The sequence below is a fragment of the Chinchilla lanigera genome, unplaced genomic scaffold (assembly GCF_000276665.1).
Source record: "Chinchilla lanigera isolate Chin_1 unplaced genomic scaffold, ChiLan1.0 scaffold00091, whole genome shotgun sequence".
NCBI lineage: Eukaryota > Metazoa > Chordata > Mammalia > Rodentia > Chinchillidae > Chinchilla > Chinchilla lanigera.
In genome coordinates, this window is record NW_004955492.1 from 3,535,968 (window position 1) to 3,608,056 (window position 72,089).

The 72,089-nt window shown below is 40.1% G+C and overlaps 1 protein-coding gene and 1 pseudogene across 1 annotated transcript in view; one reads left to right on the top strand and one right to left on the bottom strand.

Annotated features, from left to right (window-relative positions):
• Actn2 (actinin, alpha 2) overlaps positions 1–18,864 on the bottom strand; it is a 71,128-nt gene extending 52,264 nt beyond the window's left edge. Inside the window, exon 1 of the mRNA XM_005404929.2 lies at positions 18,739–18,864. Coding sequence (XP_005404986.1) covers positions 18,739–18,864 — 126 coding nt within the window. The remainder of the gene's footprint in view (positions 1–18,738) is intronic.
• A 12,828-nt stretch (positions 18,865–31,692) lies between these two features.
• Positions 31,693–35,379, top strand: LOC102021679 (annotated as a pseudogene).
• Positions 35,380–72,089: the final 36,710 nt, after the last annotated feature.

A 72,089-nucleotide genomic window follows, 5' to 3' on the forward strand; every position in this document is an offset into this window, starting at 1 on the left:
CCTTGGAAGCAGAGGAGCTTGCTGTAGCCTTAGTTAAGAAGACTTGCTTCCCCAGAAAATGGGTGGCCTAAGCCTTTCAGAGGGTCTAAATTCCTGCCATCCATACAGCTGGCAAAAGCAGAACTGCTTGGTTCACTACAAAGCTTCACTTCTCCCAGTGAGAAAGTCCCTAACAATATATACACATCACAGGACAATGACACGGGTGATTCTGTAAATGCAGCAGTAACTCCCCCGCCCCCACAAACCATGTGGTCCTCCAGACCCATGTCAGAGATTCACAGTGTGGCCTTAACATTAGATATTCAAACAGCTATCTTGAAAACATCTAAAAGAAGTGTTAACTCACAGTCATCTTGGAAATGACCTATCTGTCCCTCAACAGATGAGTGGATAAAGCAAACACGGTATTTATACACAATGGACTACTCCTCTGCCATAGAGAAGGATAAATTTGAGCCATCTGTAGGAAAACTGATGCACCATAATGCTAAGCAAAATAAATCAGACAAAAAAGGTTAAATACCATACAGTTTCTCCTATAGGAGAAACCCAGTATTAATAATTTGATGAGTAAACTGAAAGATAGATTATAAGAAAAAGATCTTTTGGAGATGGGAAGGGGATCTAGGGATGGAGGGAGAGGGGAGGAAGGGAGAAGAAGGAGAAATAAAAAGCATTAAGATATAGTAGATATATATACCAACTCCCTATGACAAATGTATGTACTCATTATTTATTTCAAATGTGTTAAAATTAAGTAATAATATAAGTGCAAAGAAAGTGTCTCTGCTGGCTGCTACATGAACATCCAGAGGCCACTCACACTTCCCATAGTGAAGACTGAATAACCATTTAACTGAAAATAATCCCAACCCTTTGAGGTTGTCAAGTGCCCAGATACACCTTTCAATTATTCACACAAAATGTTAAAATTTAATCAAAGCAAAGAGAATAAAAATACAAGAATGTTAATTCCTACAGATCCTGCATGTGCTACAATCAATTACTGGGATGTCCATTTGGGGCCCTGATGTTCTCATAAACCACAGAAGAAGGCATCTGACTAGAGAGTGCGCAGCCCTTTTGTTCTCTGCCCCCAAATCTCAGCTTAGTCTCCAAGATCCTGCTAACTAACACAGTACACAGCAGCTCGGTTCAGAATCCAGGAATACAGCTGCTCATAATCTGAAGCCAAACTCTGTGACCAGCTCAGTGTCTGATGAAGGCAAGTCAGCTCATCTCTGTGTGGTGTGTTTCTTCCCATAGAGAATATGCTATTCTCGGGCCAGGGATATAGCTCAGCAGCACAAACACCTGCCTGGCAAGCACAAGGTCCTGAGTTCAATTCCTGGTTCAAAAAAAAAAAAAAGTGGGTGGTCTGTGATTGTTTCCAAGATCACAGAACATTCATGATATATAAGAATATGCTATTCTCCCAGGTGAACTAGTTTGCAGGGAAGGACAATGAATCCTAAGAGTCTGGAAAACATTTTGTAAATATAAATGCCATAGAAAAATAGAAGCACAACAGTGGGTAATGGCAATTCAAAAAGCTTGATGTGCTTAGGATCTTAAACCAAAAGAATAAGGCAAGATGGCTCAGAAAAATGAAGACAACCTCTTGTCACAATGAAAGCCCACTTGAGCATCAGAGATACTCTGCCTCCAGTCACCAAGGATAAACACAGCATTGCTTAGCACAATTCATAAGAGGCTGCTACACAGACAGAAAGGGATACAAAAAGGTCTGTGATGCTCCAAAAAGCCAGAACAATGCCAAGTTTTCATCATCTTCACATATAGCGCATATATTCCTACCACTGTTCAGAGAATACAGAACATCATTCATATATCTTAAGCTTCTCTAAGTAGAAGCTGTTCAGAACATCAGATTTTGCTAATAGGAGGTAAAAATATTTTGCCCATGTAATTAAAAAACCCTTATTACTAAGGGAGGACAATTAAAATAATAGGCTACATTCAAATCAAGACTTGGTTTGTGAGTATTACAAAAAGCCTTAAGATTAACTCTTGTAAAAAGCCAGATCCTATTGCATTCCATTGGAAAAAGAAGACACAGACTTGGTTGCCCAGCCATTTAGATGCTTGCATGCACACACGGTGAACCAATGAGTCGCAGCTGATTACAGTAGCCTCTAGTGCTGCCTCACTTGCCTCTGCATCACCCAGAGAACCCAGTCCCCAGGCGTAGCTGCACTCATGCACTAAGTTAGAACCGACGCTAATCTCCACTACTTCAAAGTTTAAGCTGCAATGACCTGTCATAAACAAATTGAAACTTCAACAGTAAAAAATACTGCATTTAACTTAAATTCCAAAGGCAGTGATAAAGGCAAATTTAATTAAACAATGACAAGGCAGGAGAGAAAAACAGAGGCACCCTTTTTTCTGTTGATTAACTGCAGCAGCCTTTGCCTGCAAGTAGGACTTGGGAATTCTTTCTCTCCAATGCCTGGGTATACAGGTACAAAATTATACTGAGGGGCAGGTAAGGGTATAAACACCTCAAGTTTCCAGAGGCCTCTTCATAATTACCACTTGAAGAGTCTCAGAAATGCTGGTGAGAGTGAGACACAGAGAAGAAAGATGAACCTTTGTTTTGAGTTCTGGACAGTGCTTGGAACACAGTGGCTTTCAAGAACCATTTCTTGGATAAGATCTTACTAGTAGGGCTTTCTGGAAGAGATCAAAGAGAGGGGCTACCAGATTTTTTTAAACCAAAAAAATGAAAAACACTGAGAAGTCAAAAATGTGCATTTGTTCAAATTCTAGATTTAAAAAAATTATTATCATGTCAAACTTAACTACAAAATCCTTAAATGTTAAGAAAGACTCCCTAAGCTTCTAATAAGAAAGGAAGAAGAAAGAAAGAAAGAAAGAAAGAAAGAAAGAAAGAAAGAAAGAAAGAAAGAAAGAAAGAAAGAAAAGCAGGAAGGTTTTGTAAAAGTAACGCCCAACTTCCCTGCTGAGAGTGCCTAAAAATAGAACACAGCTAATGGATGATCCCGTAAGTGGGTAGGTTAGAGATGACTCTCCTCACACTTGAAAAGACAGTCTTATCTGGGTCTGGTTTTAATCAGAAATTTGTAACTGTGAACCTTGGGCTTCAGCTGCCAGGCTCGTGAGACTGACTTCCATCTAGTCCACAGATGCTTCAGATACAGAAAGAAAAGTGCTGAGCTCTGAGGTTGTGTAGTAGGATGGGAAATGCTTTTGAGATTTTTCAACAAAGTCAAATCTGGCCCAGACTCATTTTGGTTTGATGTATATAATATTCCTCAAAACTTCCAGAAAGAATGGACCAGATTTCAACTATGAATCTGGAAAGGGGAAATAGCTAATATATGGCCATGTCATATAGGGACGAGCTGAGTTCCGGGGGAAACTGTGCCATTGTCAACAGCCTACCCGCCATGCCTTTTACTACTCTAAGTTATAGACAAATGACAGCAATGCAGAATCACCTCCTCATAGATATCCAAGTGAATGCCAGTAGAGAGACAACCCTTTCTTCTCCCACAGAAAAATCTGTCTCAATTAAGGCATTCATTTAAATATTCATGATCTGTATATGTGTCTGTCCACTGGATGGTCTTCTGACAGACTGTAAGGTCTCACTGGTTTTCTGAGTTCAATATAATCTTTAAAAGGTATTCACTTTTATATTTGTATGAGTCATGATTATGCTTTTATTTGAAAACTGTGTTTAATACTTAAGAGTCTTTCCTCAAGGAGATCAACATTCAAATAAGCTAAAACATTTACTATTCTAATCTAAATCTTACTGATATTGATGAAAGCAAACAGTAACAGACAAGAATGATATGCAGAACAAACTGGAGTCTGTCGCTTGCTGATATTAAACTGTAGTGTGCCTTTCCTGTCCTGTGAAATTGACAACAGTCCTAAGTAGAGGCTCACTGCATTCCTTTTCCATGTCAGACTCTCCATTTAAAACCCAGTATGTGTCCTTGTGTTCCCTCTGATGCTGATCACCATAAATACTATTGGATTTGTGTTGAAATTATTTAGCATTTTTCTTTTCCATAAAGATCTTACATTTATCAAGAAGCTAAAATAGTTCTATCTGCAAATTTCCTCATTGCTCAAGAAAATGTCTTACAAACATTTTATTATCACTTAAAGGATTCCTTATTACTCATTCTTTTATTTCTTATCTTTCAGCTACAAGTACTCATCTCTACCTCTCTCTGATCCTCAAATTAGAGTGAAGTAACCTAAGGACATCAAATTATACCGAGCCATGGATTCCTGATGTTAGTTTGCAATGCAAGGTAGCTTGATTTTAATGTCAAGGGATGTTTTAAAATTCTTAAAGCAAAATTTTAATTATTAAAAAAATATGGCATTCTCCCTTCTAAAGCAGGGTTCACATGAGAGCCTAGTGAAATGGCCACTTTAACTATGAAATCCAAAAGAGTGATGACAAGAAATATGCAGATTCTCCCCAAACTATTTTAGGGGCTGGAAGCATATGTTATACTAATCAAATCAAATAACTTCAAAATCAAATTCCAAGTCACTTTTGCTCTAAAATAGTAAAAAAAAAAAAAAAAAAAAAAAAGTGGTAAGCTCAAAGAAGCACAGGAAAGCCACTGGTGCCTGGTCATCTGAGCCTAAAGACATGTTGAGCCAGGAGCCTGACTTAGCCACTAGCTGGGTGTTCCACAGGGTCACACCTGCCTCCCCCAAGCTGGCACAAAGCACGTGGAGAATTCCTCTGGGGACTTTCAACCATATCAAGGTTCCCAACAAACAGCCCTCCATAGGATTGATCCTCAGCTATGTTTCCCAAAATAACTTGTTCCCGTGGAGCCTGGATAGTTATGCACAAGATGCGGCTTCATGACAAGGCATAGTCAACTGTTGCTCTGTTCTAGGCAACAACACCACGTCTTTGCTTACTCTCTTCTTTGGGGTGAATTCAAGCTTAAGAAAAGTACACGGATGTTTCCCCCTGCAGCCCACTGGCAACTGGGGAAGCAGCTTGTACTACACAGACAGCAAAATATTCTTTAACTCAAGCTCACCATATTGTTACTATTTCCAGGGACCCAAATAAATGGCTGCCTACACAGAGAGATAGAAGTATTCATTTAGAAAAAAACAGCCCTCAGGAATATGCCATATTCTCTGCCTTGTGGTCCCAGACCACAGTCAGGTACATTCACAGCTTTACCTACATACGGGGGGAACCCCGGTGAACATATGAGGTGAACCCCAGTGAGCATATGGGGTGAAGACAGGGAAACTGACTCCATACCAAAGGCAACCCGGCTGTGCTTTCTCCCATCAAGAGGCTTCCTGCTGCTTGGAAAGTGTTCATGAAAGTACATAACAAAGTTTTTGTGTCCTGAGACATTTCAGGCAATGAATTATATATTATGGTATAAAATATATACATATGTTTTTAAACTATAGCATAAAACAATCTAGCATGCACTACAGCCAATCTTAACTCTTCTCTTGTGATTTTTAAAAAATTTTATCTATATATTCAACAATGAACAGGTACTCCTTAAGCAATCATTTAAAAATACATCTTAACAAAGCAACTCAGGTGTAGCTCAGTGGCAGAGCACTTGCCTAGCAAGCATGAAAACACAGGTTCAATCCCAGCACCACACAGAAAAAACTAACACCCAGGGGAAAGGATATAACATTTGTTAGCCTAGATCAATAGCCTACTTTCCTACTTCTCTGATTATCTGTAATTATGCTGGCTAGCCTTGCTGCACTAATACTCTATACTCCTATATGGGGAGGGGGTACTATTTAAGCTGGACATAATCCAGCAACCTTAGCTTTCTGAAGTTCATCACTCAATGAAATGCTACTTCGTTATACTTTTTTAAAGTCACATTAAAATTCCTATTTTGATATCACCTTTCAAAATCTTAATGGAACAGGCACACACTGTCTGAGTTCTAGGCCCACAGAAGAGAAATCCTCAGAGTACTTCGTATTCAGTTACCTAGATGCCAGTTACGGCAATAGAGCACACTGTCACACACCAGGCATCTCTGACATGGCTTTTCCTGCTTTCTGCCCAAGTCCTTAAAGGACATGAGTGACAATCTCACTTGTGTCTCACCAGGGAAATAAGGGAACATAAGTGCCTCATTAATCATGATTTTACCATAGTAAATATATCAATAACCACTTCACCCCCAGATTTTCAAGTGTCTTAACACAGACCTTTCCCTCCCACTACTAGAGATTGAATCCAAGGCCTCCCATAATTCTCACTAAGTTGCTAAGGCTGGTTTCAAACTTGTAATCTTCCTGCCACAGTTTCTTAAATAGCTGGGACTATAAAGCATGTACCACCATGCTTGGCTTCATATTTTGTGAAAAGATTCAAACTATTAGAAGAACAAAACTAGAAACCTTAGATAACTGATTGAGATATTTAAATAATGTATAACAAGTTTTGCAGATGCACAAAACAAGCATCTTTAATGCCTAGCACAAATTAATATAAAATTATTTGTGATATATGAGTACATATATTTATAAAACCATATACACAGCATATAAAATACTAAAAGTATAATGAAGACATAAATTTTAGAGGATGACCTGACTCCCCCGTTCCTCCAATCACTGAGCTCACCCCACTCCCATACCTATCTGCAAGGTTGTCTTCCAAAAGCTTCATGAATTAGGTGATTCAGAAATTACTAGACTCCTGGTATATACATTTATCAAAGTATTAGAAATTTGGGTTCATCAATGTTTACATTTTCTAAAGTTCAGAAATTGGCCAGTACCTTGAGAAATGCATCACTATCCCTTGTGTAAATTAATCAGGAGCCGGCATTATTTTGACCTTATTTTTCCATGAGGTAGCCTTGCATGCCTCTTTGTGAGGATGACCAATTGGTATTTAAAGTGGGCCATTTCTAAGAGTCAAAGGAGGTGATATTTATAATCCTCTGGGACAACAGCCACAGACTAGGACTGTTCTGAGCAAAGCTGGCTGTAGGGTCACCCCACCCCTGACATTACTCCTCTCTCCATCATTTCATTTCATAAAGGATAGGGTCATGAGAGGTAACTGTCTTGCCCAAGACCACAGGCTACTATGCTGCTTCTCATTCAATCTCTCACCTTTTAAGGTTAAAAGGAATCACGGAAGGAAAAAGGTAGCCCTAGAACTGCTGTGGGCAGGTAGACAACCACCTCTTTTCTGGGGCTACCCTGGAAACACACATATCTAAGAGGCTACAGGGCTGCTCTGTATGTCCATAAAAGCCCCAGAAACAGTTTTAGCAAGATGCCCCCCTAAAAACAACATTTCCTGAAGAACGCTTTCAGTGTTTCTTCCTCTGTCTGTATTCAGGGGAAGTGGAAATAAAGATGCAGAAGTATCAAATTCAGCATCTTCCAACACTATTCTCAACTCCTGCCTCAAATTCACACTTGCTGCTTAAAACAGGGACAGCAGTGACCAAGGCACTACAGAAGGACCAGACCACAGGCTTTACAGAGGATACAGTCAGTCTGCAGGGTCAGCTCATAGCAGAAGGGAACTACTCCCTGTGTTGGTGTACAACCTTACAGTACTGATGCTCAGGGCACTTGTCAGCTAACTCCCACATCTACAAGATGCTAAAAGACTTGGTTCTACCAAAGTACAGCTCCACCCTCTTCTCCTACTGAGCCTGAAATTTATCAAAATTAGACAAGAAGGTTATTACCTCAAAAAGGTCACCTTTAAAATGCAAGGTGTGATAAAAAATTACAGTGTGTGGTTAAATTTTTAAGAAATTATTATTCTAAAAGAAACATTGCCACTAACACCCTCAAAATACTCTCCCTGACTTCAAACACACTTATCCTACTGTAGTTTCCACTTTCTGGAGTAGTTCTGCAAATCCTCTTTCATGTCTTTAGTTACACTGTTGTTGCTACTTCAATACACTGAATCCATTCAAAATGTTTACTCTTCATGGTCATTTTGACTTTGAGGAAAAGCCAGAAGTCACACAGACATATCTGGTGACTAAGGTGGATAAGAATACAGTGTGGTGTCTTTACAAGCCTGCCCTTCCATTGGACAGCTCTTGGTAGCAGCATCCACTACATTTTTGATCGTAAAGACACTCTCAAAACAGGACTTCTGGGGGGCTGGGGATTTAGCTCAGCGGCACAGCACCTGCCTGGCAAAAGCAAGGTGTGAGTTCGATTCCTGGTACTGGAAAAAAAAAAAACATCAAAACAGGACTTCCAGATCTGCTCTCAGAAAGTGGCAAGAATGATGGGATAAGTGAGTTCAAAGTGAGGGGGGATATTTTGAAGGTGGTTAATAGCAATGTGTCTTTCACTACAATAAATTTTTAAAATTTAAATATTCACTGTATTTTTCAATCACATTTTGGTGATCCCTGAGAGGCAGGTTTTGATCATCTGTACCCTCTTAAGAATAAAATACAATGTCAAGGGCATCAACAATTATTCAGAAAATCTGGGGACTGGGGATGGTGTGTGGTAGATCAAAGAGCAGGGCCAGGGCCCAGAACGGGTAGTGCCTGGAAATTCTCAATAACATTTACTGCTCTGCTTTCTATAGTGATAGTAGGTAGGGATGCTATGTCAACCCCCCCCCAAATACACACATGTCCCTTTTAAAAAAAACCCACTGGTAAAACTCCATACATGAAATATCACTTTTATTGTCTGGTTGGAATATTTTTGGTGTTGGTGTTATACTGGGGGGGGGGGAGTATGCAATAGAATAATCAGCCACCTCTTACTTTATAAAACTGCAACTATAGGATAGAAAAATCAGCCTATAAAATGTAAAACACAGCATTTGCATTGTTTCAACTCACACCTCTCTCCCTACAGACCCTCACCTCCCCTCAAAAAATGTCTTTGTTTCCAAATTTTAATAAATTTTAATTTCTCAGGATGAATCTCTAACTGATACAATTCTGAGCATGTCTTTTACCATTGTCATGACTGGTATTCTCCATAGTCAAAGTTATTTTATATAGGGGGCTGGAGTGTGGAGCCCAGGCTGGCCTTGAACTCACGGCAATCCTCCTGCCTCAGCCTCCCAAGCACTGGGATTACAGGCATCTGCCAGCACAACTGGCCAAAGTAATTATATTTTTAAAAATCTTAAAACAGCTACATGAGGCCAGTAATTTTCTTATCTTAATTTTATAAAGAGTAAAGCAGAAGAAGGAAGATTTATCTTGGAGATGTATTCTACAGTTGGTATATTAAGATGAAACAAACTGTTTTCAGTAATCCTTACAAATTGTCAAGGAAGTCTTCCTCAAAAAAGCCAATCACTGGCCATTCCAAGTCGGAAGGATTTTATGTCACAGACTTGAGCACACCACCATAAATAATTCCTTCCAGATTCTCACTTCCTTTGAAAGTATAAGTTGTCTCAGGAGTTAGGAGATATCCCATTCCAGTGCCAAGGTCTGGCTTTCTATTCCAGCAACTAAACCCAACCCAAATGCCAGATTCAAGCTGACTGGCAAAGTTCCAATAAAATACCAAGGTGAGATTTCTCCAGAAAGAAAATCAGAGTCATCTTGACAATTCAAGCGGTTCTAAGTGTCTAATACATGCACGTTTTCATGCAGAGAAGCAAGGCTTCCACATTCAGTTAATGTCACTGCTTCCTCCAGAGTCCTCTATTCTTAGCTCACTTTGTACCATCCTGGTAAATCCTCTTCCAGTTCCCTCTGCCATAGTTTCAAACTCTGTCTATTTGAGGATAACTCCTGCACCTAATCTGTACCTTCTCCCTTCCTTTTGGGTTCCCTCATTAGAAAACAAGCCCTTGAACAAACTGACACTTTTTTTTTCATCTCCACAAACCCTAATACTCCCCTTGCTTCCTGAAATGAATACCAAAGACATTAGCGATAGGCAAGAAATAATTGGAGGTCAGTTTTATGGCCTGGCTACTTTGTAGTTCTGGCCAAGAATCTGGAATATAATGGATCAATAGTGATAATGTGGTTTCACTAGGTTGAACCATTATAAATTGCAATCTGGGGAAGTCAAAATAACACTGAGAATTTCATATGGTTCTACCCAACACGTATGAAATATCTCAAAATCCTAATAAAGAGCAATGAGATTCCCTACCATCTAAATACTATTTTCACATCTTGCTATAATGAAGTAACTTAAAGGCAACTTATGATTTTCAAAAGACAGGATTTCTTGATTTACTTTGCAATGTCAATTACAACTTATCCCTGTAAAACTCAGTTGTGTAGCTTCATATTAAATACAGCTCTCCATTTGCCCAAAACAACCCATATTCACTTATTTGTCCATTTTGTCACTAAAAACATAAGTGTATTTTCCAAGCTACCATTGTTTTTAGCAAAAAGGTTGTAATGGACACTAAGAAGAATCTATTTTCAATGTACAGTAATTTGTACAAACAATGACCAACACATTTACCCTCTTAGAAAATGAACAAAAGACAGTGATGCTAACTTTGGGGTCTCAGATGTGGCAGGTACCAGTACTGCACACGCCAACTCTTCCCCAGCCTTCAGAATAATTCATATCCATTCTCCATTTTTCCAATTCCATGACTGTGAAGCATACCATAGCCTCAAAATGTTTTCCATGTTTTATACACAAAAACACATTAAATTTATACTTATATGAATCATAAATGAATTTGAAATTTTCTTTAAGTGGATGAAGATTTCCAATCCGGAAAAAGCTGCCCTTTCAATTCAAATTTAGGTTACCAGAACTTTTTGAATAAATACGGTGACACATTTTATAATTTAAAATAAATCTGCATGTTATTTTCTTCAATTCCAAAAGCTTTAAATTTCAGTTTTTTAAAAAAATGGGCAGCTTATCTCTGGAAGCTCAGTCTTAAAACAAGAATTAAATCAGAAAGCCCCATTATTTTAGAGACTTAAGAAAATAACAAAACATTTTAAAAACCATTCTATACCACATACAAGTTGGAGTCAAGACATTTATAGGTCAAGGCATTATAAACACTGTTATAATTATTAAATTAAATTTTTAAACTACAAAACTAATCATACTAAATTTTTCCAAGAGATGATTCATAATTTCTTCATTCAATCAATGTGAGTGCACATTCTGCAGCCAGGTGAGGGGCACCAGGTCTGTCTGCAGAGAAGAGCGAAGTTCACAGCCCTGACAGGGAGACAGAGTGCCACGTGACACACGACCTAGAAGGCAGGCATCCCAGAGCAGGGGCTATAGAGGGGGGAACACCCCAGGGACCCAGGGGCTGTGTATGAGGCAGAGGGGCAGGTGAAACACAGAGACAAGCAATCACTGGGGTAGGATCCAAAAGCACCTCCAGGGGAATGAACAGTGGACAGCACAGGTCTCGCCTCGTAAGCAGTACAGGAGCTCAGAACTCACTCTCCAGAAGGCAATGAAGAACCAAAGACACACTAGACAGGAAAACACCACAGTCAGATTTGTGTCTTTTGGTTTTTGTTTTTGTGACAGTGGGGATTAAACCTAGAACTTTCACACTAAGCTATATCCCCAGCCTTTTATTATTTTAAATTTTGAGACAGGGTCTCACTAAATCGCTTAAGATGCCCAGGCTAGGCTCAAACGTGCAATCCTCCAGCCTCAGCCTCAGTGCTGGGATTACAGGCATGCATCATAACACCCATTTAGTCTTTTGTCTTTTCAAGATCATTTTTTGCCAGCCTCATGGAGAAAAGGCTGCAAATAAGCATGATCCCTGGAAAGGTGACAAAAGAGGTGGCCAGCACCTGACTTAGGTAGCCCCCAAGATGCATGACATCTTTACAACACGCAACAGGAGAAAAAGGGAGAGCCAGAGGACTTGGGAAGGCCCATTCAACAGGAGAAAAAGGCAGAGCCAGCGGACTTGGGAAGGCCCATTCCATGGGGAGCAACAGGACAGGGTGCAGGGTGAGGGAGGTATCCAGGGTAACACAGATTTCTGGCTTGGCCCCTGAGAAGATGTTTTCATTCTTGACAGGAAGCCAGCAGGAGGGGCACTGTAGAATCCTCTCAGCCACTTGTCTATCAGCCTTGATGAACGGGGCACCACCTCTTCTGCCTCTGAGATGAGGCTGGGCTAACCAGCTTCCTACAGATGAAGTCAATTCAATTCTCTCCCGTGCACTCTTGAAGAACCATATTCAATGACTGGTGAATGAATGAACAACCAAGCCGTGACCATTTCTATTTTACTCTTTGATAGGACTGGAGGTAGCAACACCTCCTAGTTTACAATCTAGAAAACTGTGTGTGGGGTATGTGTTTGTTTATGTGGGAGCCTGTGCTCACATAAGTGTCTGTAAGGAAAACTTTCCTCATACTTCTCCAGAAACACCAAATACTTGCACATGTAAGATTTTCCTTCCTTTGAAATTTGTCTCTCACAGCACTTAGCAAGCTTTCCCCTACTCTTTGCTTTCTGTTCTTTCTGGAAGAATCAGCCCTGTTCCCAGGGAAACGGCGGCAGAGTTCTGACTGTCCTCCGGCAGTACCAACTCCTCTGCGCATCCCCGCATCCTCGCCCACTCCAGCCTGTGCCTTTCTGTAGGTGTCTCCCAGCTGCAGCAGGGACTGCGGTGCTTTCTGACAGCTTTCAGAGGCTGTGTTAATTAAGGTTCCCAACTAGAGTTATATTCGTCCTCCCACACGCATGGAATGTTATTTGGGGCTCACATTTCTTTCTTGGTGAATCTGACTGAAAAGACAAAGCAGACCCCAGCACATAATGCAGTGCCAAGACAAGTTGCAAAGACAAGAGTGATTTTTTCATCTCTGACTCCTGCGCCTGGGATTCTCACAGCAAACTAAGTGTACATGTAGAAGAAGAGTCCCTAGGGAGGTGTAGAGGTTTCCTAAGGCTCGTAAAGGCTCTGCCTTTATCTCTTCCTTTACCCTCCATCTCATTAAGGAAGTTCTCTGCCCATGAAAGGCCACCTGAAATGCCAGTCCTCCCTCTACAGACACAGCACTGGCTACCTCAGCAGGTCACTCATTTCCCTCTAGCCAATGATGGCTCATGCTGTAAATATTCAGCTTCCCAGCTATATACACTCTCCCTGGGGAGATACATGGATGCTCCTCATTACTTTGTTAGCTACATGTCTCTCTTGTTTTGAGGGGCTGGGAATATAGCTCAGTGGCACAAGCACCTGTCTGGCAAGCACAAGGTCCTAACTTCGATTCCCAGTACAAAAAAAAAAAAAAAAAAAAAAGAGTAACAATTTTTTGGTTTTTTGGTACCTGGAATCAAACTCACAAGCTTGTACTTGTGCTGTGGAGCTATATTCCTGGCTGTTAGCTACATATCAACACCTTTGTCTTGCATTTTAGGCCAAGGAGCTCTAATGAGGAGGTTCATATCTGCTTGACTGGATTTGTGGCCTACAAAGGAACCACATGTGGTTTGTTTGTTTTGTTTTTTGAGATAGGGTCTCACTAGGTAGTGCAGGCTGGCCTTGAATTCACTATGTAGCCCAGGTTGGCCTGAACTCACAGCAATCCTCCTGCCTCAGCCTCCCAAGTGCTGGGATTACAGGCATGCACTACCACACCCAGCTTTCATGTGGTTATTTGATACTTTCTATAAACCTGTGAGATCACTCTCTTATGGATGCCTTCCTCACTGTCCTGTCTACTAGCCCCTGTGCCCTAGTCCTCACCACTTTGCCCATGTGGTCTCACAGTGGGCTTCCCCCTAAATCTCCCAGCCCCAGGCCTTTCCTGCTCAGGTGGGTCCTGAAACAGTGAGCCACTGCAGGATGGGCTCTTCCTAGTTCAAAGGCCTCTGAAACCAGCACTGCTAGAAAATGAGGTCCCCACTCCCCATGGCACCCCAGGCCTGCAGTACCCTGGCCCTGCCCTCTCTCCAACATTCTCTGTTCATCTGACTCTGCATCTTCAGCTTTATCACAGCCTCTCTGCTCTTCACCGTTCCTCAAACACATCCTGATCCCACAACAACCCTGAAACATGGAGCCAGGCTTCCAGGGACCCAAGCGCTGGTGTGACTGCCTTGATTATCTCTGGGCATCTGCAGCTCTGAGCTTGCTTCCCCACTGCTTTATCATGGGGTGAAAATACTCGAGCAAGGCTGCCTTGTTAGTGCAAAAGGAGTGGGTAAAGTGTATTATATTCCACTGATCTCTCTTCCCTGCCTCTCCCCCACAAAAGCACACAACAGGTTTTTCACACCATTTCTCTAGCCAAGAAGGCTGTCTCTCTCCCGTTTCCACTCAGCCAGTAGCTAGTTATTTCCAACGAAGTTATATCCAACGAAGGCTCAACCCGAGTTCTACTTCCTTAGAAGCTCTTTCGTTGTTATTCTCCACCTACGACAGTTCTCCTTATTTGACCTCCAATGACATTTACTCTTTATACAAGCACTCATCACTTAAGATTCAGTAATTTCTTATGTTCGAAGTATTTGAGTTTATAAATTCTATCTTTAAAAGTACAGTGGGAGCCACGCAGGGTGGCCTATGCCTGTAATCTCAGCACTCCGGGAGGCTGAAGAAAAGGATCTCAAGTCCAGCCTAGGACACTTAGTAAGACCCTGTCTCAATATACAAAGAATAAAAATAAGACAGGGCTAAAGATGTAGCTCAGTACAAATGACCTGGGTTCAGAGTTCAATCCCCATCCCTTCCCCCACACACACAGGGGAAGGGAGAATGGAAAGTGTCTGGAGGACACAGAGTTTCAGCTTGGGCTAATGGAAAATTCTAGAAGTGGATAGTGGTGATGGTTACACAAGAACGTGAACTTCATATCATTCACAAAGTTCAAGTGCAGTTGTTGACTGATACATTGCTTGGGAAAAATGTTGCAAAAGGATGATTATAATAATATTCAAACATTTACAGATAATGTTATAGCATATAAAGCCTCTTCAATGCAAATTAGTTTAACCATTTGGTCTGAACAAAGCCCAGTGAGATAAGAAAGATGAGATTTTATCTTTACTTCCCAGATGAACAAATCAAGACTTGAAAGCTTTAGGGACTCAGCTGGCGTCAAACAGAGTATCAGTAGGCAGAGCTAACAGTCATCTGAGTCTGGTGAATCTGAGAAATTCCATAAGCTTGTTAATGTGTCCAAACAATTAGTGCCTTTTCTCCTGGGAAGAATATGTGTCACTACGCAGAGGACAGGAGTCTGGGCTTCACACCCTCAGCCAGCAGCTGACCCCACTGAACCCCAGGGGGCACGCAGTCTGCAGGCTCCCAGCTCTTCATCTAATCCCCACCTGTGGGCAGCTGCGCCTGCACACACATCCTTCCTCACTGCCTGACCCCACATGGCAACATGTTAGCTGGAAGACCGAACCACCAAGAGATGCTACAAGGAGAACTGGGATATCCCAAGTGGGAAGTGCGCAGGATCTGAACTTCTATAGGGACTACGAAAAATGTTCAGAACTCTTAGAAAAGTTTATTCATGGTGAAGCCATCTAAACATTAATATGTAAGGACCTTTTAAGTATGGAAACAGTATCTGATTTCCTTAAAAGCACACTCTAGCTTCCTGCAAGGTTAAGGAAGCACACAACTGGCCGGGATGATGCACACGTCAGCATAGTGGTAGTGGCAGTTCCCTCCCATGAGGTTTCCATGGAGGTAAAGGCAGAGGAAGCTTGTTTCTAGGCTCCAGTGTGCTACAAGTCTCAGCAGCCCCTATAGACAACCAGTTACCTGAAAACTCAAGTCCCTAAAGTGTCCTGAACGGTAAAAGGTTCTAACTGCAACCAGAAGCCTCCTCACCTTGGTCTTTTTTAGCCTGTCATTACTATTTGAAATATTGTGTCTGTAATATTGAAGGAGCGCTTCTCTGACCCATGAGTTGTAGGAAGTAAAATACAATCTTCTTTACAAGGAATATAGTATGACCTCTAGGGACTAGACACTCCCTCAAAGATAAGGTGGGAACTCTGACATGCCTGTATATACTCGTATTAAGTCCAGCAACTTCTTCATGACCTCCTGTGAAAAGCGCTGCACTGTCACCAAGGTCTTCAGAGCAAGGCATCCCAGGAAGGATTACCCCGTCCATGAGACTCTAAAATGTGGATATAATTAGGCACTGCATCCATTAGAACTCTACAGACGTCATCATGTGCCACCAGCATCTGTTGACAGATCGCATGCCCAGCATATCACTGAAATGGCAAGTGTAGAGAAGGCAGCCCACAATAGAAACAATGGCATCTTGTCCTCACCCCGTTCCAACAGTTTGTCTCATAGGACATAAATAGAGAGAGGCCTCCACTCTGGCTGTGCTGAGCTCACAGGTCCACATAATTTCAGTGACTTGAGCAAGTCCTATACCAAAAGTGGAAAGAGAGTCTCCTCTGGGTCTGTCCTAATGAAATCTGAGTTTTTTTTCACCTATCAACATTCTATCTTAAGGAAAAAAGTGAATTCTCACTTTAAACTTTTCAGCATTATTTTGAACTGGGATTGCAAGTATGTATGCTTTTTAAATAATGTAATTCAAGTGCTCTACAATTATAATAATATGGTCACAGAGAAATCTCAAACCTAAAATAAACTACAACAATGCCATTATTCAGTATACATAAATATTGAAAATATGTTAAAAATTAGATATGGCAGAAGACACGTCAATGTGGCCTTTGGAAATTTACATTGGTTCTCTCCTGCTTTTGTGTTGTATTTTTAAAAACTCAACCAAAACCTCCAGAAAAACTTACTGACTTAGCAAGACTGTCACAAAATTAATAAAAAAACGGGCTAGGGATGTATCTCAATGTGAAGGCCCTAGGTTCAATACTCAGTACTGTAAAATAAAACAAAAACAACCCCCCCAAAATTTACACAATAAAATAAGAGTAGTCAAGTTATCCCATTCCTTAAATATTTTACTGTTTCTAATAGGAGAAGAGCATCTTTGAAAAAAGACATGGGAGTTGATATTCTTGTTTGTTTTTGGAGACAGGGTCTCAATATGTAGTTCAGGCTGGCCTTGAACTCATTATGTAGCCCAGACTGGCCTCAAACTCTTGGCAATCCTGGCTCAGCCTCCTTGAGGGCTGGGATTACAGATATGTGAGACCGTGCCTGCCAAGGGAGCTGTTTTTACATTTTTCCCCATGAAAAATATAGTAACTAAAATTGTTGTGGAAGTTAAAAAATAAAACAGCTCTCAGTGCTAAAAATTAGAGTCACTTTTTAGTTTCTTAACTAATGATGCATCAATGAAAGCACTGTAATAACACATTACTAGTCCTCAAGCCATGTATTTCCTTCACAGTAAGACCATCAAAACATTGTAGTTTGATTTTGCTTTCTTTGTAGACACAACTTTTACATCTCAATTCCATTCTCGGACAAAGATAGTGATGGTATAAACCTTAAGAAAAAAAGGCAGAGTCTGAAATGTACCTAAACTAGAGTATTAAAAATGATAATGGTGGCCGGGATATAGCTCAGTGGCACAGCACCTGCTTGGTAAGCACAAGGTCCTGAGTTTGATTCCCAGTACCAATAATAATAATAACAATAGTAATAAAAATAATGGTAAGTAATCCTCGTAAGAAAGAGGGTAGACAAGAAAAGAGAAATCCTGATATAAAAATAGTGCTCAGTTATTTGATAGTTGTCCAAATACAAGATCTCTCTCCTTCCAGCTGAGTTGGGAGAGAAGTATGGGACGTGCGTGTTTGCCATCACACTCGTATTCCCCATATACAGTCACATGATCACCCAGACTGGCAGCTACAGAGATTCCCATGATCAACACAGATTATCCATTTAAAAGCAGGCCCTTAGAAGGGAAATCCACTGTGTCCCACGCCCAGAAAACGAGGATGGGGACAAAGGGGAGCCCAAAGCTTTAGCCACGACACTATCACCCTAAGGTTGGGTTTGCAGGTCTCTCTTGTCATGCCTGACCAGCCAGCCTCTGTGCCAAGACAAGAAGGAGGTGGGACACAGCCTCGCAGGGAGCACCCCCTATTTGTCCTAAGAGGCAAAGCTGAAACCCAAATTGTGGAATGTTCCATTGGGCCCCAGACAGCGCCAACCAGGATGAGGAGGGAGCACTTGGGAGCTGGCTGACTCCTCCATCCCTGTGTGCTTACCTCAATGAACTATAAATAGAGTGTGAAATAATTATGACTTTATCAGTGAATAGTTTTCTACAGCATCCCTCCCTAAGGAGCCCAAAACACTAAATAAACGACTTGCAATGTCTGAAAGTAGCTCTGTGGGCTCAAATGAAGGCAACGCTCACTTGGTCTCTGTAATGTGGGAAAAGATGGACTAAGGAGGAAACGGACAGGGCAGCGCCAGTGGAGAGTAACCCTGCGGCCAAGGTCACACAGTGGGGGGCAGGAGCAGCCCTGAAACTCAATTCCAGCCTCGTGCAGGCAGGTGTGAGGAACAGCACACTCACACAGCACTCTTCTTCCTTTAGCATTTTTTGTTTTCCAACTCTGATGTCTCACACACACACACAAACACACACACACACACTCGCACACACCTGTGCCCCGTGTCCTGCCTATTCCTGGGCAAGCTCTCCTTTCTGATGGGGACTCAGGGACCAGACATCATCCCCCAGGGCGCCCTCGCTAGTCCACTCTGCCGGTGATGCCCACGTGCGGGAGCCCCGCGGGCACCGGGACGAAGACGCGCGGCAGGGGCCCCTGACCTTCCTCTGCTGTTTCTCCCAGGCCGGGTCGAGGAGCAGGTCGCGGTCCCACTCCTCCTCCTGGATCATGTACTCATCCTCGTCGTAGACGTAGTTGTACTGCACGCCGGGCTCTATCTGGTTCATGGTGCTTGGCGGGGGTGGTCGGGACTGTGGCGGGGCGCAGACAAACTGACAAACGGACAGGCAGAAGTGCGGCGGGGCCGGCGGGCTGGCAGCAGACGGCAGACAGAAGGACAGGCAGACAGACGACCCTCGCGCGGCTCCTCGCAGGCGGCACTCAGGGGACCCTAGGTCTCAGCGTAGCGCGAGCCGCCGCGCGCCGCTTAATAGCCCCGCCGAGGATCACGTGCCGCGCCGACCCCGCCCCTCCCAGGCCCCGGCCCCGCCCCCGCCCCAGGCCCCGCCCCGCCCGAGCACGTGCGGCCTCTGCCCTGGCAGCCGCTGCTGCCTTCTGCCTCCGGCGATGAGCCGCACTAGGTGGCTCTGAGTGGGCGGGGTCTTAACCTCCCGTAGCACCTCCGAGTTTCCCAAATGTTACTTGCATATTCGTGTTTTCCTCATATTGCCACGTGTTCGCTGGGTCTCTACGACACACAAACACAGCCCCTGAGGAGTAAAGTTTAAAAGCCATAAGATCCCCACTTTTCTTCTCTCCTCCCTGCCCTTACTTGGGGAAATCAAGGCAAAGGACTTGGACCAACAGCACTGAATGTTAGGAATCTGGCCAAAAGCAGGAAGTGTCAGCCCTCACCTGCCAGCCATAAATTTAGGAGAACTGACAATGGAGGCTGAGCGCCCAGCTCCGCCTGCAGCTCCCTGCGGCCCCTGCTTACTGCTTTTCATCCCGGTGGTGCTGCTTAGCTGTTCCTTGCCAGGGACGCCGCTGAAGGAAACGCAACCCAGGACCTGTGGGACAGTTGTCCAGCAATTTACATCTGCTACGTATTAAGCACCTACTGTAAATCAGACGCCACCTTGGGCACCCGCTGCGGAGGCGAGCGGACACCTGCTTCCAGTTAAATTCATATCTGAATGGGGGCGGGGGGAGGGTACAGGATCTTTCAAGGATCAGGGTTTCTAATCTGTTGACGCTTCAAGATGAAAGTATTCCTGTGATAATCATGTTCCTTAGAAGTTTTATTGCTTTGGGCTTTCTGCAGAAAGACTTTGACAATTAGCGAATCTGCTGCATTAAATTTTTAAAAAAGCATTCTTCATAGGATGTAAACTCTGGGTAGGCAGGGATTTGTTTTGCTCACAGTTGCAATCCTCAGCAACTTCACGTGTCTACTGCATAGTAAGCGCTTGAATACCTGTTGAAGAAAGAAGTATCCCTCGAAAGAGCAACTGAGCTAATTTGCTTGGATTTAAATTTAAATCTTATATTTTGGATTAAAATATTCTCTAAGCTTGTCAATAAATTTTAACTATTATAAATTGTAACAATAGTTACCAAAAAAAATAAAATAAAATACTACCGTGTTAGTCTTCAAAAATTAACCTGTGGGGACTTCAGATTCCAGAGGAGACAAAATAAATAGTGCCAAATTTATCACCCTGTCCAAAATAAGTAAAACCTTCATGAAAATACATGAAAGAAAGGTTTTCAAGATTTCATCATTAGGCAAGGAAAGGTAATTTTCAGAATGACAGGAAAGAAAGAACAGAGGCATTAGGATTGTCCATGGTTTCTGCCTGGAAGAAATTTCCAAGATGCATTACAATAAATGGTCTCCCTAAATTGGGGTGGGGAGGGGGCAAGTGAAGCAGATGGAGGTAGCAAGACTATTTATGGGGGAAGAGCAAGTTTCAAGGGTAGAGAATCCTGGAGATCTGCGGAGGGCCACTGTGGAATTTGTTCAGTAATGCACAGGAGAAAAAATACTGTACCTGAGCCCAAGGAAAGAAGCACCCAAAGGACTAAAGAATGACTATCTGAGCTCATAAAGAGCCAAGAATAATAGTTCCTGTTTTCATCAGCCAGAGTAGAAAACCTCATAATTCATAGAAGATTTGACAGAATACTCAGAAGTGGGTGGAAATTAGCTCTTGACTAAATGTTGTTTTGTCCTACCTGAAAAAATTCAAAAGCAAAACATGAAAGAATGAAACTGTTTCCAAGTAACTTAACCATGTCCCAGAACAAAGCTCAGAAATACCTACAGGAGTATAAAAGCATTCAACACTCAACAAAGTAAAATCTGCAATTTCTATAGAGCAGAAGCCCTAGAGATCTGCAGTTTGCACATAATTATTCTGCAGAGCTATTTGTAAAGAAAATACCAAAGGCTAAGGAAAGAACCACTTGAAAGGATTAGAGGAATCAGTGTAAAGCATTTACACAGGGTCAGGTGGGTGCCTGCTCACACCAGCAGGGCTGGAAAAACTCTAATTCACAGAGCATTCAGTAGAACACTTAGGAAGATCTTGCCTCAGTAGTGCAGAATAGTTAGTCCTAGACTGAGCACTGCTCTAAACTGGCAAATATAAAAGCAAGACATACAGATATAAAACTGTTTCCAAGTAATTTAACTATTTCACAAAACAAAGTTCAAGAAGTTTATAGGCATACAAAATTATCTAGCATCTGACAAAGTAAAAAATCACAATATCTGGCAGGCAATAAAAGATTGCTGGACATACAAAAAGTCTGAAATCAGAACTCATAATAATGAGAATAGCAATCAAAACTGACCCAGGGCTGACATATATGTTAGAATTAGCAAACAAGGATGTTAAGACAGACAATATGACTATATTCCACATGTTCAAAGCCTTAGAGATGTGGAAGATATTCTTTCAAAGACGAGTGTAACATCTGGATATGAAAACTGAAATGTCTGAAATGAAGAATACATTAAATGGTATTAATGGAAGATTAGGCACTGCAGAAGAAAAGGTTAATGAACTTGAAAGCATAGCCATACAGACTAGCTCTAATGAAACACAGAAAGAAAAAAATGATCCAAAAGAATTAAGAGAGTTTTAGTGAGTTTGTCAGAGAGGCAGTCTACCACAGATTCTCCATATGCCCGCACATTTTGCTGATACACCAAAATTGCTAAGACCCTGGTAGTTCTCTACCGAACCCATTTCTTAGGGTTGTATTTGCAACTGAGCACTCTTGACCACTATGGTCTTATCTTGTCCCAGACAAAGAATCATCTATCTTGCTTTTGTTTGCTATAAATGTCATGAAGTCCCAGGATTGGACTCATGGCCTCACGTATGCCAGGTAAGTGCTCTACCACTGAGCTACACCCACAGTCCCTTGTTCCTCTGCTATAGTGAGACCCTCTGTATGTGCAGGCTTCTATTACGGGCCCTTTGCACCCCAGGTGAATTTAAGAATTATGGGGGAACCAGCATGAACAATAAGACAGATCATACTCAGACAATAAAACAATTCTCACTAAGCTTACAGGATCCAAGACATACAACAGAATTAAACTAGAGATCAGTAACATAAAGATCTCTGGAAAATCCTTGAATATTTGAAAATTCAATAACACATTTCTAGGTCACCAATGGATCAAAGAAAAAAATCAAACAAAATTCGTATTACAAAGTAATCTTAACTGAATGTAAATGAAAACATATCCAAATTTTTGGGAACCAGTAGAGCACTACATAAGGGGAAATTTATAACACTGAATGCCTCTGTTTACAAAATAAGGATCTTAATCAGTGAATGCAGATCCTACTTTATGAAAATAAGGGAGAAAAAACCAGAAGTAAGTCTGAAGTAAGCAAAAAAAATAAATAAATAAAAAGAAAAACAGAAATCAATGAAATCTATAAAACAGAAACCTAGCAGAGCAAATTAATAAGCCCACAGATGGTTCTTTGAGGAAATGGATAAAACTGGTATACCTCAAGGCACACTGAGAAAAAGAAAAGAAAAAGACACACATTTTATGCACCTACTGTCTGAATCACTTTCCTTTTGCTGAAACAGAATACCTGACAGCCACCACTTAAAGTAGGAAAAATTTATAGTGGCTCATGTTTAAGCCCAGTGTCAGCAGAGTCCAAAGAAAAAACAGCATAGCAGAGGGGCATGGTGGAGGAGAGCTGCTCAGGGCACAGCAGATGCAAAGCAGAGAGAGTCCAGGGAGAAGCTGGGAGGGGACATATAACCTTCCATGTCACACCCACAGTGATCCCCCTCTTCTGAGTAGGCCCCACCTCCTAACTGCAAGTCAGTTATAATGCCCTTACAGTCTAATCACCTTCCAGAGATCCTGCTGATGATCATATGAGGCTTGGGACATCTAGATATAAACCTTAACACCTGGTTTAGAATAAAAGGGACGATCTCACTGCCAAACCTGCAAATACTAAAAGAATAACTTGAATATCATGAATAAGATCCACTGGACAGTATCCTTTAAAGATACAAACTACTAAAGCTTAGTCAATGAATTAAAAATCTGTATGGCTTTGCATCTATTAAGTACATTCAAAACATAGTTTAAAGCTTTCCCAAAAAGCAAAGAAAATACAGCACAAAGCTCAATGCCTATAGTAACCTACCAAATATTTAAGAAAGAAAGAAAAAGTCTCTATTTTATAATAGTGTGAAAGCAATACACATTCAGTGGAAACTGTACTTCAAATTTTGTTTTGTTTTTGTGTTTGTTTGAGACAGGGTCTCACTGTGTAGTTCAGAATGGTTTACTCACTATGTAGCCCAGGCTGGCCTCAGACTCATAGTGACCTCCTGTGTCAGCCTCACGAGTGCTGGGATTACAGGCATGTGCCACCACACCCAGCTGTACTTCAAATTTTGAAGTTGAGGCTTTTTCTGGGCTAGTGATGTGCCATACCCTACTCTCTTGTGATGTTGTGCAGCAGCAGCTCCCAGTCAACCATGCAATCACAAGGGGAAATAACCTGATACTCTGTATTAGTGTGTCACTAACCTAGAATAATCTGCAGGTTAGGCACAGTGAACACATTTTTAATTTACAACATTTCCAACTTATGATGAGTTTACCAGAATGTAACCCCAGTGTAAGTTAAGGTGCATCTGTAATACCAATTTTACACAACCAGGAAACTGAAGAAGAGGGACTACATCTGAAGTTCTTCTGTAAAGTTAATATTAGTCTGATATCAAAGGTAGACAGAGATATAAGCAGAAAAAGAAAAATGACAGATAAAGACCTTTCATGTAAATAGTAGCAAAAATTCTGAATATAATTTCAGAAAATTAGATCTATGCTTAAATAAATTTATTCCACAAATGCAGGATTGATTTAATATTCAAAAATCAATTTAATCTACCATATTAGCAGATTTTTAAAAAGAAGCCATATGATTATCTCAGGTATAATAAAAAGCATTTGACAAAGCCCAACACCCATTATAGACAAAAATCTGCAAACTAAAATAAAGGGGAACTTCCCTAACCTGATAAAGGGGACCTACAAAAAACTTACAGTTAACATCCTATTGGAAAACTGAATGCTTCTTCCCTTACAATAAGGAAGAAAACAGTTATGCCTGCTTCCGACTTCTACTCAACATTGTTCTGAAGGTTCTAGCCAGGGCTATTAGGCAAGAAAAATAGCAGTCGCTAACACTTGGACAGGAAGAAATAAAACTGCTTATTCACAGATATGATCAGCTATATGAAAAATGAGGTATATTCTTCAAAAAAGTACTAGCACTAATTAACAACCTAGTTTATCAAAGTCGTACAACACAAGGTCAATGTACAAAACTCATTTGTATTAAATTTCCAGGCTCCAATAGCTTCACCAGCAAAATCTACCAAACATTTAAAGAAGGTGTAACTCCAATCCTACATAATCTCCTCTGGAAAATGGAAGGAATACCTCACAACAAATGTTGTGAGGCCTGAATCTCCTTTGCACCAAATTCAAGGACTGTAAATAAAACTATAGACCAATTTTCCCCATTAAGACAGATGAAAAAATACACAACAAAATATTAGCCAACTGAACTCAGGAATGTGTAAAAAGAATAAAAATATTTTCAGGTTATATGTCCAACAAAAGACATATCCCAAATACATAAGAAACCCACTAAATTTAATAGTAGGAAACAATCTAATAAAGATGCACAACATCATTAGACCTTAGGAAAATGCAAATTAAAAACATCATAAGACATAGCTACCTACCTATGAAAACATTTAAAATTTAAAACTCTGAACATGTTTGAGTGTTGAAAAGGATATAGAGGTACTGGAATTCTCATACATTGCTGGTGGGAATATAAAATGGTATTGCCATTTTGAAAAGCAGTTTGACAGTTTATTTAAAAGTTGAACATATACCTAGATGTGATTGAGTTATTCTGGTTAAGCTGTATCCAAGAGAACAGACAGCACGTGTCCTTACCAACACTTGTACACTAATGTTCAGAACAGTTGTTTTTGTAATAACCTAAAACCAGAAATGATGCAAATATCACATCAATGAGAGATTGGATAAACAATCGTAAATTCGTAAGTAGAACATTATCAGCAGCAAAAAGGGATGCTGCATAAAATAATTGTGCTGAGTGTAATACAGCAGATATTTTAAAAGTCCATACCTCCCAATTCCACTTTCATGAAATCCTAGAAAGTTCAACTAAATCTACAGTGATGAGCATGGACTTGTGGTCACATGAGAATTGGGAGATTATGAACACAGGCAAGCAGGAAGTATTACGAAGTAGTATAAGAAAAGTTTTAGGGTGACAGATATGTTCATTATCTTGACTGCAGTGATAATTCCACAGGTATATACATGTATCAAAGAATAACAAACTGTACACTTTAGTTATGCACCATTCATTTTATTCCAATTATATCTCATTGAAGCTGTTTAAAAATGAATTGTGTTTTTCTGTTACCCTGATAATTTGGACTGCCTCAACACCCACAGATGGTGGTTCTTTCAGTGTATCTTACGAATTTCAGTTTTAAAATTCTGCCCACATTTAGAGCTCTCAAAGTTGTTTCCTTATAATACAATTTCTAATAATTTCATCCAGAAGTGACTCAGATCCATATTATAAAAACCTTTAGTATACTACTTACATGTGACAAAAAGATACTGCCTTGGATAATAAACACTTGCATCATTTTCTCTAGTAGATTGTACACTTCTGAGAGCAATGAACTTATCCCATAGTTTCTGGAATCTCCTTTCACCTGGTACAAAAATACAAAAACTTAAAACAGTGCTCAGTAAATGTCCATAATTATTTTTTAAAAACTAACAAATATAGTTAATATACATCAAGCAATTCCTATACTTCATGCCGTATGCTATGGAGAATGCTTTGAATGCTAATTTAATCTCACAGCAGCTTTATTTTGAAGTTAAGTAGAATTACCCCCTCCCCATTTACATGCAAGGAAACTGTAGCTTAGAGAGACTGAGTAATTTGCCCAACGTCATATAGCTGATGTGACTAATTTTGTTGTCAATCTGACAGGATTGAGGGAGGTGTATGGAATCTGCAGAGCACACATCTGAGTGTGTCTGGAATGCTTCAGAAGACCAGTTCCTTGGTCAGAGGGCTGAGCAGAAAAGCCCTTCCTGAGCGTAGGTGGCATTATCCAGTAGCCTTGGGTCCCACATGGAACAAAAAGAAGGAAGGGCAGCTCACATGGGCAAACACTGACTCCTTCTTGAGCAGCTGTAGTTTTTGCTGCTGGTGTCACTGGTGAACATCAGACTCCAGATTCTTCAGCCTTTGTGTATATTTCGTACCAGCAGCTCTTCAGAGGGCGTCCAGGTCCCCAGCCTAGGATAGGGGACACATCATCGGTTTCACTCTTGTTCTGCAGCTTCCAGCTTCTTGGACTGAGCATCTATCTACTGGATTCGCTGGATCTCCAGGCTACAGACAGCCAGTGTGGAACTTGTCAGCCTGTGATCTTGTAAGGCAATCTGTTCAACTCCCTTTTATAAAAATTTTTTTCTATTGGCTCTGTTTCTCTGGAGAAGCCTGACTAACATAGTTGGTAAAACCCAGCACTTGAATCCCAGGCTGTTTTTAACCACAGCTAGGGAATTAGTGGGTCTAGTTGAGATCAACTAATTAGTGGCAGAGGCACAGTTAGAAGAGATGTCTTTTATCTCCACAGTTATCCCTTCAGATCAACTGCCTAAACTCCCACCCAGACATTTTCTCACCCCAGGGTAATGAAAGACTCCAAGTTTCAAGAATGGGAGTCTGTCCCCAGCATCCCTAAAATGTCTTTGACATGCACAAGAATCCTTGTCCCTCACCAGGATTATTCCAACTTGTCATTCCCTTCAGCCTTCCTTCTCCCGCTGTATCCATGTTTAAGCTTCCTCTCATCTTTCTGGAGCGCCCCCGCCAATCCCAAAGTCCTAGTCCTGTTTCCAGTTTTCCACAGCAATATCACTCACAGTTTTCATTCCTAAGGGAAACTATTCTTAGGAACTACTGATTACTTGAAGAACAATAACTCATGTTGTCAATTACTTGTTCTTTCTTTTCCCCTAGGATGTACATATTTAGGGCATTTCAATATATACCAACTTTTCAGATTCAGAGAATCTGAGGGATATAAGAGCTAGTAAATGTTATCTAGTCCCAACTTCCATCCATTGTAGGAATCTACTGAAGAACACTAATTGAAAAAAAAAAAGAAAAACTTCCTGTCTGGCATTTTTTTCTAGACAAATAGCATGGGTACTATGACCATGGAAGTCATTTTTCTATCCCAAGAGGCTTGCTGCTTCACAAAGTGACTAATCTGAAGGTAAATTTATTGCAGCATAAGTTTGAGAGACCCTTATTTGTATGGCCTTTTCTGACTCTGCACTAAATTTAGAACACACAATTTTGTATTCTTTGTTCTTAAATAAAGCCCACCAAATTGAATAACCTGGAGGCCCCCTAGACATTTTCTAGGTTTGAAAGAAATAATGTAACTTCTGCCTGTGAGGGTCCTAGTATATCTTCTAGAAATGTCCAATCTGATTCAAACTTTTTATTTTATTTTATTCTATTCTATTCTATTCTATTCTATTCTATTCTATTCTATTCTATTCTAGTTGTGGGGATTTAACCCAGGGCCTTCACACTGAGCTACATCTATAGCCCTGCTAAATTATTAAATTTCCCAAGCTGGGCTTAAATTTGCAATCTTCTTGCTTTAGCCTCCTAAAGTACAGGTGGCAGGTGTATGTCGCCATGCCTGGCTTGACTGAAACATTTTAAGACAATACAAAAGTTCTTTTCTATTCTCTTGTGACACCTGCTTTCCAGATTTTTTGCCATAATATCTATTAGAGCTCTGTATATGGTAAACACTACAGTAATCAGGTTGCATGAATTATCTCATTTAATCTGTGCAGCCCCTAGGAGTGAGGAGCAATGAATTTCATTTCACAAGTGAGGAAACTGAGACTAGGAGAGGTTATTTAATATGCCCAAGATCACACAGCTCAAATATAAAGCATATTAGTACAAAACCCATATTTTCAACAGCTATATCATACTGCCTTCTTATTTTATTTATTCATTTTTCTGGATACATTCCTGCATATATAGAAAATATTTTTTCTAAAATGTGATTATCATGCAACATTTGGGAAAGGATTTTTTACTACCTATCAAAAATGTTAGTTGTACCCTTTGACCCAGAATTTCTGATTTTTTAAAACTACCCTCCAAGTATGACAAATGTCCATGTGTAAGGGATTAATTAGGGGAATTGTAGAATATCTCTAAATTTAGATATCCAGGACTTAGACATGAAAAACAGTTCGCAAAAGTGATTTGGTTTGTATAAGAAAATTATACCTATCTGTAAAATGCCTGTATTTGGAAGAAAACATTCCAAACTGTTCAGTGAATGACAGTGAACTGATGGGCATGGAAAGATGGGGGAACTTCCGCTATTTATTTCACACAATTTTGTTCTCTCTCTTTTCTCTACAATGACTACCTGTTACTTATACAATAGATGGTAACATGTATTACTCAAGCTGTGTTCCCCACAGTTCAGCAAACAATGCATCAACAGCTGAACTTTACCTCTATTAGTGTAGCTTAAGTTTGCATTTGGTTTTTCCTCCACCTACAATAGCTTTCATTGAACTTGCCATCCATTTAGAAACATAGGTCTTTTTCACAGAATCAGAATGCAGTGTGGGTAAAATAACAAAAGGTAACATTCACCACAATCATTATTACTTAGCTGAGAGCAGACTTAAAACAACAGGAAATTCTTGGCATTCTTAACACTCATTCGTGCATCCACCCACCTTCTCTTTTCTATCAATGATGTTTACAATTTTCCCGAGTTGCTGCTAGGTACAGAGCCCCTTTCAAAAATGATGAAGTACAAGTGGGTGGTGCAGAGACGGCTATGCAGTGTGCCTGGAGGTGTTTCAAGTCCTTTATTTTTTATAAAGGTACATTTAAAACGCAATACTTTCCCCTAAACCTACAAATAACCAATGTTAACAGAGACTCATGAATTTTTATTCACACATATATATTATTCACACACATATATTATTTTATTCACACATATATATTATTTGAAATAAGATTAAACAATATAAACTACTATCCAACTTTCTTTTTTAATGTAACATTGCATTTTGGATATCTTTCTGTATCTCCATGCAAACTTTCTTCCTAAGGGCAGTACTGTCTCAGTGATGCTAATTGAACTTTTTGCTATTTGTGTGAATGTGAGAGGGACAGGTGTGGAAGAAGGAGCCCCCAGAAGGAAAAGAGATCAGAAGGACAGGAGTCCTCCTGAAATTTCAGAAGGCAAGGAGTATCAGAAGACCATCTGCTCAAAACATGTATCCAAAACTCTGCACTAATTGGACAGCCATTTAGACAAATGGATTCTTTACCTGAGATACAAATGCTGTTTCTGCAAGTGACCGTCATGTTAGCACCATGAGTACTTGGATGGCAACCTGGTCTCAAGCATTCCCCGGGGTTTCTTCCAACTTGCTCAGACCACTCAGGTTTTAGTTTCATATCCTTGGTTTCTTTTTCTTTTCTTTTTTTTAAACTATTTCTCTTGGTATCAGCCTCAGTCAAGCAATGCTTTTGGAGTCCCTGTCTTCCATCTGACTCAAATTTCTTGGTTATCCATTTCAGCAAACTTGAGCTTTCAAGACACTTTGTCCCTGCTGGATTTGCCCTTTGGGCTCCACTATGGGCAGGTCAACCCCAGAAAGAGTACTACCACATGGCTACAGATGTAGCCATACAAGAATGATACACTGGTTAAGTTTGCCCACTCATGAGCATGCACATGTAACAAGATTTTGTTCAAGTGATACTGAGATGGTATTGGTGAATTTGAGTTTGGGTTCTAGGTAGTGAGATTTAATTTGGGCTTCTGGAAAGTGGAAAAGTGTGAGTGGGTAGGATGCAGGAAGTTAGAAGATACAGGACAGAACACAATGCCAGAAGAGCAGAAGAAGTGAGGTAGCTGGGCAAAGACTTCCACATACAATCACATGTTACTTAACAACAGGACTCATTCTGAAAAATGCATCTGTGAGTGAGTCTGTTGTGTGAACATACAGGATGCACTCACGAAAAGGAAGTGGTGTAATTCAATCCCTGATATGGTCTTGATAGGCAATCAAGAGACACAGTAAACACATAATTTGCCAGGTTGCTGCAGGTATAACGTGACAGATTGCTTTACAGTAGGCTCATAAGTAGGAGCTTACTCTAAAATATTGATAAAAACTATAGAATAGGAAATGCATAGGGGTATGATTGAAAAATACTCACAATACTCTCCCTCACTTCCAACACACTTATCCCATCATTCTTGCCACTCTCTGAAGCAGTCTGGAAGCTCTTTTTTGTGAGTGTCTTTAGTTGCACTTTTGTGGCTGTCTTGATGTTCCAAATTGATTCAAAACATTTACCTCTCATGGTCATTTTGACTTTTGGGGAAGAGGCAGAAGTGGCATGGTGTCAGATCCAGTGAATAAAGTGGATGAGGATACACTGTAACGTTTTTACAAGCGCGCTTTTCTACTGGATGACACTCAGCAATAGCAATAACTATTTTTGATCACACCTCATAAAGACACTCACAAAAGATTTCCAGACATGCTTCAGAAAGTGGCGAGGACCATGGGATAAATGTGTTCAAAGTAAGCAGGAGTATTTTGAGTATGATTAGGAGCAATGCATATTTTACTCTAATAAACTTTTAAATTTTAAATATATACTGTATTTTTCGATCACACTTTGGTGATCCCTGAAAGTCAGGTCTTTGGGATCTGTATTATCTTAGGAACAAAATATAATGTCAAGCTCATTGGAAATCACTCAGAAAACATGGGGTTTGGAAATAAGACTTGATGCTATAATGGCTACACTATCACTAGGGGATAAAAATTTTCTAGCTCCATTATGATCTTATGGGACCACCATTATAAATGTGGTCTGTCATTAACCAAAATGTCATTATATCGCACATGTTTGTGCTGTGCTGCTAGGATGAGCATGCAAGATGAACATAAAGTCACACAGAGAGTTAAGGACAGAGCATAATACTTGATGGTGACAATAATGATTATATTACTGGTTTATAAGAGGTGACAAAATATATGGTGACTGTTTAAATTTTTAGTAAGCTGGGAATGATATTTAGGAAGAAGTAATAACTTGTGTGAAGACACAGAGACCCACTAGAGCCCCCAGTAGAAAAGTCTAGTATGAGATAGTGAGGCATGCCAAGAAGCCAGACTGGACACATGGGCAGTGGACACTTGGACTTCTGGACTGGGCCCAGTTATAGCACTCTGGGTGGTGACAATTTCTTCTGTAGGTGAGGAGGAACTTGTCCAGACTTTGCTCAGGCCCAGTAATTGAAGTTCATGTTAGAAGGTAACCCGAGCAGTAGAAGATAAAAGAGTGAGCCAGGACAATGACAAAGGGGATGGAACAAAGCAAATGGGTGTGAGGGACATTTGGAAGGTAAAAGAAAAAGATGTTTTAATTGATACAGTGGAGGCAGAGGAAGGCAGAGAGGGCACGCTGGGCTGTGCCCTGACCTTCTGCCAGAGTCAGTGGGTGGATGCAGCGTCCCTGAGACAACAGAGAAAAGGAGCAGACCTCAAGGTGTGCAGAGAGCTGGGGGAGGTGGTGGGTGCAGGCCAGGGAACATAGCTGGACCCAACTTGTGGGTGATGTGGCTGGAAGGAGGGATTTGGGGAGCATCCACCCTGACAGACATGAGACGTTTGTTGAAGGCACAAACATAGAGGCGCATCCGTGCCCAGGATGTGCTACTTTGGTGAAGATTAGAAATAGGTATTGTTTGATCAAACTATAATCAAGATGGATGACTCCACTGAATGTACCTAAAGGATAGTAGTTTTTCTTTGGCAGAAAGCCTAAAATTCGATTATTCTGGCTTAGTCTTTTTTCTAAATTTTAATTTGTGGTCTTGAAAAATATACTTTTTATTCTCTGTGTTTTCTGAATGTTCATATAAATATGACAGCTTTCTGAAAAATTATAAAATTATTATGAGATTGTTACTTCCTTTATCCAAGAGAAATGTACAAACACATCCTTCAAAGATCAGTCATACTATGCATGCCTCTTTCCCAGTTCTTTATTATGGATCCTGAGAGTCTATATAAAAAAAAGTCAGGCAGTGGAAAAAATATAGGAAGAGCAGCAGCACTGAAGGGCTGTTACAGTCTCTCCAGGGAGATTTGGCAGTGATAAAAGAATCCAAAGAGGAGGTTTGTAGTGATTGTCTCTTAGCCACAGAAAAGAAGCCAAGTTCCAAGTCACCCTATAATTTAGTTGTTAAGGCAACTCAACTGAAAAAAAAAAGACAACTGCTATGAGGCAAAAAAAAAAGCCATGAGACTATCTCACCTGATAGAGCCGAAGAACCAGACAACTCTCTCCTAACTTTGGACTGGGTACAGTCCCCATTTGAAGTTTTATTTTAAACACCATTTTGTGCTGGGGTTAATCACTTTATGTCTATAATTCTATAGCAGCAAAGGGACCTAGCTCATCTTTTACTCTTCTTCAGTGAAAGAAATAAAGATGATAAGGCTTTTAGAAACTGTGAGATCTTACTGATGATGTCCATCCAGCTCTCTTATTTTAAATATAAAGTTAGTGAGGCTGAGCAGTAGGGGCCTGCTCCAGCCACAAATGCTACTGATGTCTGGAGAGGCATAAAATTACTGGCACTAGAAGCAGGTAGCACTGAGTTCTGGTCCCACTAGTTGTGAGTCTGTAGGCAACTTTCAGTACCTTTCTGAGCCAGTTTTCTATACATATAGAAAAATGAATAACCTGGGCTAAATTTCTTGTGCTGCTTCAAGTTCTAGCACCCACAACTAGTTGTTTTGTTTTGTTCTGTTCTGTCTTGTTTTGTTCTACTTTGAAGATTCAAGCCAATATTACTTGATCCTTAAACCAGGACTTCTTTAAGCACTGCAGACTGTACAGCAAAAACCTGCTGAGTGTCTGCTACTTCAAGGGCTGTTGTCTGCAGACCTGCAGTCTCACTTGGGAGCTCTTACACAACAGAGCCTTGGGAAATTACAAATCAGAACCTGCATTTTAACAAGACCATCACTGGCTTGCATGCACATTAAAGTTTGAGAAGCGCTGTAATTAATCAGTTTGTGCTTATAGCACTGATCTTTAAAAACTTTAATTAGACTAACCAGTTAATGTGTTTAAAGTTTAGAAAATATAGTAAAGACATATAAAAACAAATTACTAGTTGATCATGGTGGTGAGTGCCTGTAATCCCAGATACTGGGGAAGCTGAGGTAGGAAGATCACAAGTTTGAGGCCAGCCTGAGCAACTTAGTGAGATCCTGCCTCAAGGAAAAGAGAGAGACAGAGACAGAGATGGAGACAGAGACAGAGACAGAGAAAACATACAATAGATAATATGAAAAGGAAAGAAATTGTTCAAAAGAAGGAACAACTGGGATGAGGGAAAGAAGACAAAGAAAGAAGGAAGGCAAAAAGAGGCATATATATATATGTATATATATATATATATATATATATATATATAGAGAGAGAGAGAGAGAGAGATGAGAAGGAAAGCTGGGATAACTGTACTGCTGATGTCTGGTGGTTTATTGAAAGGAACAGTTAATGCTCAAAAGTTTTTATATTTTGACCAATTTTGCATGCTTATATCTGGTTTGCATGCTTATATCTGGTATATCTGGTAATCTGAGCAACTGATTTGAAGACAGCAGTATACAATAGAACAACCATTGGTGAATTTCCACCATCTTGTCTATTGAAACTCTGTATCATCTCTAATTTTTTTAATAATTTTTTTAATTCTCTTTAATGGCTTGAACAGTCTTCCATTCTTACATCTGGTAATCTGGGCAACTTCATTGAAGATAACAATATGTAATATAGGGGCAACCCACACAAGCCCCCTTCTGTCCCTTTCGTGGACAGCTTTCTTTCCCTCAATAAATATATTGCTCTTAACCTCTGTTGTTCTTAAAAGTCATTCTTCGATTTTAGAGAACACGAACTCGTCCTAGATATCGCTCAGATTGGGAGTTTTTATTCTCCTATATCATTTTGGAGTTCCCCACCGAGATCCTTGGACAGAGGGGAGGATGATGTAAACTGGTGCATCAGTGACAAAGTTGTTGAGGCCCAGATAGGTAATAACAAATCATCTGCAAGATGGACCCATCAATACTATTCAGCCAACAAAAACGTTACCTGTAGAAACTGTGGTAAGTTTGGTCATTTGTCCAAAAATTGCCCCTTACTACAAAAAGTCCGTGCATGCTGCCTCTGCTCTGAGAGAGGACACCTCCAGTATGCCTGTCCAGCCCACTTTTGCTTAGACTGTTCTTTTCCAGTGTCTTCCACTCACAGATGTCTTGAAAGATCTTCCTGGAGAAAACGATGTGACCGATGTGATATGATAGGCCACTGTGCTGATGCTTGCCCAGAAATCTGGAGGCGGTATCACCTAACAACCCAACCCGGACCACCCAAAAAGCCAAAGACCACTTCTGGACAATCAGCCTTAGTGTATTGCTACAACTGTGCACAAAAAGGCCATATGGACATGAATGTACAGAAAGGCGAATGTTCAACCAGACATTTCCAGCATCTCCATTTATCTACTGCTATGATAACAAATACGAAATTCGAGAGAGAGCTCAGAGAATAAAATGAAAAGTAAAAGAACTCCAGAAAAATGGGGATTTTCCAAGGCAGTTCAAGAGACCACATATAGAGGCAGCAGATAAGAGACCCCACCATGACATGAAGAGCCATAAAAACAACAGGTGGCATCAAGAAGATAAAGAAACTCAGAGAAAAGTGATGAGCAGGAATAGAGACCTAGAGAAGCACAGGAAGGTTGGCAGGCATTGGGAAATGAGTGAGGACTTTCCTAGGGGCCCAAAAACTCACTCTTCTCCCAGCAGTTTTAAATCCCAGAAGCCCCACAAGTCTTTCCATCACTCATCACATCACCACAAGCCAAGACAGGACAAGCTTTCCAGAGACAGCAAGAGGAACAAGCAGAAGAAAGAGGAGGGATGTGTGGAAGATGATGGCAATGATAATTTATTTCTTATTAAGCAAAGGAAAAAAAAAATCTAAGCTGTGATACAGCTGCTGAGTTGGTTTCATGTCTACAACCTTCTACCAATATTTTTATTACCTATAATTAAATAAAGGACTTTTTTATTTTGATTGCTTAATTTCAGCCATACTTAGAGTTGCTGAACAAAGGTCATGGAGATCTGAATTCTCTACATCCAACAGGTGATTAAGTAGAAAACAAAAAGATAAACGTGGACCTTCTGTTATAATATCATTTTTACTCAGAATCTTTGGGATAGAAAGGAAAAACAGACTTTTCAAGAAAACTTCTTTAAAATACCTGAAAAAATAAAAGCTCATAAATGCAGTACATCTGCAACGTGGATGAAAATTAAATCTTTGTAGGAGAAATTATTACTAGTAAGAATTCATCACTCAATATTACTTTATTTTAACATGGGAAAAGACAGTGGCTGTAAATCTGAATCTAGTTTTTCTTGCTTCTAAAACTTGTCAGAATCTTTCTTTCGAGGAAATATCACAGGCTGACTACAAAAAAAAGAAGATATCACTAAAGCCCTAAGGAAACAGAGAACTGGGCTATTAACAAAGTACAAAAAAGTATACTTTTTACTTTTACAGTATACATGTAAAAGACAGATTTCCTGAAATATGTCAAAAAGTATAATCAAAAATGTTAACACAATCACACTGAAACAATTTGTACCATTTTTATAGCCACCTTTCAAGAAGACCACAGGCATATAGAGAGATGAATACTGACCAACTTAAAAATTTGTTTTGTTTTCATGGATTTTTAAAATTATCATACAGAGGTACAGAATTTTTTGTATTGTGAACTTTTGTATTTCTCACAGCCTAATGTTAGTATAAGAAACATAAAATGTCTGAAACAGAATGCATAAATTTGTGTTATGTAAAATGAAGAGAAAACAATATGTAATATAACAACCACTGTTAATACCTATCATCTTGTTTTGAAACCCTGCATCATTTTTAATGTTCTTGCTTTGTTTTGTTTATGTCTGTGATGTTGACATCTTACTACTGTTTTTTTTTTAGCTATTCTCTTTAAAAGAGACAGAGACAGAGAGTTGGAGAGACAGAGAGAGAAAGAGAGGTGAGGATGTAGCACCGTGGTGAGTTTTATAAGGTTACAGGAGTCAAGATTGATGTATGAAAATCTACTTGGATTTTTATACCCTGTACCATCAATGAACAATCAGAAATCGCCTGCCAGCAGCAGCATATGAGTCAGAAACAGGTGCTCAGAGGTAGAGTGGGCCCAAGGTCCTTGAAATGTCCAGAGGGAGACTAAAGATGTCTTATAACTTTAGAAGTTGATGGCATATATGCTTTCTTAACCTGTTTTCTGTTGCTATGGAAGAGTATCTGAGATGGGGTACTACACAAAGGGAAGAAGCGTACTTTGGCTCATGATTTTGGAGGCCGGGAAAACCAAGATTGGATGGCTGCATCTGGTGAGGGCCTCATGCTGTGGCACAACACAGCAGGAAAGTAAAAGGAGAAGTGACACCTGCAGAAGAGGCAAGACGTGAGTGACGTCCTTGCTTCATAAAACTCGCTGTCACAACAGCTAAACCATTTCTGCATGAATGTGAAGTTATTCACTACCTTGAGGATGAACCCAGTCCCGGAAAAAAGGTATCAATCCCACTTCATGACCTAATCACCTCTGTAAGCCCCCACCTCCCAACTCTGCTACAATGGCCATCAAGTTTTGCTATGAGTTTCAGAGGGAACAAACCAGGTTCAAACTAAAGCTCATAACGCGTTGAAAACCCATGTAATTATTGAAAGGGTAAAACTCAAATATGTAGCTTTCAAAAAGGTAAAGGAGGAATATTGGATTGAGAAAAAAACCCTTTATCTGTGAAATGGCAAGAAAGAAGGGAGGAAAACAGGGAAGTGTATAGGAGCAAAGGTGAATGCTGGAGAGAATGCAGAAGAGAGAGGAGAGATGATTGAAAGAGGAATGGGAAATATAAAACAAGGCCTCAGTGGACGAGGGAAGGGGATGGGATCAGAGCCCCTGGGAAGGGGACGGGGACTCACGGAGGGAGGAGGGAAGGTGGAATTACGCTTGGCTTGTGGGTTTCTCATGTCAGGTGGTCTTTGGAGTCTTGAGGGAGGCAACAATATCCATGAGCGTAAGAGAGGAAGGGGGCTAGGAGACACGCAGAATTGAGAAGTTCCACCGGAGAGGGCTACAAACGGAAAGCAGCAGCAAACTCAGCCCTCACAGTCATGTCTGGTTCCTGGAAGGCTGCTTCCAGATCGCAGAGACACTTGGAACCATAGCTGAGCTGATCTGAAGTGATAAAATGGAAACTGAAACCTCCCACTTCATTTTTGCTTCACCAACCACCCAACCACCCTATTTTGCAAAATCCTTGTCAAATTAAATCAGAAAATTATGTAAGCTCAGTATCTGAGAGCTTGCAGGAAATTGAAGATCATTTCTACAGATGAGAAAGTGCCAGAAATATTAATCCAATCTTTCTTCCCCAGACCTCACTTTATTACTTTTATTTGAAAAGAAGATTGTGGTAACACTAGATGATTCGCAGTTAACATTTCTGGAGGACGTCATTCCTTTATAAACATTTATTTTACTGTGGTAAAATATATAACATAAAATTTACTTTCTTAGTCATTATGAAGATACAGTTCAGGGGCACTAAGCACATTCCCACTGATGTATAACCATTGCCACCATCCTTCTCCAGAAATTTTTTATTATCCCCAAATGAAACTCCACTAAACAGGATTTCATTCTTATTTCAAACAGTGCGGAAGCTCCCATAAGCATAACAAAGGGTCTCAGGCCCCCTTATAGTATCCTACAGCTACTTTTTTGAGAACTGGAGGAAATTTGCATGTGCACACAAAAATATGTTATATATAAAATCATGGAAATATAGTTTCATACAATTTTTAAATTTAAAACATATTTTGAGCAATTTTAGATTATAGAAAATCTAACATAAAGCACAGAATCCTTCATCTACATCCCTGAAAAGTCTCCCTGATTGTTAACATCTTGCCTTAATGTGATATATTTGTTACAATTGATGAGCCATTATTGATACATTATTATTAACTAGGATCTACAGTTTATGTTAGGGTTCACTCTTCACCTTGTGGAGTCCTATGGGCTTTGAGCAGCAAGTGACATTATAATATCATAGTGAACAGTTTCAATGCCCTAAAATTCCTGCACTCTCTTTATCACCCTTCCCTCATGCCCACCAAATCCTAGAAATCACTGATAGTTTTGTTATCCCCATGGTTTTGCCTTTTCCAGAATGTCGTATAATCAGAATCACTCCATATGTGGCCTTTTTAAATTGGATTCTTTCACTTCGTAATATACATTTAAAGCACCTCCGTGTCTTTTTGTGGCTGTAACCCATTTCTTTTTAGTATTAAATAACATTCCATTGCCTAAATGTAGCACAGTTTATCTAATTATGCACACACTGAAGAACATCTTAGTTATTTACAAGTTTTGGCAACTATAAATAAAGTTGCTATAAACATTCATGTTGAGACATAAGTTTTAGCTCATTTGGATAAAATACCAAGGAGCACTATTGCTGAAGTGTATGAAAAGAGTATGTATAGTTTTGTAAGAAGCCAAACTGCCTTCCAAAGTGGCTGTACCATTTTGTATCCCACCAGCAATGGGAGTTCCTATTGCTCCACATCCTCACCAGCATTTGATATTGTCAGTGTTTTAGATTTTAGCTATTGTGAAGAGTAGTACATCATTGGTTTTTAAATTTTCAAGCCCTGATTACATATCATGTGGGACATCTTTTCATACATTTATGTGACATCTATTTGTTTTCTGTCTTGCAGTATCTCTTCAGGTCTTTTGCTTATTTAAAAAATTGAATTTCTCATTGAATTTTAAGAATTCTTGTATATTTTGGATACCACTTGTTTGTAAGGTATGGATTTTGTAAATATTGTGCAGTTAGAAAGTTGTCAAAGTTTCCTCATTTACAAATGGGAATAACTCAGGCCATAAGAAAAACTTAGTGTGTATCTAATTCAACCCAACTGGACCGGCACTGCTGAAAACCTGTGAAGCCTCATAAACGGTCCCTAAAATTGAGCATTCAAAGAAAGCATAGTGTTCTAAGTGAGTTTGTGCTGGTATTATGCTATTAATGAAATGGCGCTTGGCCTTTGCAGCCTAACACATATGGTGACAGGTGGAGAAACTACAAATAGCCCTGGCCTAAGAATGGAAAAAATGATAAACCAGGGCCAAGGACTTCAAAGTGACTTAATGATAGGAATGCAAGTGGCAGACCTGAGGATACACAGCAGCGGCTTACAGGCCTTCCAAAGAGCTGGGGGGTGCAGAGGGCTTTGGGCTGTGTGCCACCAGCACCACTTAGACCAGCATAGTAAGCCCATTCAGAGCATGTCCCCACAGTGTGTCTCATAAATATCAACTCCCTAAAAGTGACAAAACACTCACATGCCCTAGTTGTTCCACCAGATTGAGCCTCTTGGAAAGGAACATTTCCTGGAACAATCAGGCCGAGCCACTTCAAGTTGGGATTGATGCTCCAGGAGAATGGAAGGCAGCTCTGCCCACCTGTTGGCTGTCTCATGTTACCTGAAGCCTGGACAAGGGCCGTGCACAGGGAACTTAGGAGCTCTGGGTTTTAATCCCAGCTCCACTTGTCAACTCATTGAACACTTCTGGCATTTGGATTTTCTCATCTTTAAAATTGGGACATGAGCTGGCTTTATGGGTAGTAACTAACGGACGAAATAGGCCACTTGGTGCTGTCTACTCAGTTGGGGAAGAGAGCTAAACACAAATTCCTGGCCTCCCTCTACCTCACCCTGCCCCAATTCCCTCATGATAAGGACATCCTCATGTGGTCAGGCCACACAATCTCCAAGATTTCTTCCGTCCCCAAACCCATTTTGGTTCCCTGAGGCAGTGGTTCTCAAAGCTAAGCAGGGGACAGAATCACCTGGAGGAAAAGGGACTATTGAGGGGCAGGGGCTGGAGATATGGTTGCCACATCTTCCAAGTCCCCAGATGTGGCAGATGCTCCTCTCCAGGGACCATTTCTGGAGAACAAAAACACTACTGAAGGAGAGATAGCAAAAGGGCTTACTCCGGGTCCCAGCCATCTTGGAGGTGCACCCAGGGGAGTTCTAAGCTCCCCTTCTTCCAAGGGTCTCAGGTTTGCCTGAATGTTCTGTTGTCACCAACAACTTGAAATTCTTCACTTTTTATACAAGAGGCTCCATATTTGTGTTTTGCACTGGACCCTGTAAGTTATGTAGCTGTTCCTGTTTGTAGCTTTGATTTTCCAAATACATTTGAGTGGATGAGCAAGTGTCATTTTTGAAAGGCACCTTAAAAACTAAGAACATTGAAGCTATTTCTACATGGAAGCAAACAGGTTTCTTTGGAAATTGTTCTTTTAGTTAGTGCCCTGCATCTTGCCTGTCTGCTAATTTACTGGGCAGAGGTTGGTGGGTATAAGCAGTTCACCCTTCAGCCAAAGTAGAGCAAAGTGAGTTCCAGTCTACCTTCCTCTTTGAGCACCTCTCTTCCTCCTTGTCTCTCTCCCTTCTCTTCTTTCTCTCCCTCTCCTCTCTCCTTCTCCCTCTCCACACCAAGGAGACTGGACTTCTTTCAACTTCTAGGGACAAAGCAATACTATAATATCTATGCACCATTTCTGAGGATGAAGGACTCTACCATTTGACTCAGAATACTGCCTGCCCAGCCTCTCAGCTGCCCCAAAATCCTACCCCTAAGAGGAGAGATCCTTAGCTGCCCATTCTGCAACCACCCCAAGGAAGATTCCAACTGCACGGCCAAAGTGATGTGAGCAAGGTCAAGGCTAATAAGATGAAGACATCCCCATCTTTTTATAGGATGGGATTCCCTACCCTGGCACACCTCCTGGGTTTGCTTTCCTTTTAGTCTGAGCTGATAATGGCTCTTGGGTTTTACAGAGCCCTGTAGTTGTGAGTGTGCATGTCGACAGCATAGAGAAATAGAAAGCAAAAACCCATTTACGTTGCTTCCCTGAAGTAACTGGCATTTAATTTACAAAAACAGACAAGTTAGACAAGTTTTGCAAGGAGGACCTAAAAAACAGGAATTTGAAAGAACCATTGTCTAAATTAGCATTTTATCAGAGCAACTGAGAAAGAGTCTTGGTTTCAAAGTGACAGCTAAGCTTCATGAGGACATGTTCACTGAGAATGTCATTCTGCTGGCGTGGGAATCTGATTTTAGGAAAGATTGCCTGGAATGATGAGATGTTAGCAGACTGAGGAGGAAGGATACTAGTTAACTTTCGGGTTTACTAGAGAAACATATAACACAAGGTATTCAAATGTACAAGAGATTACAAGTTTGGCTTACAATGGTCAGACACAGAGTTGGATGAGGAAGTGTGCAGAGGGTGTCCACACGCTGGGAACTGAAGAGCCCACTCCAAGGCCTGCAGCTCACTGCAGTGTTCCTATAAGACCGTATTGGGAGGCTGGTGGGAGGAAGATGGAGTGCTGAAGAATCCACGACGAAGGCCAGAGAGCCTACACCAGAAGGCTGAAGGGTCCCAGGTGGAAGCTGAACAGTCTGCACCAGAAGCCAGGCGATGGCCAAGCTGAAGGCCAAGACTGGAGCTCCTCCAAAGGACCAGCAGCCAGTCCCTTTCTCCATTCCCTTTTTTTATGCAGCCTAACAGCCCAGGGGTGGGGGGGTGGCCCTCTACACCCACACCCTCTGCATGCCTTCCTCTTGCACAGGCTCAGGATGAATACAGAGTAAGCACCCTGGCTCCCTGCTGAGTCACACAGTTAACCTTCTAAACTTCTCAAATTGACACAATGAACAACATCCCAGAAGGGTAAGGCCATGTCCTTTTCACCCCAAGATGCAGAACTGCTGATTCACTTAGCCAAACCCTAGATTTCCCAAGTTGACACAATGTATCAACCATAACAATACTGAAAACCCTAAGTCATTTAACATTAACCCTGCTGCCCCAGTGGCTGCATCCAGGGAGACAGTACAAAGTACAAAAAGGATTCTCTTCCTCCAGACACTTCACGGCCATGATCCAGAGAGTTGTCATTGTTACTGTATAAAACGTGAGAGGCCTTAACATGAATGGTATTCCTTGGGGTTGCACCAGCAACTTGTGCAACCTTCAAACAGAAATGATGCTTAAGAATCCAAGGTCAGAGGGTCTTCAGGCAGGTCTGTCTTTTAGCTACCATCTCCTTGGGGGATTCAATGCCAATAGTTGTCAAAAATTAACATAAATTAGCTGGGCGTGGTGGCATACCTATAATCCCAACACTCTGGGAAGCAAAGGCAGGAGGATCACAAGTTGGAATTCAGCTTGGGGAGATTAGCAACTTAGCTAGACCCTGTTTCAAAATTTAAAAAAAAAAAAATTAAAATTAAAAAGGACTAAAGAGGTAGCTCAGTGATAAGACCTCAATTTCAATCCCCACTGTTCTTTCCTCTCAATGAACATATATTTCCTGTGAATCTTGAGATGAAACCTTATAAAAATTCCTAAACATGGGGTTTGGAAAGCTCTTGGGACGGTGAGCACATCATGATCTGGGAAGATGTGGAATCTCAAGAGTGCACAGAACCTCCTCCATAATGTGCCCTATATTTCATCCATCTGGATGTTCCTGACTCATATCTTTCATAATAAACTAACAACCTGGTAAGTAAACCACATTCTTCAGTTCCCTGAGCCATTCTACCTATGGTTAAATACCAGGTTTAAGTCAGACAAGGTTTAGGCCTTGTCTATGCTGTTAGAGAGACAAGTGAAGCCTCAAGAAACAGAGAATATCTTTGTCAGAGGCTCAAAGGATCCCTCTGAAAAGGAGCCTTGAACTGACTCAAACACCTAGATTTATTGAGATACAAAAAAGACATAGCATTCCGCTGAGCCCAGATGTTTGTTTTAGGTACAAGGCAGGTAAGCAAGGCAGGATGACAGTTTGGCTGAATAACTAACTTTTATCTGATTGTCTCCTAGGGAGCTTCCTTGTTTTCCCCATGAAGTCCATCTCCACTTGACCTGGTTAAACATCCTGTCTACAAGATGTTCCAGCTCCTCAGAGTTAGCAGTCTTCTGCCCTCCCCATAGCCCAAGCAGAAAATGACCCATTGGGTGTCACAAGGAGCTCCACAATTAAATCCATTAGTGGGTCATGGGAACCCTTAATTTATAGCTGGTTGGTCAGAAGTAGATACCACAACCTGAGACCTGTGACTGGCATCAGAAGTGGGGGACAGTCTTGTAGACTGAGCCTTTAACCTGTGTGGTCTGTGCTGGCTCTGGCTAGTGTTAGAACAGAACGGGCAGGGAATGTGGCTCAGCAACTTAGCATTGACTAGCATGCAAGGGGCCCTGAGTTTTACCTCAGTGTGACAAAAAAAAACACAAACTTTTGCTGGGGATGGTGGTACATGCTGTAATCTTAGCACTTGGGAAGCTGAGATAGGAGGATTGCAAGTTTGAGCCCAGCATGGGCAGCTTAGCAAAACCATTCTCAAATTAAGAAAAAAACTTAAAGTGACTGGAAATGTAGCTCAGTGCAAAGGCCCTGGGTTCAATCCCCAGTATTGCACCAAAAAAAAAAAAAAAAAAAAAAAAAGGAAAGAAAGAAACAAGAGAGACAGAGAAAAAGAGAAAGAGAGCAATAAAGAAAGAAGGAAGGAAGGAAGGGAGGGAGGGGGAGAGAGAGAGAGAGAGAGAGAGAGAGAGAGAGAGAGAGAGAGAGAGAGAGAGAGAAAGAAAGAAAGAAAGAAAGAAAGAAAGAAAGAAAGAAAGAAAGAAAGAAAGAAAGAAAGAAAGAAAGGCACCAAACTGGTATCCACAGACAACTGGAGAATTGCTTGGTGCCGAATCCCAGAAGTGTTCAATAAGAGTTGAGAGAATCAGTGTCTTTCCTACGGGTGCTCATGCTGAAACAAGTGCCAAAGTCAAAGTCATGCGTTGGCACACAGAGCATCACATGCCCAGTGTCTCAGCCAAAGTTAGAACTCTCAAAACCTGTGCTATTGTCAAAATGGCCATACTTGGTTCAGATGAAGGCAGTACATGCTGTTTTAAAAAGAACTATAACAAGACTTTCAATCCTAAAATCACATTGCTTTGGTGAATAATACTTTAATGGGCTCTTTGGGAACTAAATAAAAATGTAATTTTTTAATCCTTTGCTACCAATGATACTTGATATCTGAAAAATGTCTTTTTTCTGCAACTTACTATAATGATGTCTTATAATATCAGGGAAACAAATTGTATCAGGGAAGTATCAGGAAAATATCAGGGAAACAAATCTCATTGTATCATCTGCTGATTTTATGTTGCTCTTACAGTCAGATCCAGAGGGTTAACTCAGACTACTTGGAGAATGTCATGTCTGTTCTGTAACATCTCTATGCCAACTGGCCTCTGCCTTTGTCTCTATCAGAAAAACCAAAGAGAGAAAAGCAATATTTTGCTTATAGCTTTCCAGGAGATGATCATCACATCCTATCATACTGCTAGACTTGCAGTGAAAATTGCAGTTCTATATTTCCATATGGAAGAACCCCCAGTGAGTAGTTTTGTTTTCAGGAACAAACATAAAAAAAATCTGGCTGTAACACTGAAAAAGGAAAAGAGAGTGGGAGCAAAAAGCCAAAGAAAATGTGGCACGAAGGATGGTTTTCTTAACAATTCAGTCATTTATTAATAGCATGAAAATTTATTGCCCAAACTGAGACATATCTCAAAGTGAAAGGAAAAGCAATCCATTATTATGGCCAGAAGAACTTCCCCACTGATGGAGCACTGCTTGGATACAGTGCCTGTCTTGCAAGCTGGGAATACAAAGAATCCAAAAAAGTCAGCTCTTCCATTTAATGCTGAAAGGTGGTTGGGAGAGAAGATATTTACAAAAAAGGAGACAACCCACAAGAAGCTAAATGAGGTCTACTGAGAACAGCAAAGTGATGGTTAGAGGATGAAAATGGTTTCATTGAGGAAGTCTAACCTGGTCTACATTTGTATTAGTCACTAAATCCTGCAACTGTATCACTATTTATATTTCCTAAACACTTCTAGACATAGCCCATTCGCTTCTCCTAGCAACCCAGAGAGATCGGTAAGGTGGCGATCACTGTCTGTCTCACAGAGGAAGCAGCAGAATTCAAGGAGATGGATTTGCCAGCCAACATCACTGCTGGTGAAATGTGGGTGGAGAGAAGAAGCCAGGAGCTGTTTCTGGTCTCACGCTCTCCATTATAGGGTTTCACATGAAAGAGGACAAACAGTTCCCAGAGTTCCAGGAGCAAGTACAGGGCTGGGAACAGAACCTACAAATTTGGCTAGAATGTTTTTCAAATAAATAATGGGAAATAGTATAAAAGTCCAGTTTAGGTAGGGGTGAATTCATGATAACTTTTGACCACTACAAATCTACCAGAGGCAGACTTCTGAAAACTGTGAGCTAAAGGCACGCCATATGCAGTCACACCTCAGAACAACTGAACCGTGGAGCAGCTGGGCTGGAAGAAACTAGACGCAAGCCAAACTGTACCACTGAGTGCTGAAGATCAGGATACACATGGAAGATCTTGAAACAGAAAAGTCTTCATGAGCCTAGCATCATGGTGTATGCTTATAATGCTAGCACTCAGGAGGCTGAGGTAGGAGGATGGTCACAAACTCAAGGTCAGCCTGGACTACATAGAGCTCAAGACCAACTTAAACTACATAGCTAGAGTCTATCTCAAAAAAAAAAAAAAAAAGAATTCTTCATGAGTCATTTGATGTGAGAAGAGAGAAGGAATGAACCTGTGTTAATAGAAGTTGAAATACTGTTAACAAAAAGAGGGAAATTAAGAATAAGAGTGTATTCTAGAAGTCTCTCTATATCAGGACATACAAATACATTGAATTCTTTGCAATTGCTGCATAGAATTACACAGTATAGTTGTACCAAACCAAAGCTTATTTAACTGAATTTCATTTTTTAAATTGCTTTTTTTCTGTCCTAAGAATTGAACTCAGGGCCTTCCCACTGACCTATATCACCAGCCTTTTTTTAATTTTTATTTTTTGAGACAGGGTCTTGCTAAGTCTCTATGTTGCCCAGGCTAGGCTCAAACTTTCAATCCTACCTTCACCTCCCAGAGTGAGGGGTTACTGGAATGTGCCACCACACTCAGCTCCTAATTCGATCTTGCTAACCATTTTGTCAACCTTCATACTTTCAACTGGAGAATTAAATCTTGTACTTGTGCATCCTCACCTTACAAATAAATATTAAAGTAAAACAAGTAAGGTGGTAGCTATATTCTTCTAGGACACTGTGCATTTGATATGAAAAAAGCAAATCAAAAGACATCTACAAAGTTTGACTCAGTAAATGAAGTTTTCCATGTGTAAATAAACATTTATTGAGTAATTTCTATGTGTAAATCACAAATAGTGGTGCTATAGCCTTGATCTCAAGGAATTTAGAGTGAAGCAGAGAAGATGCACATACAACAGAATTTAATACAAAAAAGAATGGAAAGCACTAGAAGCATAAGCAAAACACTAGAATGCTGAAGACAGAGAGAGAGACTCTATGTGCAAAAGGTACATTGTGAATAACCTGGTAGACTACAGAGTGGCTTTTTTATGTCCCTCAATTTTGAACTGTAAATAGTAGTTGAGAAATACATATTAATTGTCTCTTTCCCTTTCCTCTTTCTGTGTGTAATACTGGGGATTGAACGCAAGACCACAGGCATGTGCTCTAGCACTGAGCTATATCCCCAGGCATTTATTTTTTAATTTTGAAACCGGGTCTCATCAAGTCTTTAAATTGTCTACGCTGATCTTAAACTTTTGATCTTCCTGCTTCAGCTTCCCAGAGTGCTAAGATTAAAGGTGTTCAACACCACACCTGAAAATTGTATGTATTTCTAAGAATAATAGCTATTCATCAAGCATATCGTACAACACATTAGCACAGTGCAACATATTTTGTTTATCTCATTTAATCAAGCAACAGCAAGCAGATTGGAAAGAGAAACTACTCAGCACACTCATACATTCCAATAGTATGCTAAAGGGTGTTTCTGTATAATTGCATTTTTACTAATTCCAAAAATATGAGAAAGTTATTGCTAATTTTGGGGGGACTTTTTGAGACAGGGTCTTGCTGTGAAGTTCAAGCTGGCCTTGAGCTCACTTTGTAACCAAGGCTGGTCTAGAACTCACAACGATCCTCCTGCTTCAGCCTCCTGAGTGCTGGGATTACAGGCATGTACCACTATGCCTGGCAGTTATTGCTAATTTAATACATGTAATCATACACATATGGTAATTTAAACATTTTCTAATTAAACATAACTACTAAATAATCTAATAAATTACACCTATAATTGCAAACTAATTGTGAATGCATATTTATAAGCCAACACCATATATTAATAACTACACTGTGTACTTTTACTGCATATTGGAGGCTTCCTTTCTGCCACTACAGGTACTTCCTTTTGCCCTCTTCTGTTCTCTACCTCCTCTCCCTCTCTCTCCTCCTTCTTCTCTTTTCCTTCTTCCTCTTCTTGCTTTCTTTAACCAAAGTAAAATAAGTATTCTAGTTCCATGATTCCCATGATTTATAGTAACCCTTGTAGAGAAAAGAATATTCTGTTAGATTTGGAAATTAATTTTCAATCTGTCTTTATGTGAAGTAAAAGAAACTCTTTAAGCATTTTTTGTCTAGTGATTTTGTTTTCCTTCTGTAATAGCATATTCTTTTATCAATACCACATCACATGTGAGAAACAGTTCTACATAGTGTCCAGACAAATCTCAGACTTGGATCTGGGGGCCCTGAGGGCACTGAACCTGGTACTGTGGTGGTCTCTGAACTTTAGCAAGTCCATGCCCTCCCCCTTAAGTCACCCATTTGTGTGATCCAGCCACAACACAACACTGCTGAGGCTGCTTTCCTAAATCAGGTCCCTTGAAGCTCCCCCACACTCATCCTGGCCCATCTTTTCCCCATGAATTTAGTGAAGGGAGAGAGCCAGAGTGGGTGCTGACCTGGCCGGCCAAGTGGAGGCAGGAGCTTGAAGGCAGCCCTTCTCCTTCAGGGGCCACTGCAGCTGGCAAAAGCAAGGTCTGCACGCACAGTCTGTGGCCTCTATCCACTTGCGTCCTGCTTCTGCAGAGAGCTCTGTTTGCCTTTCCTAAGAAGCAACGAAAGAGACAGACAGGTAGGTGGGCAGGCAAGCATGGAGCAGGCAGGTCTTACAGGGAGGGTGTAGGATTTCACTATTGACATCCCCTGGTCTGCGAGTCTTGCCAGCGAGATGCTCTGCTTGCTCAGCCTGGCTGCTTCACGTGAGATATCTTTGGGGATAAAAGCTTAAAATGAGTTTTTAAGAAAGTAAATAAAAATAATGAGTGCATATTACACAGGCTATAGCTGAAGGAAAGAATCAGGTAATTTTGTTTGAAAAGGAAATAGAGTGTGAGTTGAGAAAGATGCCATACATTCCAATAGATTCCCTTTATTTTGCTAGGTTTCTGTCCTTAGGTTTTGTGTTTTGTTTTGTTTTTTGTTTTGTTTTGTTGATACTGGGGATTAGACCCAGAGCTTTCTGACTAAAACACATTCCCAGTCTTTTGTTTATTTTATATTTTGTTTCACAGTCTCCTTATATCACCAAGTTACCCAGGCTAGGCTCAAACTTGCAATCCTCCTGCCTCAGCCTTACAGAGTGCTAGAATTACAGGCATGCGCCAATTCTCCTGACTTGTCCTGGTCTTGAAGGGAGCTGTTGACCATGCACAGAATTGCTCCATGTCAAGAGTGGGATCTGGGAAAGGCCGTATTACGGATTGCTGAGTGTACACTCCACTCTTCATATATGCACCCACCATTCCTGTGCCCCTCCCCTGCTCCAGTCTATGCTGATGAAACAAAATGAAAGCAAACATCAGGTAATCATAAGAGGAAAACAGGCCCCAAAGGAAGTGTGCACTTTGAAGAACCTGGATATGGAACAAGAGGAAGGTAGGGCACAGGGCTCTACTCCAGGATTCACACAAATCCGCAGGGGTTGTGACAATAGTGATAATAGCTAACAATTACATGTCTCTGTTTGGGGTTATTATTTTTACACATATCATTTCTTCAGAATAATTACCCCAGTTCCATCACCCCAAAGGTAGCCACAGCCATTTTTCCTCCTCTTTAAGGGTGAGCCAGGCTGGCTTGGCCAGAGACCAAGAAGATCCTGGGGAGCTATAAGGGTTATAGGACCAAATCTATCTAAGCTAGCAGGAGATGTAGCAGATGGAGAAGAAGGACCTGGACTCCATACAATGAGGTGATGGAACACCAAAGACAACAGAGTCAGAGACAAAGAGCAGAGAGTTTGGAACCCAAGTCTTGAGGCCCAGGCAAACAGCTGATGCTCATCTGGAGGAGAGTCTGCTTTGAGGAGGCTTCCACTCGTTCATCTTGGAGGTTTGGCTCTCTGGATAGTGCTGTATGGGAATATTACTCACTGTCATTGCTGGGATAAAATAACTGACACCTACAAGCTAAAGGACAAAGGATTTATTTTAATAGGGTGCAGTTAGTAGAGGTTTCATTCCATAGTTGGCTGGCTCTGAGGCAGGGCAGCAGGGCAGAAGGGCATGGAAGAGGAAAAACAGCTCATGGTACAGTGCTGGAAGGAGGAGAAACAGTCCATAGCAGGGCAGGAAAAAGCAACAAGCCTCCCTTTATATTCCATCCAGGCTATAAGCCTAGTGATTGGTGCCACTCACACCAGGGTGGGGCTTTGCTCTTCAGTAAATTCACTCAACCACACCCAGAATGATGCTAATCCAATTAGGAAAGTGATCTAGATATCACACACTCTTAATCCATTTTCATATACCCTAGATCCAGCCACCTCTGGAAAAGCCCCACCTGTGAGGACATGAAGCTTTGAGGGGACATCTAGATACAAGCTATAACATTCATCCAGGGTGATGTATGCAGTTTGGCTGTGAGAAGGGGCTGGGCCCTGCTGTGCTTTGAACCTAGAATAAATACACAGAAAAATAAATAAATATATATGTGATATCAAATTTGTGAACTGATCTATCTATCTATCTCTATATATATACATTTACATAAAGAAAGTAAAGAACTCAAGAAAGGATAAGACTGACAAAGACAAATGATGTCATGATGTGATTATATAGTTTGGACCTTGAAGAACTGAGGGTCTCAGGAACACTTTGAGAACCACTCCTATCTAGAGAAGATCATCTGCCGAGAAGCCCTTAGCCATCCAAGAGTGCCTGCCGTGGTCTCTGTTTCCAATGTTGCATTTCACCTTTTGCATAATTAGATGGCCAATTCAAACGTTAGCCTCAGAAGAAAGAAATGCCTTCCCCACAGTTCCATGTGATACTACAAGGCTTACTGAACAGAAAAGTACCAACAATTTTGAAAACATGGGCTTGGTCTGGTTTCCCATATATGCTTTTGGATATCAAAGGTCACGGATCAAATAAACAATGCCTTGATTCACCTGTTCTACAAGGAGCCTCCCTGCAGAGCTCATAGGCAAGAGCAGGGGACAGAGCAGAAGGGTGATCTCACACACAGGCAGTGCAAGATGCCTCTGCTTCTACCATCAGCCTTTTGCTCCCTGCCTTTGTTCTGTGTAGCCACTCCTATTCTTTAGAGAGTAAAAACAACATGGTTGATGACATCAAAATTCATACTGTAAGTCTTTGGCAGCTGCAAGGATCAGCCCTAAGACTCTCTGTTGCCCATTGTCACCATTAATTTTGCCCACCACGTTCTCCTTAGACTCTCAGTCTCTCTAGCTTCTCCCTGGTGCTGTTGAGAAAGTTCATGGGGCAGCAACAGGACAGTGGCCAAGGACTTTCAACATTTGCCTGTGTGCTTTTCCCTGAGTGCTTTGTAAGTTCCTTTCAAAATGTCAGGAGCACTGTGAGAAATGGCAGAAGCAGCTGGGGGTGAAAAGGCTATCCTTTGGGATTTGGGAGGTGGGATACAGAATCACCCAGTGACTTTTACCAAATTGTACCTGCTGGTTCCGTCCCTAGACCCCTGGAGGCAGCTCTTTCTTCCCCCCTACTCTGGCTGAAAATCACTGATCCCTGTTGTTAGGAAAGAGCTTTATTAAAATTAAATTTAGCGTGTGAGGTTGTGGACAGCCCTATCTCTGTTTCTGAGTAACAACTGTTTACTATTCTAACACTCCAGAAACCTGGCAACAGACTAACAGACGGCTGGCAAGTGTGAGCTCACAATTCAGGCACAGCTGCTCCGGGAGGGACCCCTGCCCTGTGCACCCGTACCACGGCCCAGCTGGTGTCTGTGAGAAGATTTCAAGATCTAGAACTTCGCAGAACTGAAAAGGCAGCCAAGAATGTATTTCTGATGACCCTGAGGATTATTAAGAAAGGAAATTCCACAAAGTCCACGGTGCTCATAAAAGGGATTCTGTTCCACTGCCTTCTTTCCTTGTCCCTCTGATTCTATTTCTGTATTTCCCTCTTGACGTTTATAGGTCTGGAACTGAACAGTCATCAACAGTGAAAATGATGGTCCTAAAGAGAAGCTCCTGAGGAGAGAAAAATGGATACTATAATCCATGATTAACCAGATGACAATCTGGATGGAACTGCTAGAAGATCTGCAGGATAATTGGAGCTCTCAATATTCAGAGACTAAATATTTATTCTGTTATCACTTACTCTAGGAAAATGCGGTGGGAGCTACAGCTACATGGGTATCAGGGACAAAGTTGTCACTGGACACCGGGAAACAGCCTAGCTCATATTTTCTGTTGGATGAATTTGCCACAGGCAAAGCCCATGCTTAAAACCTCTTCTAAGTCACACACAGCACGTGACAGTTGCTGCTGGAGCAGGGTCACTGGACAGTAGGGGCAAACAGTAACATTATCTGTACAAGTGACATCAGGGACACGCCACACCGCGTGATCCCCGTGGCTAAAAGGAGCCTCCAAAAGCTGGAGGGAATGGAAAGTGATGACGTGAGATGCCTGCATAACACTGTAACCTCAGCTGGTGTCACAGCCAGGGCTACTATATGAGCTGCGTGGACTAGGCTGAGTGTGTATGACCACACTGAGGGCTGAGAGTGTTGGGAGGTTATGTGTTATCATCTCTGCCTGAAGTGTCCACCTAGTGAACTATTCCTCATGGAGAAAACAAAATGAAGCTTGTAGATTTCATCAGTATTTGATGTTGGAAATGCGGCTCTGGAAGAGAATAGTGTTTATACATTTAAAGGGTGAATGTGTGTTAGCAAAACTTGTACCATTCCACTCCCTCTCTGCTCTTCTTGAATTTTTATACTGAGCAGATCAAACAGTTGCCAACAAATACCCCTTTAGTGCTTACCATGATCCAGGTGCCAGGCCAAGACCAGACAAGTACACAAAGATAATACAGACTGGAGACTGGCCTAAAAAGATTAAAAAGACAGTACGCACGGACAACTACAGATAGTCCTTCCATGTATGCACACATAAACATGTATTTGTACACCAGAATGTCTCAGAGCAGTGATGCCAGTGCTGTGTACTAAGTAGTAGATACATAGATGAATGAACCATATGCATAGCAGCCTGGCTACATTCATGGAGAACACACAGGAATACCCTTCTAGAATTTATTCCCTGCCCCGGAATTCTAGAAGTCAGGGTAGTAGTCTAGAACCTTCTTTTTAATAGACATGAGTTGCTAATATAACTAAACTAACAGTGTAATATACCACTCAAAAATGAATAGTCTGTAAGCTTATTTTTAGCTCCTTTACAGTGAATGAATATTTTTATCAAGTGCTTTCAAACCATTAGTGTACAAATATTTTTACTTCACAGTAAATTCTACAGGGAATGCAATTAGAGAAGGGGAAGCTGCAGCTCAGTATTGAGTCATTTGTCTCTTTAGCCAAATAATTAATCTTCCTTAGTCCTTTCCCTCCAGTGTGCCCTAGGTGTGGAAGTAGGCAAAATGCAAAATACTCAGAGCCAAAAATACAGGGACAGATTTACTTTGCTACTGACTCTAACAAGCAAGTGACAAGGAAACAGACTATGATGAGGACATGGTCAAAGATACAATTTTTTTAGGCAGTCATTTGCTCTTCCCTCCCTCCCTTTTGCCCTTCCTCCCATTGTTCCCTTTCTTCTTTTCTTCTTTCCTTCCCTCCTTTCCTCTTTCCTTTCTTCCCTCCTTTCTTTTTTTCTTCCTTCCTGTTTTTTTGAGACAGGATCTTGCTGTGAAGTCCAGACTGGCTTCATACTTACTATATATCCCAGGCTGAATTTGAACTTGGCACCCTCCTACCTCAGCCTCCTGAGTGCTGGGGTTGCAGGTGTGTGCCATCATGTCCTGCAGTACTTTCTTTTCTTTCTTTTTTTTTTACTGTTCTGGGGATGGAACCCAGAGCTTTGTGCATGCAAGGCAATAGCTTTACCACTGAGCTACACCTCCCTTGAGATAATATTTTAATGTTTCAATTCTGTGAAACAATATTGGTGTTGTATAACCAAGTAAATAATTGTTATATTTTGAAATTTTAAAAAGTAAATGTGTTATTTAACCTAAATGCTCTTTGTATAAGGTTTTAGTAATTAAACTGACTCCATTAAAAGTTAAATTCAATCAATTGCTTCTAATAATTCCATGGTACATGGGATGAGGCTTTGGTGGAGAAGGTGAGTGTGGCATCTGAAATCCTTTTTATTTGTGTTGTAGAAAAGCAATGCTATAGAAATGTAACTTTTCTAGAAGTTTGAAAAAAAAGTTTAAAAGCAAATTTGAAATATGTTCTCCAAGCTTGTTGATCAAAAAATTCTTTAAAAAGCAAGCTTACCGAGAAGTTTTTTTCTAACTGACACACTCTTGGTCCTGCACCGTGGTAGCTGTTCTTTCCAGCCACTTCTTTGGGTCCTTCAGAGCTTGGCGCCCAGCCCAGGAAGTCACAGTGGGAGAACTTCTCTGCCTGCCAGGCCTCCTGCCCTGCTGTACCCTGTGCCTCCATGAGTCCAGAGGCTCCTGACAAGTACTGACTAATGTGTTCATCTACTACAGTACAGAACTTATGTATTCTTGGCCGTAATATGCTTCTAGGCTGGCTAGTTACACTGGCCCCCAGCTGGGGGAGTGAGCGCTCTTGCTCTCAGTTCACTGGAGGTGGAGGTGTGCTCTGTCTCTCCAAGTCTCTGTCTCTGTCTCTCTGTCTCTTTCTGTCTCTATGTCTCTGTCTGTCTCTGTTTCTCTGTCTCTCTATTTCTATGTCTTTCTCTCTCTCTTTCTCTCTCATACACACACATACATACTCACTCACTCTCCTCTGCTCTCTCCTGTTCTGTGACCACTGAAGAACCAGTACTCCATAATACAGTGTCTGAAATCATCCCATCTCTACCAGTTTTAGTATCAGCCTCCATTGCTGAGGCAAGAGAGAGAGAGAGAGAGAGAGAGAGAGAGAGAGAGAGAGAGAGAGAGAGAGATCCCCCTCTTCCCATTCCTTGTACCTCCACCCAAAGTACTCCATGACACAGAGTGTGGAGGAGAGACTGGAAGCACAGAAAGACCCTCGTCCTGTCACCCAGTCTCTGCCACTGCGCCTCCGCCCCTCCCCATTACCCCTTCCCCAACATGGCCGTGTTAGAAGAGTGGGAAGGAAATAGTGAAATGGTTGATTCAGGCAGTCAAGCCCAGGCCTGTCCCTACTTCTCCTGCCCTCCAACTCCCACCACTCTTCACAGGGCCCTCCACACTCCCCTCACTGCAGCTCCTCCCAGAGGCCTTTCTTCTCTGGGATCTGCAATTGTTGCTCACTACTTTGTCCCAGCCTCCAAAGATCAGGAACTTCTTCCCTCGCCGTGCAGTCACTGGTGGCACAGGCTTCCGAAGACCATCCTCTTAGTTCTAGGACCGCAACAGTGGAGACACAAGTCCTTGCCACCCAGAGTCGAGGCTCCTTCCAAGTGGGTTTTGAACTAATTTCTGCAGTGCCTATAGGAGACAGCACCAACTGTATCATGACACACAGGCCTTGTGTAACCTGGTTCCTTTCTTCCCTCCAGCCGTTTCCATAGCCCTTGCTCCCTACACTCAAGCCACCACACCACTTATGTTTTTGTTCAGGCTACTTCTGTTATTTTTCAACTTTTTAAATAGTAGTAAATATACCTAAAATTACTATGCTAATCATTGTAATTACACAGTCTAAGGTTATCGAATGCATTTATAATGTTATACAACCATCTCCACCACCCATTTACATGAAATTTTTTGTCTGGCAAAACCAAAACTCAGTACCCATTAAATAATAACTCATTATACTGCTTCCCCAGCTCCTGGCAATCACAATTCTCCTTCCTCGGGGCTGGGGATTTAGCTCAGCGGCAAAGCGCCTGCCTGGCAAGCGCAAGGTCGTGAGTTCCCGGTACTGGAGAAAAACAAAAAACAAAACAAAACAAAACAATTCTCCTTCCTCCCAGTGAATTTGACATTTCTAGGTACCTCATATAAGTGTGACCACATGCTGGGCCTTAGGGCTCATGCCTAGAATCCCAGCACCAAGGAGGCTGAGGCAGGAGCATCTCTTCAAGTTCAAGGCCAACCTGGCTACAAAGTGAGCTCAAGGCCAGCCTGAAATGCATAATGAAACCCTACCTTAAAAAGACACACAAAAAAAGTTGGACTACACATTATTTGTCCTTTTGTAACTGGCTTTTAAAACTTAGCATAATATTCCCATGGCTCATGTTTGCTCAGAATTTCCTTCCTTTAGTCAGATTCCATTGTATGACTAGACCACATCTTGCTCATCTGTCTATCTCTTGATGAATATTTGGGTTGTTTCCACCATGCTTTTTCTTCCTTGTGAAGTGCTTGACCTTCACCATCTTACCCACTTGACACTCATTCTTTAAGGACCAACTGAAGGGTCCTCTCTGTAACTCTCCATGACCTGCTTCTTCTCCTCTCTTCAGATAGAATGCTCCACCCCTAACCTGAATCTCTATAATGCTTCTGTTTACACGCTGACTGCACGGTGTTAGAGTTGTACATATGCTCTGTCCTCCCCTATGGGCAATATACATCGAGAAGGAATCTGAGTAAGTTCCAGGGCCACGTCCGATCCATCTCCCAAGGAACTACCCTGTAGCAAGGAAGTATTTGCTGAATGGAACCAAATATATGATATATCACTTACTAGTTCTATGTAAGAATCTTTGCAGATTATTCATTAAATTACAAAAATACCTATCAGTTGCTGGGAATTATTCTGGACACTAGAGACACAGCCATACGGGTGACAGATAAGCTACATGAACATAAAAGGTAAGTCATGGCCATTGTACCTGTATGTTGGGGAATGTACAAGCATACAAGCAAATGAATAAATGATAAGATCCCATCAGAGAGTCTGAGTCCTGTGAATGAAGTAGTACAGGGTGATGGAGTAGAGTGTCTAGCAGGCATACTGCACATTGAGGGGGTCACAGAAGGCCAATCTGAGAAGACATAAGTAACATTTATTCTGATACCAAATGACAAGAAGGAGCTGGTGAAGATCTGAAGGTACAATACTTTCGACAGAAAATAGCGAAGGCCCAGCCAATATATGACAGAACTTGTCATGTTTAAAAAACAAAAGAGTCAATGTTGGTGGGCAAAATTGAGCAAGGGAACGCTATGAGCTGAACTGTGTCTTCCAAACTTCATATGTTGCAGTCCTAACCTCCGATGTGATGGTATCTGGAGATGTGTCTTTGAGAAGTAATGAGGCTTAAATGAGATTATGGGGCTAGGGACCTTGCAATGAGATTAGTACTCCTAAGAAGACATAAGGGAGCTACAGCAGGAAGACAGCCCTCACAGGAAAGCAAATGCTGCTTGAAACTTGAACTTTCTGGCCTCTGGGATTGTGAGAAAACTAATGTCTATAGTATTTTGTTGTAGCACTCTAAACTAAAGCAAGAAATAATAGCAGATGAAGTGGAAACAGAAAACAGGTAAAAAAATCTTTTTGGCACTGGAGATTATGTAAGATACATGAAAACTTCACCACCTTCTATGTGCTGGCTAGTGTCAACTGTTTCTTGCTGTAAGGTTATAATTTAGATCTAAAATGTACCCTACAATTCTCATGTGTTCAGAAGTGGGGCTTTTGAAAGGTGATTGGATCTTAGGAGTGCTCAACTCATTAGAAGGTTAATACTTTGATTAGTTCATAAGTGAATGTGTTGTTAGGAAGTAGATGCTGATCAAAAGGGTAAGTCCCTGGGAGCATGATCTTTTGAAAGGTGATGGGATCTTTGGAGTGCTCAACTCATTAAAAGGTTAATCCTATGATTAGTGCATAAGTGAATGTGTTCTTAGGAAGTAGATCCTGGTCTAAAGGATAAGTCCCTGGGAGCATGATCTGGAAGGATATGTTCTTGTCTTCACCTTCTCCCTTCTAACTTTGCTTCCTGGCTCCCGTTGAGGGAGAAGATGTCCTCTGCCATAAACTTGCACCGTGCTGTGTCTGCCTTGCAGCCAGCTAATCATGGACTGAACCTGCTAAAACTGTGAGCCAAAATAAATCTCCCTTCTTTTAATTTGTGGATGGCATATATTTTATCCCAGTGACAGGAAGGTGAGAAATGTACTACATAAAGACCCCCCAAATCTGGTATTTTTTAAAAAGCCACAATTTATTTGCTCATGATTTTTCAGTTTAGGCAGGGATTGATAGAGATAATTTGGCTCTATTTCTCAAGGTGGCATCTAAGGTCATGCTTGCCCCTTCACTTAGCTAGGAGATCTGTAGGGGCTGGGATGAATGGTGGCTTCCCTAACATACCTGGCATCTGGGTCAAGGTGGCTGGGATGCCTGGGGGCTGGTTCTCACATTTCTGGAAGTTTTTCATAATTTAGGAGTACGTCGGGATCCAAATGCATCTGGCAATTGGATCCCAAGACATAGAAACACAAGTTGTGATACCTGGGACCAGGAGTTCTGGAAAGCTCCTTCTGCCACATCTATTAGTCACAATTCATTTCCCTCCCAATACTCCTCACCCAAGGACTCATCCAGTTATGACAAATAAGTTGAAGTCCAGCTTCTAATATTTACATTCAGGTCCAAATGTAGATAAGGCTCCTCAGGATGAGTTCTCTGGCTCTGGATCCCTATGAATTGCATATTTTCTATCTCTTAAGATACCTAACATCTAGCCAGGTGTGGTAGTGCATGCCTGCAATCCCAGCATTCTAAGATGCTGAAGCAAAAGGATTGAAAGTTTGATCCCAGTTTGGGCAACTGAGTGACTTGGCAAGACCATGTCTCAAAACTAAAAAATAAAAAGAGGCTGAGGGTGTGTCTTAGTGCGAAGGTCCTGGGTCCAATCTAGGACAGCTAACAAGAATATACTTAACACTAATGGTGAGACAGGAGTAGCTATTATTGTCCAAACAATATTAGCACAAATCTTCCTTTTCAATGAACTAAGAGAAATTAGTGGTATAACTATCTTAACTATCATACAGGTATATATTTTTTTGCTTTTCCCTTCCTTCTTTTCCCCAGTCCTCTCATTCCCCCATCTCACTTTCTCTTTCCTTTTGAAGTTTCTTCCCATTTAATAGTAGCTATTGTACATTTTGGATCTTCTTTACTCTTTCAGCTTCTCACACTAGGGAAATAATACACTATTTACACATATGCATCTGGTTTATTTCATTTATGAGTATGGTCTCTAGTTGCACCTATTATCCTAGAAATGTCTTGAGCATATCTTCCTTTATGACTGAGTAGTACTCCATTGTATAAAAAGACGACATTTTTTTTTATCTATTCCTCGGTTGATGGGCATTTCAGTTGTTTCCAAGATTTAGCCATTACAAGTTGTGCTGCTATAAACACGGGTACACATATATTGCTGTGGTATGATGATTTTAAATATTCTGGGGAGATACCCAGCAGGGGAAGAGCTGGGTCAAATGGGACCTCCAATCTTAGTTTTGTGAGGAATCTGCACACTGATTTCTACAGTGGTTGCAACAGTCTACACTCCCACCAATGGAAGAGGAGGGTTCCATTTTTCCCACAATCCCTCCAACATTTGTTATTGGTTTATTTCTTAATAATAGCCATTCTTTCCAAGGTGAGCTGGAATCTCAGTGTTGTTTACATCTCTCTAGTGACGTGATGTTGAAATTTTTTTTATGTATTTATTTGATGTTTGTGTTTCTTCATCTGTGAAGTGCATATTCACCTCAGATGTCCATTCTCAAATTGGGTCTTTAAATTTGGGAGGTTTGGATTTTTTAGTTCTTTATATGTTCTCCATAGTAATTCTTTGTCTGAGGAACAGCTGGCAAACATTTTTCCCCACATTGTGGGTTGTCTCTTCAATTTATTGGTGGTTTTCCTTGCTGTGCAAAAGCTTTCTAATAAGATGAGATCCCAGTTGCTGATTCTTTGTGATAGTTCCTCTGTGGTCAGGGTTCTATTCACAAAGTCTTTCCCTACACCAAAGTCTTCAAGAGTTTTACCTATTCTATCTTCCAGAAGATTAAATGTCTCTATTTTAATACTTAGACCTTTGATCCATTTCAAATTTAGTTTAGTGCATGGTGAAAGATATGGATTCAATTTTAATCTTTGGTATGTGCTGAGTCAGTTTTTCCAGCACCATTTGTTAAAGAAGCTATCTTTCTTCCAGTGAATGTGTTTGGCACCTTTGTCAAAGATAAAGTGGCTGGAATTGTTTCTGCATCTTCTAACCTATTCCATTGATCTTCAGGTCTGGTTTTTTGCCAGTACCACACTGTTTTTATCACAGTAGCTTTATAGTATAATTTCAGATCAGAGATTGTGATGATCCCTGCCTTGCCTTTGTTGCCCAGAATTTTTTATTTTTTTATCTTTATTTTTTTGTTGCCCAGAATTGCCTTTGGTCTTCTAGGTCTTTTCTGGTTCCAAATGAATTTTAGGATTGTTTCCTCTGATTCTGTGAGATATGCTGTTGGAATTTTGATTGGAATTGCAGTAATCTGTAGAACAGTTTGGGGAGTATGGCTATTTTCACTATATTGGACATCTTTCCATTTTCTGATATCCACTTCAATTTCATTTTTCAGAGTACTGTTGTTTTCAGTGTAGAGGTTTTTACATCATCTGTTAGGATGATTCTTAGGTATTTCTTTTTTCTTTTTTTTTTTTTTTTTTTTTTGGATGCTATTGTGAAAAGTGTTGCTTTCCTAATTTCTCCCTCAGTGAGTTTATTATTTCTGACAGAAAGGCTATTGATTTTTGAATGTTGACTTTGTATCCAGCTATGCTACTCAATTTGCTAATTAAATCTAGCTGTTTTTTAGTCAGATTTTTGGGATCTTCTATGTACAGTATTGTGTCATATGCAAAAATGATAATTTACATTTTTTCTTTCCTATCCTTGATCCTTTTATTTCTTTCTCTTGTCTAATTGTTCTAGCTAAAGTTTCCAGGACTATGTTGAATAAGAGTGGAGACAGTGGACATCCTTGTCTTGTTCCTGATTTTAAAATGAAAGATTTCAGGTTTTGTCCATTTAGTATGATGTTGGTTTGTCATAGACGGCTTTTATCAGATTTAGATAAAACCATCTATTCTAGTTTTCTGTAGGGTTTTTTATCATAAATGGGTGCTGGAATTTGTCAGAAGCTTTTCTGCATCTATTGAGATGATTATATAATTTTTGTCCTTGGCTCTATTGATATGGTATATCACATTTATTGATTTATGTATGTTGAACCATCCCTGCATCCCTGGGATGAATCCCACTTGTTCATGGTGTATAATCTTCTTGATAATTTCTTGTATTCTGTTTTCCAGTATTTTTACATCTGTGTTCATTAGGGAGATTTTTAGGATTTTTGCATCTATGTTCATTAGGGAGATTGGCCTGTAGTTCTCTTTCTTAGTTGGATCTTTCTCCAATTTTGGGATCAGGGTAATGCTTGCTTCCAGGAATGAATTTGGGACTATTGCATCTCTTTCAATTTTACTAAAGAGTTGAGAAGGAGTGGTGTTAGGTCTTCTCTAAATTTCCTGTAGAATTCAGCAGTAAGTCCATCAGGGTCTGGGCTTTTCTTTGTTGGTAGATTTTTAGTTACACACTTTATCCATTGCTTGATATTGATTTATTTAGAACTTTTGTATCTTCTTGATTCAGCTTTGATAGTTCATATGTATCTAGGAATCTGTCCATTGTTTCTACATTTTCCATCTTATTAGAACACAAGTTTTCAAAGTAGGTATATATAGTTACTATGGTTTGTGTCTGGATGTCCCCACAAAGCCTTAGGGCTTCTAGAGTTTATGATTAATTTGTGGGTATGAGTGCTACACCCACCCTGGGGCAGGTAGTTTGCATACATAAAGGCGGTAAAGAGGCTGCTTGCCACCACTTCCTCCTTTCTGCTCTTATTGCTTCTGCTGTTTTCCACTACCATGAACTGTTGCCCTCTACTATGTGCCACTCTGCCTTGGAGCCAGCCAAGTTTGCACTGAAACCTCCACAAACTGTGAGCTAAATAAACCTTTCCTTCCTTAATTCTGGGTGTTAGGTATATTGTCTCAGCAAAGAGAGAAAAGTAACCAAGAAAATGATTTTCTGGATTTCTACAGGGTCCATTGTGATTTCACACTTTTCATTCCTAACTGCATGGATTTGGGTCTTCTCTTTCCTCTTTTGAATAAGGTTAGATAATGGTTTGTTGATTTTATTTAATCTTTCAAAGAACCAACTGTTTGATTCATTGATTCTTTGTATTTTTTTTAGTCTCCAGTGCATTAATTTCTGCTCTGATCTTTATAATTTCCTCCTTCATATGAGCTTCAGGCTTAGCCTGCTCTTTTTCTTCTAAAAGTTTGATGTTCACTATTAAGTTGTTTATTTGTGATTGCTCTGTTTTGGTTATTCACTGTTATAAATTTCCCTCTTAGGACTGCTTTCATTGTGTCCTATAAGTTCTGGTATGTTGTACTGCATTTTCATTTAATTGTAGAAACTGTCTAATTTCTTTTTTAATTTTGACTGTGACCCAGTGGTTGTTCAGGAGGGTGCTATTTATTTTCCACTTGTTTATGAAGTTCTTATGGTTTATTTTGTGATTGATTTCCACTTTTTCATGTCTGTTAATATTTGTTTTATGTAGTTGGGTGCACTGGTATTTGTTGCATATATATTGATGATTGTTATCTCTTCCTCTTGGAAATCTTCCCTTTACAAGGATGTAGTGACCTTCTCTATTTCTCTTAATCAGTCTTGGTTTGAAAAATCACTTTGTCTCAAATAGAATAGCTATCCCTGCTTTTTTCTGTGTACCTGTCACATGGAATAATGTTTTCCATCTTTTGACTCTCAGTCTGTGAATTTCTTTTTGAAGTAAATATGTTTCTTGTATGCAGCATATTGTTGGATCTTGCTGCTTGATCTGTTCTGCCAGTCTGTGTCTTTTGATTGGCAAATGGAGACCATTAACATTGATGGTTATAACTGATATGTATTGACTTATCCTTGTCATGTTATTTTCCTGTTGTTGGTTCCCCCTCTTTTTATCCTATCCCTCTGTTTAATTGTTTGCCTTGCTTTGTGGATTTCTTCTGTTGGGGTTCATGGAGTTGTAGCCCTTGTTATCTCTTTCTAGAATGTCCTTCAAAACATTTTTGAGTTCTGGTTTGGTGGTCATAAATTGCCTCAGATGTTTTTTGTCATGGAAGCATCTTATTTCTCCATGAGTTTTGAAAGATATTTTGGTGGGTACATCAATCTGGGTTGAAGGTTGTTTTCCTTTAGAACTTGAAATAATTTATCCAAGCCCTCCTTGACTTGAGGGTTTGTGCTGAGAAGTCAGCTGTGATTCTGATGGGCTTTCCTTTACAGGTTATTTGTTTCTTTTCCCTAGCAGCTTTTAAGATCCTATTCTTCTGAAGAATTTCTGGAATCTTGACTATGATATACCTGACTGTAAATTTTTTTATCATGGCTAATTGGAGTTCCATATGTCTCACTTAACTGTAAGTCAGATTCTTTTGTCTACCAGAGAAGTTTTCTGCCATGATGTCTGTAAACAGTTTATATATACAAATTATATATTTAGAGAGAGTACTATCTCCTGCTTTTTCATTGACTCCAATAAATCTTAAGTTATTCTTCTTTGCCTCATCTAGCAGCTGCTGTATTTACTTCTCATGTGACCATGATTATTAATAGCAGATACTTATTAAACTAATTCTCTGTACCCGGCAAACCCGAGAGTTTTGCATCATTTCTGTTTTGCAAATGAGGAAGCTGAGATCCAGAGAGGTTAGGTAAATGACCTACGGCAGAGCAAGAATGTGAGCTGAGTTTGGCTGGATGTAGCTGTCTACATCACTCCCAACCTCTGCTTTCTTCTCTTGTGAACAGGTCATCTCTCTTCCAGTGCACTCTGGCACTGCATAAATCTTGTGAATCCCTCTTACTTGAGGTAGTTTTTAATTCCCGGCCCCAGCCTGGGATTTGGGCTACCTGCCCCAATTCTGCCTAATGCTAACCCTGAATCTTCTTTCTCCTTAATAAATTTTTAAGGATATGTAATTAGACCCTTGACATACACCACACATAATAGAAAAATATAGTGTTAGGGCCAACAATTTTTCACAAAATGATTGTACATGGCCCTTACCAACCAACTCAAGAAATAGAATTTCACCATGACCCCAGAAACATCCCTACCCTCTCCCAGAAAGAGTCTACACAAATTTGCAGAACAAATAATTTCCTTTATTATAGATTACTTTTAACTGTTTGTGAACTTTATATTGATACAATTGTGTTATCTGTGTTCTTTTATATTTGCATATGTTGCTTACAAGATTCAATGCTTGTAAGCTTCAGCCATATTACTGGGTAGCAATGCTATGTTTCTGATGATTGGTGAACTGTATCAGTTTCTATGACTATTCCCATTATATGTATCCATTTTTCTGTTGGCAAATATCTGGATTGATCTCAGATAAAGCTATTAAAACTAATGCTACTACAGATATCCTTAGACATGCCTTTTGGTGTACATTATTTATACACATTATACACACTTATACACATTTCTCTGAAAGTGATATATCGGAGAGATTAATTATGTAACTATAATTTTATAGGATATTTGTATTAATTTGCACTTTACCAGCAGTAAATAAGAATTTCAATCACTTCACATATTTACCTACATTTGATTTTGCCAGTTTTTTTAGTGTCAGCCATTTTAGTGATGTGTAGTGAAATCTCTATCTTTTTTGAAGTCACTGCTTATCTTTTGCCCATTTTTCTATTGGGTTGTTTATCTTTTTTTTAATTGAAGCAATTCCTTAAATATTCTGGATCTGAATCATCTGTCACATATAAGAATTTCAGGGAGTGACGATGAGCCTCAGGATCCTTGGGAGCTTCAGTGAGCTTCTCAGGAGGGGAGAAACACCACTCCCACACCGCCAAAATTGCGGGAGTGATGGGAGACCTCTGGGGTTCAGGACCTGCAGTGAGCTGCTCAGGAGGGGAGAAACTCTGCCTCCCACTCTCCACCCCCCACCATCACAGGAACAACAGTGAGCCTCGGGAACCTTGGTAAGCCCAATGAGAGGGGGGATAAACCCCACCCACAGCCCCTCTGCCATCCAAGGAGCCTCAGTCTGGAGGAACCCTGGTCCTCAGCCCATACGCCTACACTGTGGGTCAGGCATCCAGCATGGCAAGTGTTCAGGACACAGCAACTGTCTTGTCTGGAGGAACCCAGAGTAAATCCACTTTAACAAGGAGAAACATTTTGCATACAAACTCCTAATTTACGATTGGTTCTGTTATATAACTATAGACTTTCTTCTATTGTCTAAAGTACAAAATCAAGAGTTATCACAATTGGTCAGTTTTTAAATATTACTAATTGTACTACTGTAGCTAGGATGTCATACCTGTTGTAATCAGTTGTTCTTCTTTGTGTAACAATATTGGGAAGCTCTGGAGTAATAACCTCACGATAGCCCTACACCAAAAGACTGAGGACTGAGCCAAACAGAAACCAACATCTCACTCTCAATTAATTGAGAAGGGAGGATCCTGGGACAGACACAAACCAAGAATCTTGCACATGCAGAAGGTATTCCTGAAATACAAACTATTCCTGGAGAGGCCTTTATATTAGTGATATAGATACCTACTACCAATACTCACATGTATCACCATAGAAAACAAAATTTAAAACATTTTTTGAAGTAGAAAATGTCAAAATGAAGGAACAAAATGCAATCTCAGCCCTCCATCCCACCCAGAACAAGTCCAGGAAATATTGCCATAGAAGAAATTGGAAGTCACACACCTGAAATTTCTGAAATGATAGCATCTGAAGTAAAGAAAAATTCCATCAGGCTACAGAAGAAATCAGATCAGAAATAATCTCTCAAGTAAAAAAGAAATGACAACCTTAATAAAAGAATTGCTGAACATATCTAAAGAAGACATAGGTTTTTTTTTAAAGAGGAGCATAGAAAAAATGATGGAAAACTTGAATGAACAATATAGGAAAGAATTCAAATGCATGAAATAGATTCAAAGAGATATTCAAGAAATTAAAAATTCCATCAAAAGCTGGTAAAACTGCTTTAACAAAACTGAAGGTAGACTTTCAGACCTTGAAGACAGCATTGCAGCTAGAAATCAAGAAAGGAAAGATCTCTTTAGAAAACAAGGAACCAGAAAATAACAATTCAAAGGCTACAAGATAATACAAAGAAAAACAATATAAGACAGATAGATGTCAACAAAAGAGCAGGAGCTAACACAAATGACATAAAAAGACTATTTGCAGAAGTAATAGCAGAAAATTTCCCAAGCATAGGAAAAGAATCCAACATCACAGTAAGTGAGGCATATAGAATCCCAATTAGTTATAAACAAAATAAATCTACACCCAGACATATAATAATCAAGATCCCAGAATTTCAGCACAAGAAGAGAATATTAAAAGCTGTTAAAGAAAAGAAACAGATCACTTATAAAGGAAAGCCCATCAGAATCATAGCATATTCCTCAATACAAATCTTCAAATGAAGATGAGCTTGGAGTGAAGTATTTCATGTCCTAAAAGAAATGAACTTCCAACCCAGATTGATGTACCCCACAAAACTATCATTCAAAATTAATGGAGAAGTAAAATACTTCCACAACAAAGAACGACTGAAGAAATTCATGACCACCAAACCAACTCTATGAAGAGAAATGAAAAATATTCTAAAAAGAGATAAAAATAACCACAATTCCAAGAACAACAATAAAAAGGAACCACTAACCAGGGCAAGCAATTAAACAGAGGGGGAAAGTAGGGAGCCAACAGCAGGAAAATAACATGACAAAGATAAGCCAGTACATAACAGGAATAACCATTAATATAAATGGCCTTAATTCACCAATCAAAAGAAACAGACTGGCAGAGTAGATCAAGAAACAAAAGCCAACAATATACTGTATACAAAAAACACATTCAACTCAAAAGGAAATTCATAGGCTAAAAGTCAAAGGATGGAAAACAATACTCCATGTGACTGGAACCTAGAAAAAAAATAGCTATTCTGTTTGCAGACAATGTGAACTTCAAATCAAGAATGATCAAAATAGATAAAGAAGGTCACTACATACTTGTTAGGGGACAATTACAAGAGGAAGAGATAACAATCATAAATACATTTGCACCAAATATGGGAGCACCCAACTATGTAAGACAAATTTTAATAGACATGAAACATCAAATAAGCAATAACACAATCATAGTGGGAGAATTTAACACCCCACTGTCACAAAGAAATAGATCAACTAGACAAAAACTCAGCAAAAAAAATAACAGGTCTGAACAAAACTTGTGAACAAATGGACTTAGTAAGATCTTTACAGAGTGTTCCACCCAATAATATCAAAATACACATTCTTCTCAGCTGCACATGGGATGTTCTCTAAAATAAACTATATACTAGCTCATAAAACATGCTTAAGTAAATGCAAAGGAATTGAAATTATCTCATGCATGTAATCAGACCATATGCAATGAAATTGGTAATTATTGACAAAAGAAATGACAAAAACTCCATAAATACATGAAAATTAACTAACACCCTCCTGAACAACCAATGGGTCACAGATGAAATTAAAGAAGGAATTAAACAATATCTACAATCAAACAAAAATACAGATACAATTTAGGGAACCTGTGGAATGCAATAAAATCATCCTCACAGGGAAATTTATAGCAGTGAATTCTCATATCAGGAAAACAGAACAAGCACAAATAAACAACATTATACTGCATCCCAAGCTTCTAGAAACTGAAGAGCAAGTCAAGTCCAAAGCTCAAAGAAGGGAGGAAATTATAAAGATCAGAGCAGGAATTAATGCAATGGAGACTAAGAAAACAATACAACAAATCAAAGAGCTGGTTCTTTGAAAGAATAAATAAAATTGATAAACCCTTAGCCAACCTTATCCAAAAAAGGAAAGAAAAAACTCAAATCCATGCAAAGGAATGAAAAGGGTGAAATCACCACAGATCCTGTAGAAATTCAGAAGATCATCAATACCTACTTCAAAAATCTTTACTCTCATACCATGGAAAACACAGAAGAAGTGGACAGATTCCTATATACATATGAATTACCAAAGCTGAATCAAGAAGATATAAATATCCTGAATAATCCAATGTCAGTCAATCAAATTGAAAACATAATTAAACACTTACCAACAAAGAAAATCCCAGGTCCTGATGGATTCATAGCTGAATTCTGCAAGAAATTTAGAGAATATTTAATGCCAATATTTCTCAAACTCTTTTAATGAAATGGAAGGGGAAGAAGTTCTTCCTAACTCATTCCTGGAGGCACGTATTTCCCTGATACCAAAACCAGAGAAAGACCCAATCAAAAAAGAGAACTACAAGGGCTGGGGATTTAGCTCAGCGGCAAAAGTGCCTGCCTGGCAAGCGCAAGGTCATGAGTTCGGTTCCCGGTACCGGAGAAAAACCAAAAAAAGAAAAAAAAAAAAAAAAAAAAGAGAACTACAGGCCAATCTCCCTAATGAACATAGATGCAAAAACCCTCAATAAAATACTAGCAAACAATGCAGTAAATAATCAAGAAGATTATACAGCTGGGGTAGAGCTCAATGGCACAGTGCCTGCCTGCCAAGCAAGACGTTGTGAGTTCTATTCCTGGTACCCTCCCCTCAAAAAAAGAATTTCCCAAGAAGATTCTACATCATCACCAAGCAGGGTTCAGCCCAGGAATGTAGGGATGCTTCAATATATGCAAATCAATAAATGTAATATGCTGTATCAACACAGCCAAAGACAAAAATCATATGACCATCTCAATAGATGCAGAAAAAGCTTTTAATAAGGTCCACTCATTCATGATAAAAACCCTACAAAAAACCAGAATAGATGGTCTTTACCTCAATGTGATAAAGGCCATCCATGACAAACCAACAGCCAATATCATACTAAATGGACAAAAACTGAAAGCTTTCACTTTAAAATCAGAAATCAGACAAGGATATTCACTGTCACCACTTCTATTCAATATAGTTCTGGAAACATTAACCAAAACAATGAGACAAAAGAGAGAGAAATAAAAGGATTAAAGACAGGAAAGGAAGTGAAATTATCATTATTTACAGATGACATGATACTCTACACAGAAGACCCTAAAAACTCTACCAAAAGACTTCTAGATTTAATAATTAAATTCAATAGCATAGCTGGGTATAAAGTCAACACTCAAAAATCAATAGCATTCCTATACATGAACAACAAACTCACTGAGAGAGAAATTAGAAAAACCACACCCTTCATAGTAGCATCCAAAAAACTGAAATACTTAGGAATTAATCTAACAAAGGAGGTAAAAGATCTATACAGTGAAAATTACAGTACTCTGAAAAAAGAAATTAAAGAAGATTTCAGAAAATGGAAAGATATTTCTTGCTCATGGATAGGAAAAACCAACATTGTGAAAATGACCATATCCCAAAACTATTATACAGATTCAATGCAATCTCGATCAAAATATCATTATTATACCTCACAGATCTAAAGAAAACATTCCTAAAATTCATCTGGAACCAGAAGAGACATAGAATAGCAAAAGCAATCCTGGGCAACAAAGGTAAGGCAGGAGGCATCACAATCTCTGACATGATATTATACTACAAAATGACTGTAATAAAATCAGCATGGTAATGGCAAAAAAAAAAAAAAAAACAACCAGACCTGATGATCAATGGAGCAAATTAGAAGATGTAGACACAACTATGAACACACTCATGCACTGTATCTTTGACAAAGGGGCCAAACATGTTCACTGGAAGAAAGATAGCCTCTTTAATAAGTGGTGCTGGAAAAACTGACTTGCAACATGCCAAAGACTAAAACTAGACCCATGTCTATCACCATGTACTAAAGTCAAAATGGATCAAATCTCTAAATATTAAAACAGAAACACTAAAGCCACTGGAAGACAGAGTAGGTAGATATCTTGAAGACATAGGGATAAGCAAAGAGTTCATGAACAAAAACCAAACCACACAGGAAATATTTCAAAGAATCAACAACTGGGATTTCATCTTATTGAATAGTTTTTGCACATCAAAAGAAATCACCAACAGAATAAAAATAAAACCCATGAATTGGGAAAATATTTAGCCAACTGTCCTCAGACAAAGAACTGCTATCTAGAACATAAAAAAAAAAAAAAAAAAAAATCAGGCCCCCAAAATTTAAAGACCAAATATAAAACTGGACATCTGAAATGAACACATACTTCTCAGGTGAAGAAATACAAATGGCAAATAAATATATGAAAAAATGTTCAACATCATTGCTCATTCAAGAAATGCAAATTACAACACTGAGGTTCCATCTCACCTCAGAAGGAATGGCTAGCATCAAGAAATCAACCATTAACAAATGCTGGTGAGGCTGTGGGGAAAAAGAAACCCTCTCCACTGTTGGTGGGAGTGTAGACTGGTACAACCACTGTAGAAATCAGTATGGAGATTCCTCAGAAAACTAGGGCTAGAGGCCCCATTTGACCCAGCTATTTCCTTCTGGTTATTCTTCCAGAAGAACTGAAAACATTATACCACAGCAATATATGTGCCCCCACGTTTATAACAGTGCAATTTGTCATAGCTAAAACCTGGAAACAATCTACCAACTGAAGAATGGATAAAAAGGTGTGGTATTTTTATTCAATTATAAAAATATTACTTGGTTATAAAGAAAGATAAACTCAAGGCTTTTATAGGTAAATGGATGCAACTAGAGACCACACTCATAAGTGAAATAAATTAAAATAATAAATGTGTAAACTTTTGATTGTCTCCCTAGTGAAAAAAACTGAAAAAGTAAATAAAATCCAAAAGGTACAATAGGTTGTGAAAGGGAAAGAAACTGCTCAAAGCAAAGAACAATTGGGATGAAGAAAAGAAAAAAAAAGAAGGGAGAAAAATATATATACACACAAGATAGCTGAGATAGTTGTACTACTAATTTCTATTGGTTTCTTGAAAGGAACCATTAATGCTTTTTTTATCAATTTTGAATGCCTATATCTGGTTATCCTAACAACCATTTTGAAGATAACAATATGCAATATAACAACCATTGTTGATTTCCTATCATCTTGTTTTGAAATTCTGTATTGTTTTAAAATTTTGTATTTTTTATTCCCTTTAAAATTAAAAAAAAAGTGGGCTGGGGATTTAGCTCAGTGACACAGCGCCTGCCTGGCAAGCGTGAGGTTGTGAGTTCGACTCCTGGTACTGGAAAAAACAACAACAACAAAAAATAATAAAATTAAATTAAATTTAAAAAAGAATTGCAAATTTTTCTCTATTCTGCAGCCCACCTTTGCATATTTAAGGATGTTTTTAGTAAGTCTGTCTCTTAAGTATTGTTCCTCCTGACTGCTAAACTTTATTTTGCAGTGGAGTCACCATGTTCTCTGGGCCCTCTCTAATGCAGACCACAGTTCATACCCTGCACTCAGGACAACAGCCCCTGCTAGCCACACTGCAGCCTCCGAATTCAGTGCACCTGCTCCTGTCCTTTTAGGGACAGCCCTTCCCGGGGGCAGATCTGGTTCCAGGTCTGGCACCCTCTAGTCCTCTCAGACTTCCTCACAGCTAACTGCCTGTGCCCAATACTGTTCTGAAAATAAGTTCAGGATGTCCAAACAATTGACTTATAAGTGAACTTTTGGAATCCATGACTCTGTGCATTGGGGGTGCCCTAAATGTTCTATTTATTTCTGTCTTAGTCACTTGGGATCAAGTACTTCTAGCCAAAGACAACTGAAATGTTAAAACCATGATTGTGAGTCACCTAAACACCATTGCAACTTAGTACCAGCCAGTTCATCCATGGGAGAAATTATACTACAGAAAAGTAAGACTCTTATATAACCAAACTGATAAATTCAAGAAATAATTACTGAATTCCTGGTATATATCACTAACTTTTCCAAATGCTGCAGAAGTAAGAAAGTAAAATAGTAGACACTAATCAATG